Here is a 59,741-nt window from a genome sequence, read left to right as displayed (position 1 = left end):
GTCAAGTTTTGCGCCTCTGACATGTCACTTATACCCCTCCAGTAATGAAGAGGACTTATTTTGTGGCATCATCTGGAACTAACGGGCATGAATGTCAGACAGCTGCCAATAAGAGGCAATGTCTTTTTTTTTCTCAACCATGATTGGTGTATCTCATTTCCTCATACACTTGCCCAAATTTAGCCACACCTGTTGACGTATAATTTACAGTCCTTTTTATCCGGTATAAAAGCTGTCCAATAGATTGTGTGATCCTTTTTTGTTGTAGCGTAGTGATTGATTTCGAAGGTGGGAGCATAGATTGCATTGGCCGGAGCCTCTTAGTTACTAAAACAATTTGAGTTTTGAGCTCGAAGGACCAGACCTTTGAATATGGCAAGAAGGATCTTAGGACATTTTACACAATGATACTAATCCCCTCTTCCAGAATGTAATATCCTTTCATCCCAATTATTAATAGGATTACATTTTGATGTTTGTGATGCAATGTGCAATAGTCTAGACATATATTGAGACATGCAGTGTTAACCTGAATGACAAATTATTTGGTGTTGGGGTGGAAGAGGATTTGCTGCAGATTATGAAAGTGACGTGTTTGGGAATAATATCAAGGATATGAAATGGACAGTTTGAATAGAAAAGATCTCGTGGACTCGTCGCCAGCTGCTGCTGAAATTATAATTCAGTGGTGAAATTCTTTCAGTTTGTTTAATACTTTGTCACAGACAGAAAACATGCTGTCAGATCATTCTTATGTTGTGAGAATAATCTGTACTTTCCCTAAAACTTTTTATACTGAACAAAAACATAAATGCAATGTGACAGTTCATATAAGGAAATCAGTCCATTGAAATGAATGAATTAGGCCCTAGTCAATTGGTTTCACAAGACTGGGCAGGGGTGCAGACAAGGATGTGCCTTGGAGGGCATAGGCCCACCCACTGGGGAGGCCCAGCCAATCAGAATGATTTTTCCCCTCACAAAGTCCTTTATTACAGACAGGATTACTCTGCACAAGAGTGGCCTTTTATTGTCCCCAACACAAGATCCACCTGTGTAATGATAATGCTGTTTAATCAGTGTCTTCATATTTTGAGGAGGTTTGAAGAAGGTATTTTGAGAGGTTTTTCTGCATATGGAACATTTCTGTGATTTTTTAAATTTCAGCTCATGAAACATGGGACCAACACTTTACATGTTGCGTTTATGTTTTTGTTCAGTGTACATGGACACATGCAGAAGAATGGCAATCAAAATAAACGTTCTACCAAAGCGAACATGTTATTTTTGCAACATAAAGTTCGTATGTTAAAACTATTCATAAAATGCATATTTTCAGTTTTTCTTAGTTTTTTTTATGTGACACTGAAAAGTGACTCGTGCCCGTGCGCAGATCAAATACACAGCTGGAGCACAGATTAAGCTATCTACATGTCCTAATAACTTAAAAAGATTGATCAGAAAAACAGGTGATCTAATAAGAGTATGCTTACTTCGATTTTTGACCGTACGCAGATTAAGATAAGCAGAGTAAAGTGTTTACATGACTATTGCCATACTCTGCCTACTGACAAAATCAGTTTAATATTGAATTATTAATGTGCATGTAAACATTATTTCCACCTAGTGGAGGTCAGATACATGGAAACCCTCAACTAAAGTAACATTGAATTACAGGAAAGTACTAAAACTGAATACACTAACACATTTCAATACTCCAAGTCTCTGTTTTTAATTACTAAATTGTCATATTTTGTGTAAATCACTCCAGAGCTTTAAATCAAATCAATGTTATTTGTCGCATGTGGCAAATACAACTGGTGTTGACTTAATCGTGAAATGCTTGTTTACGAGCCCTTCCCAACAATGCAGAGTTTAAAAAGAAAACAGTAACACACAAGGAATAAAATAAAAGACACAAGAATGGAGCTATATACAGGAAGTACCAGTACATCCACTTAGCCTAACTTCCTGTAAGGTTATCAGGTTCAATAAGAGAGATTGTGGTTGTTGCCAAGAAGTGATCTCACGGTTCTCTTTTCTCACAGCATTCCTTCAGAGGCAGAGAGGATTACATTGATCACTTCAGTGGAGGTGTCTGGTGAGTGATGAGACATGGGTGATAGTGAGTGACAGGAATCCAGTAGCCAGAGCCTGTGCAGGGCAGCAACCCATCCATCCTCTCCACAGGCAGAAGTCTGGTGACCTTCAAACAACTGGAGTAGCACAGAGAAACGGTTCATGATAACACTCTTCCTGGAGGATGCTGTCGGTGAGTAATGATGGACAGACACTTCATTACACTGGACATTTTCACATAAGTATGGGTGGTGATTCAATTGTCTTATTTAAAATAATGCACTGAGAATTCACTTAGAAGGTATTGCATGCATCCTTTCCGCTTTCAAAACTGTAAACTGTTCAATTGTGTATCTTAAAGGAAGAATGTTCATGCAAATAGTCTTTCATGCATCTCTTTCTTATTTACTTGCTCTAGTCTATAATCTTTATAAAAGCAGTAATTCCGTCATAAAAGTGAATCTGTTTGTGTCTATCAGTAGCAACATGCAGGAGCAGGAAAAGTGTGTCAGTGTGTGTCGTTCAGTGTGCCAGAGGTACAGAGAAACCCTGGGTGCTAGTCTGTCTCATGATCAGGTATTTATAGCAGGGGAGGTATAAATAGCCCCAGAATGGAGAAAAACGGATCCCCTTTAAACCACGAAGGACGCCATAGCCACATTACAGCCTGATTACGAAAGGTAAAAGAAAACAAACTGCATCATAGTATAAACCTAGTCTTGGTGTGTTAGATCATATGAAAAGTTCGTATAAATGAGTCGTGGGCCTACACTAAATGTCTACTGTAAGGGTTTTATCTCTTCAATATGTAAAAAAAAAAAAAAAAAGTGAAGAATTCTAAAATCCATGAGATTGTTAGCTATAGACCTACAGCCCTTAATTAGATTAAGATTGGAACACTGTATCACATTTCATTACAAATGCATCCTTAAAATGGAACATTTGAAACCTGCCATTTACTGCGCCATGGGCCGTTGAACACATGCATGCTTGACATTTCACAACAAGGGGTTATGACTCACAAACTTCTATGTGTTTGCGTGGATGTGTTTATGAATATCTTGACCTGGATACCTGTTATTTTGTTACACATGATGCAACATGCCAAATTAAATGAGTCTGTGTAAAGTATTGGGCATATCCACCAAACCGACTAAGACTATTGTTAGGCATAGTAAACAATGTAAACCTGGTCGATTGATTGTGAAGGGATGTGCCTGTCACTTGCATGCCATGCTATAGGCCATAGGTCACGCCAGGTGATAGTTTGTCTTGTTGAGTTTAGCTGGAGAGATCCCCACTAGAGAGACTGCAAGAGGCCTGGACATGCACTTTGACGAACTAGGATATGAAGGGGACGACTATGAGGATGTGGACACTCAATACATGATTGAACAGAGTCTTCTGGAATGTAACAAGCAGATTGAATCGCAGGATTCCAGCCTAGGGGATGAGTGCAGGTACACAGCTTCTTGCTTCACCCTTGTGAACCTTTAGCAGCACACCAGACACAGATACACAGGTCTGCCCAGATAGTAGGATAGTTATACATTTTATGTTGGTCCTGAGATTGTAAACACTTCTCCAGACATAAAGAAGTTATAAATTATAAAGTCTGTATCTGGAACTCACACCTTCATCATGAGGTTGGTGGCACAGCTTTTATGGTGTGACTTTTTTCTTTCCACAGACAAGATATAACAGATAATGTAAAAATCTTCTCCGCCATCAGAAAAGGTGAGTAGTGAGTGCCGGTTCTGCACTATTGGTTATTTACTGTGTCTCCATAACAGTGTCTCCTTGATAATCCTCTCTGCTTCCTGGTTTGTTGCCAGGTGACGAAGCAGCTCTCCGCCAGCTGTCTGTCAGCCAGAGTGCTTTCTCTGAAGTGGACAACAGAGGCTGGATCCCCCTACATGAGGCCGTTAGTCAGAAGAACCAAAATATTCTAGAGGTCACCTTTGCAGGTTTGTATATCTTTGTCTCATCTAGTACATCCCTACACACAAGGGTCAATTAAATCATGCATTGTTTTGAGAAGATACAAAACAATCAAAGGGACATTAAACACTAAAATAAAAGTTTGTCTGATGTTTTCAAAGCTCGAAAGTACACTGAACCAAAATATAAATGCAACATGCAACAATTTTTCAGCTGTTACTGAGTTACAGTTCATAGAAAGAAATCAGTCTATTTAAATCAATTCATTAGGCCTTAATCTATTGATTTCACATGACTGGGCATGGGCACAGCCATGGGTGGGCCTGGGAGGGAATACGCCCACCCACTTGTGAGCCACTGGTGCTTTATTGAGACAGAAATACTCCAAACCACCCCCTCCTCATACGATCCCTCAGGTGAAGAAGCCTGGATGTAGAGGTCCTGGGTTGACGTGGTTACACTTGGCAGCAGTTCTGAGGCAGGTTGGATGTACTGCCAAATTCTCTAAAACAATGTAGGAGGCGGATTATGGTAGAGAAATTAACATTCAATTATCTGGCAACAGCTCTGATGGACATTCCTACAGTCAGCATGCCAATTGCACCCTCCCTCAAAACTTGAGACATCTGTGGCATTGTGTTGTGTGACAAAACTGCACATTTTAGAGTGGCATTTTATTGTCCCCAGCACAAGGTGCACCTGTGTAATGATCATGCTGTTTAAGGAGCTTCTTGATATGCCACACCTGTCAGGTGGATGGAGAAATGCTCACAAACAGGGATGTAAACACATTTGTGCAGAAGATTTGAGAGAAAAGCATTTTTTGCATATGGAACATTTCTGGGATTTTTATTTCAACTCATTAAATATGGGACCAGCACTTTACATGTTGCATTTATATTTTTGTTCACTATAGTCAAATGTGAACATGAGTTCACGTTTCCTTTCAATGACAAAATAATATCATAAGACTGACTTGATGTACGCCTTCCTCAGCGTCGAGTCAAAATGCAGTGCAATGTCGGACCGACCGTGGAAAGACACCTCTGTTCCTGGCGGTGGAGCGAGGTCTGATAGAGAACGCCACCTTTCTGCTACAGAATCATTCCAGTTCTGACTGCCAGGATGACGAAGAGGACTCACCGCTAGTTATAGGTAAACCGGTCTGCATCCTCTGTTATTAATACACTCAAAACATACTGAAGATTAGTCTCTCGTGACAGACTCCAGCTCACATGATATTTGGTTCTGGGAATAACTGAATGTAGAGCTGACAGAACAATAGACAGTCCAAATGTAAGCCTATGTAGTCCTGACAATGAGAAGAATTCTAGGACATGTAGGATCATTACAGACTTATCCCACTTCTTCCTTCCATCCAACAGCTATCAGAAACGATCGTCTGGACCTGGCCAAGCTCCTACTGGGGTTCGGTAGCAATGTGAACCTGGAGGGATGTCACAGCAGGACCCCCCTCCACGAGGCTGCCAAGCTGGGACGGGAGGAATTTGTGGAGCTGCTTCTCAGGTCTGGGGCCAACCCAGACGCCAGGTCCGACTATGGGCTCACACCCCTGGCCCTTGCCGCTCAGTGTGGGCATGTGAAGGTAGTCCAAGCCCTCGTCCAGAAAGGTACAGTAGCCTATGTCAGTGGTTCTCAAACTGTGGGGTGGGCCTGGGTCCCCACCCCCCAAAATGATATAATTATATGTATATACAGTACCAGTCAAAAGTTTGGACACACCTACTCATTCAAGGGTTTTTCTTTATTTTTACTATTTTCTACATTGTAGAATAATAGTGAAGACATCAAAACTATGAAATAACACATGGAATCATGTAGTAACCAAAAAAGTGTTAAACAAATCAAAATATATTTCAGATTCTTCAAAGTAGCCACCCTTTGCCTTGATGATAGCTTTGCACCCTCTTTGCATTCTCTCAACCAGCTTCATGAGGTAGTCACCTAGAATGCATTTCAATTAACAGGTGTGCCTTGTTAAAAGTTAATTTATGAAATGTCTTTCTTTCTTAATGCGTTTGAGCCAATCAGTTGTGTTGTGACAAGGTAGGGGTGGTATACAGAAGATAGCCCTATTTGGTAAAAGACCAAGTCCATATTATGGCAAGAACAGCTCAAATAAGCAAAGAGAAACGACAGTCCATCATTACTTTAAGATGTGAAGGTCAGTGAATCCGGAAATATTTCAAGAACTTTGAAAGTAATTCAAGTGTAGTCGCAAAAACCGTCAAGCGCTATGATGAAACTGGCTCTCATGAGGACCGCCACAGGAAAGGAAGACCCAGAGTTACCTCTGCTGCAGAGGATAAGTTCAGTAGAGTTACCAGCCTCAGAAATTGCAGCCTCTGCTTCACAGAGTTCAAGTAACAGACACATCTCGATAACAACTGTTCAGAGGAGACTGCATCAATCAGGCCTTCATGGCCGAACTGCCACAAAGAAACCACTACTAACGGACACCAATAATAAGAAGCGTATTGCTTGGGCCAAGAAATATGAGCAATTGACATAAGACCGGTGGAAATCTGACTTTGGTCTGATGAGTCCAAATTTGAGATTTTTGTTCTAACCGCCATGCCTTTGTGAGACGCAGAGTAGGTGAACGGATGATCTCCGCATGTGTGGTTCCCACCGTGAAGCATGGAGGAGGAGGTGTGATGGTGCTTTGCTGGTGACACTGTCTGGGATTTATTTAGAATTCAAGGCAAAGTAAGTACCTTTTGACTGGTACTGTATACGTATATAATTTCGAAATTGTGTAGATAATCATCAATTCCTCTTGTCATGTTAGTCATTGCATAACTTAGAGAGATATTTATAACTTGTCAGAAATATCCAGATCAACTAGCCCATGTCAGCTAACGTTTTTTTTCTTTTCGTTTTTTTAGCCCATAGATATTGTTGTAATTTTTTTGTCACTCAAATATCACATGAATACACATTTGACATGGCAAGATGTATAGAATTGCAAGAAAATTTGCTCTGAAACGTTAACATTTTCTTTGCAAGGAATAAGCTGTACATCAGCTAAATTCTCTCCACCAACAAGAGGGGTGTGAACAGTTTGTGTCATGAACATTGCTTCTTCCCATAGAAATAGACAATGTTCCCCAAGTGAAAAAGTTTGGGAACCCTTGGCTCAATTAGATTATTTTACTTGTACTGTACTAATGTCCCTGTGTCACAAGGTGGAAAAGTGACAGGTTCTATGTCTGGGTTGAGCAGGCAGAGTGAAGAAGAGGCAGACAACAAAAGGGATGTTTATTTTCTTAATGTGGCAATCTGCAGTGGATATAATAACAAAGCCTATCCCCACCCCTGTTTTAGTAAAAAGCTGAGGGAGGGGCTGGTGAAATGATATCAAAGTGATATCATTTTAACCATGTTTTGAGATGAGGCTATACAGTGTTTGTTTACATTTACTTTGTTTGCAAATATTGGAGTAAAGCAAGCTTATATTTTGGTTCTGATGTGGTACAATTGTTGAACTAAGCTCAGGAGGAATTGATAAATTGTGTTCTTCAAGAATCAATGGGTACATATCAGATGTAGCAACTGCAGATGTCCCCTTTATTGCATGTTTATTATTCTGTATCCAACACATTCCAGTTTCTCATTTCTGTTCAATTACTTTTCCAACATAAATATAATTTTCACTTACGTTTTACTCTTAAAACCAGTCTAGTTAAAATCACTCAAAACATACCAACAAACCAAAGAAATCAAAAGGGCCACATGAAGTGGCACAGGAAGTGGCACAGGAAAGGGCGCAGCCCAGTAGGCAGGCATCCATACTACTTCTTCTCATATTAAACATTCAGCTCAAACCCCATTGACCATTTCATCAACTAAATCATCATAGTCTGCATAGGATCCATCACGCCTCTGCACTGCATCACCCCCTATGGGAAGCAGCCAGGAAACACAAAACAGGAGGTTGAAATCACATGTTCTGTCAATTAACCAATAAGAATGCTTCGTTTAGTTGGCATGCAGATAGGTCATACCTGTTACACAAGCACATGCTGTATCTTATGACTTGGGCACATATAAGGGTGTATAATTGGCATCAACTAGTTCTTGTATGTCATGGACTTTGTTTTTGTTACTCTGTACAAGCAATACAGATTTGTTGTTGTTTGCTGTTTGTATCAGCAGGGGCCAACGTGGAGTCTATGGCCCAGGATTATGCCACAATCCTATTTGAGGCATCTGCCTCTGGCAACCCTGAGATTATCTCTCTGCTGTTGGAGTATGGAGCTGATGCCAATGTCCCCAAACACACCGGACACCTCCCCATCCACAGAGTCTCCCACAGGGGCCATTTACAGTAGGTGGCACCAGTTCTGCACCCATAACCTCGTCACAGATCTGAGTTTAGTGCTTAGAAATCACAATCACATTTCAGAGCTCACTTGGCCTTTCTCTCTCTCCCTCACTCACTCAAACACTTAGAGCTCTGAAGATCCTGATCCCTGTGACGACCTGTGACGCAGTGTATGAGAGTGGAATGAGCCCCTTACACTCTGCAGCTGCTGGTGGTCACACACAGTGTCTAAAGGCCCTGCTGAAGGCAGGCTATGACCCCAACTACATGTTGCACCCCTGGGTCCGACGTAACTACGACGACCAGCGGAAGTCTGCCCTGTACTTTGCTGTGTCCAACGATGATGTCCCCTCGGTCAAGCTGCTGCTGGAGGCTGGGGCCATGCCCAACCAGGACCCTGTCAAGTGCCTACAGGTCAGGCCTCATATTCACAAACAGTCTCAGAGTAGGAATGCTGATCTAGGATTTTAGATCATAATGGATACATTTATATGGACAGGGGAAACCTGATCCTAGATCAGCACTCCTACTCTGAGACACTTTTTGAAAACAGGCCCTCGTGGCTTTTTGTCAAATACCCTGAAGACATCAACACGCAGAAACTCATTTTTCTCAATCAAAAACTCTTAAGTACTAAACTGATAACACTTGTAATTCCCCCTATCTTATATTCAGAACCTTTGATTGTGCATTGATTGGGGTTTCACACATCTTTCACCCCTGAGTCATTCATGCAAAATTGAATTTTTCTGTGAAATACCACGAGAATTTTTAGTTTAGTCCCCAATACATCAGATAATGATAAGCTCACCATTTAGTCATTTTAACTACCATTTAATCCAATAGCAAAAAATAGAAGATACAAATGTCAAAATTGTTATTTTTGACGTGCTGAATAGAAAATATCATTTTCCATACATTATTTAACAAAAACTTGACATGCAATCAAAAAAACATATATATAATTTCTGTCAAATGGCAGGTTGTGAGCAAGTTGAGAAATATGTCAGTCTTACAGTTTCATTATCCTTATACAGTACATACTCAGGACAAATCATCAGAAATAGGGTTATTGTGAAGCAGTTGGCTCCTGTAAAAATGTGGCACGTGTTGTATGTCATGTCTGCCCCAGGGGACATTATACAAGATCACCTTTTCTACATGACTTTGTCGACTGATACAGTATCACCTGTCAATGTAATTCACATAATGAGTGGGATATATTGTTATATATACAACCCAGGTATTTCAGCAGTGCATTGTACACTACACTATAATTACAAATGGTAGTACATAGTGACTCTCCACTTTGTCCTATTAAAGCACACTGTCTAATGGACAATGATGTAGTATTTACAGCCACATCCATATACAGGGCTTTCGGAAAGTATTCAGACCCCTTCACCTTTTCCCCATTTTGTTACGTGACAGACTTATTCTTACGGTACACTGTCCTTCTCTCAGCACATATCAAAGCTGCAGGCTAAAGTAAAATCTAGACTTGGTTTCCTCTATCATAATCACTCCTCTTTCACCCCAGCTGCCAAACTAACCCTGATTCAGATGACCATCCTACCCATGCTAGATTACGGAGACGTAATTTATAGATCGGCAGGTAAGGGTGCTCCCGTGCGGCTAGATGTTCTTTACCATTCGGCCATCAGATTTGCCATCAATGCTCCTTATAGGACACATCACTGCACTCTATACTCCTCTGTAAACTGGTCATCTCTGTATACCCGTTGCAAGACCCACTGGTTGATGCTTATATATAAAACCCTCTTAGGCCTCACTCCCCCCTATCTGAGATATCTACTGCAGCCCTCATCCTCCACAACACCCGTTCTGCCAGTCACATTCTGTTAAAAGTCCCCAAAGTACACACATCCCTGAGTCGCTCGTCTTTTCAGTTCGCTGCAGCTAGCGACTGGAACAAGCTGCAACAAACACTCAAACTAGACAGTTTTATCTCAATCTCTTCATTCAAAGACTAAATTATGGATACTCTTACTGACAGTTGTGGCTGCTTTGTGTGATGTATTGTTGTCTCTACCTTCTTGCCCTTTGTGCTGTTGTCTGTGCCCAATAATGTTTGTACCATGTTTTGTGCTGCTACCATCTTATACTGCTGCCATGTTGTGTTGCTAACATGTTGTTACCATGCTGTGTTGTCCTGTGTTGCTGCCATGCTATGTTGTCTTAAGTCTCTCTTTATGTAGTGTTGTCTCTCTTGTCATGATGTGTGTTTTGTCCTATATATTTTTTTTCTTCTTCTTTTTTTTATCCCAGCCCCCCGTCCCCGCAAAAGGCCTTTTGCCATTTGGTAGGCCGTCATTGTAAGAAAGAATTTGTTCTTAACTGACTTGCCTAGTTAAATAACGGTGAATCATATATATTTTTTCCCTCCCCAAATTCGATCCTGTCTCATCACTGCAACTTCCCAACAGGCTCGGGATGCGAAGGTCGAGTCATGCGTCCTCCGAAACATGACCCGCCTAACCACGCTTATTAACACCCACCCGCACCAATGTGTCGGAGGAGACACTGTTCAACTGATGACCAAGGTCAGCCTCTCTATGGGACTCCCGATCACAGCCGGTTGTGATACAGCCCGGGATCGAACCCGGTTACAACATGATTCCATATATGTTATTTCAGAGTTTTGATGTCTTCACTATTATTCTACAATGTAGACAATAGTACAAATAAAGAAGAACCCTGGAATGAGTAGGTGTGTCCAAACTTTTGACTGGGACTGTAAATATTTAGACACTTTGCTATGAGATTCGAAATTGAGCTCAAGTGCATCCTGTTTCCATTGATCATCCTTGAGGTGTTCCTACAACTTGATGGAGGTGGAGTCCATCTGTGGTAAATTCAATTGATTGGACATGATTTGAAAAGGCACACAACTGTCTATATAAGGTCCCACAGTTGACAGTGCATGTCAGAGCAAACACCAAGCCATGAGGTCGAAGGAATTGTCAAGAAAGCTCTGAGACAGGATTGTGTCGAGGCACAGATCTGGAGAAGGGTACCAAAACATTTCTGCAGCTTTGAAGGTCCCCAAGAACACAATGGCCTCCATCATTCTTAAATGGAAGAAGTTTGGAACCATCAAGACCCTTGCAAGAGCTGGCCGCCCAGCCAAACTGAGAAATCGGGTGGAAAGGGCCATGGTCAGATAGGTGACCAAGAACCCAATGGGCACTCTGACAGAGCTCTAAAGTTCCTCTGTGGAGATGGGAGAAAGTTCTACAAGGACACCCATCTCTGCAGCACTTCACCAATTAGGCCTTTATAGTAGAGTGGCCAGATGGAACCACTCCTCAGTAAAAGGCACATGACAGCCCGCTATAAATTTGCCAAAAGGTACCTAAAGTTTCTCAGACCATGAGAGACAAGATTATCTGGTCTGATGAAACAAGATTGAACTCTTTGGCCTGAATGCCAAGCGTCACGTCTGGAGGAAACCTGGCACCATCCCTACGGTGAAGCATGGTGGTGGCAGCATAATGCTATGGGATGTTTTTCATCGGCAGGGACTGGGGAATAGTCAGGATCGAGGCAAAAATGAACAGAGCAAAGTACAGAGAGATCATTGATGAAAACCTGCTCCAGAGCGCTCAGGACCTCAGACTGGGGGCGAAGGTTCACCTTTCAACAGGACAACGACCCTAAGCACACAGCCAAGACAACTCAGGAGTGACTTCGGGACAAGTCTCTGAATGTCCTCGAGTGGCCCAGACAGAGCCCCGACTTGAACCCAATCGAACATCTCTGGAGAGACCTGAAAAGAGCTGTGCAGCAACGCTCTCCATCCAACCTGACAGAGCTTGAGAGGATCTGCAGAGAAGAATGGGAGAAACTCCCCAAATACAGATGTACCAAGCTTGTAGTACTGAGTAAAGGGTCTGAATACTTAGTGTATGTAAATATGATATTTCCGTTTTTTTATATGTATATACACGTGTTAAAATTTCAACAACAAAAATTGTACTTTGTCATTATGGTGTATTGTGTGTAGATTGATGAGGGGGAAAACAATTTAATTAATTTTAGAATAAGGCTGTTACCTAACAAAATGTGGAAAAAGTCAAGGGGTCTGAATATTTTCCAAAGCCTTCATTTCTCAGAACAAGAATAGACTGATGAGTTTCAGAAGAAAGTTCTTTGTTTCTGGCCATTTTGAGCCTGTAATCGAACCCACAAATGCTGATGCTCCAGATACTCAACTAGTCTAAAGAAGGACAGTTTTGTTGCTTCTTTAATCAGAACAACAGTTTTCAGCAGTGCTAACATAATTGCAAAATGGTTTTCTAATGATCAATTAGCCTTTTAAAATTATAAACTTGGATTAGCTAACACAATGTGCCATTGGAACACAGGAGTGATGGTTGCTGATAATGGGCCTCTGTACGCCTATGTAGATATTCCATAAAAAATCTGCCGTTTCCAGCTACAATAGTCATTTACAACATTAACAATGTGTACACTGTATTTATGATAAATTTGATGATATTTTAATGGACAACATTTTTTGCTTTTCATTCAAAAACAAGGACATTTCTAAGTGACCGCAAGCTTTTGATCGGTAGTGTACGTTTACTGGGCACTACATCATTTTGGTTCAGTAGTTATCAGTTTTGAGCAGTTTGATTAAGTGATAATTAATTGTATTGTTAACAAATGACAAGTCTAATAAAAAGCATGAGCAGGTGCACTCAGAGAAAATGAACCAAAAACTGTAATAATGTAGTGGATTCACCAAGGTTTGAAAGAAAGGTGCACTTATCAACACACTTTTTTCCCTCTTGCAGGTGGCTCTGAGGTCGGGTAACCTGGAGATGATCTACATCCTGCTGAGGTTCGGAGCCAACGTCAACTACTTCTCCCGCATCAATACCACCCACTTCCCCTCCGCGCTGCAGTACGCCTTGAAGGACGAGGTTGTCCTGCGCATGCTTTGTAACTATGGCTACGATGTCCAGCGCTGCTTCGAGTGCAACTACGGTGAAGCGTCCCATGTTCCTGATGACTATGAGGGCTGGACAAATTCTGTCATCAACGACTCCATGGTAAGGGGGTTATTGGTAGGGTGAATAGGTCCAGGGGTTTCTCTCTGGTCAGGTTATGTGGCTAAGTATTATTCTTTAGTTCCTTAAAGCTAGAATGCAAAGTTGCAACATCCATTTTTGGACATGTAAATGAATGATATGTACCCATTGATTCTTGAAGAATAAACGTATAAGTTTCATAAATTCATCCGAACCCAAAATACACTTTATCGTTTGAATTCAGGATTCTAGCTTTAAAACGTTAGGCTCCTAGTATGCTTATAACAAGTTAGAACGCATTAAGTAATAACTGCAGGCTTTTAGTAAAGTGTTACCTAAAACTATTATGTGCTTCCTTGCAGTTTTGTGAGGTTATCTCAGTGTACTGGTTGAAAGAACACTCGGGACACGTGGTGCGTATCATGATGGATTACGTCGATCACGTGACCTTCTGCTCGAAACTAAAGGCTGTTCTGATGGAACAAAAGCAGTGGCCTGATATCTGCAAAGTTCAAGGTTGGTGGATAAACAAAACAAAACTAGGTGGACAAAACACATCTATGTGTGTTGTTAACCATTCAATGGGAAAACAGTTATGTTTTCATAGAAGGCATAGATTGTTCATGACTATGATTATGTTGAGGGCCTGGAGTTGTTCCTGAGCGACCTGACCATGGTAAAAATCTTGCCCCTAATTATTGGCTATAATTACTGGACCCGAAAAATGTCCCTCAGACAGTTGATGAACTAGGCCTACTTGACAGTCTATGTAATTGACTAGCTCATATCTGACTGTGTCTATCATCATCATAATCATCATCCCTCTCCGCAGAGAACGCTCGCTGTCTTCAGCATCTCTGTCGTCTGAAGATCCGTAGCTGTCTGGGCCGACTGCGTCTCAGGGCCCCAGTGTTCAGGCATTTCCTGCCTCTACCCAACCGGCTCAAAGATTACATCCTGTACCGGGAGTATGATCTCTTCAGCCAGAAGATCCTAGTGGGCTGACTGGAAGAAGTACATGGAGGATGAGCGAAGAAGATATGCCTACATTAACAATTAGTCAGTGACTCAGCAATGCTATTAGTCAGTTTTTTTACTCTCAGGGGTGCCGTCTCTTAGGGCCAGGGTGCCCAACGTCGAAATCTTGTGAGTATTTTTTGGAGGAAGGGGGGCACATCAAGGCTGATTTGTTCATTGTGGCTATAGCACCCTAGCTCTACTGTAATTCAAATCGTGCTATTAGTCTGTCAGGCAGACGAGCTGAGCTCACTCACATCAGGTTAAAAGAGTTTACTGTTATCATCAAGTGGAATTTGTTACTTTTCACCTAAAAAATGACGGTGGGGCAGGGGGGGTTGAAGAATTTTGGTCTGTTTCAGCATAAAATAAAACCTTTCTCTTTTTTTGTCAAGTTTCATTGTCTGTTATTTATCAGAGCTACATGTACATGTGTGTCTACACTGAGTGTACAAAACATTAAGAACATCTCTTTCTATGCCATAGACTGACCAGGTGAAAGCTATGAACCCTTATTGATGTCACTTGTTAAATCCACTTCAATCAGGGTAGATGAAGGTGAGGAGACAGGTTAAATAATTATTTTTACGCTTTGAGACAATTGAGACATGGATTGTGTGCCGTTCAGAGGGTGAATGGGCAAGACAAAATATTTAAGTGCCTTTGAAAGGGAGGTATGGCAGTAGGTGACAGGTGCACCCATTTGTGTCAGGAACTGCAACGCTGCTGGGTTTTTCACACTCAGCACTTTCCTGTGTGTATCAAGAATGGTCCACCACCCAAAGGACATCCAGCCATCTTGACATAACTATGGGAAGAATTGGAGTCAACATGGGCCAGCATCCCTGCAGAATGCTTTCGACACCTTGTCGAGCCCATGCCCAGACTAATTGAAGGTGGTGGTGTAACTCAATATTAGGAAGGTGTTCTTAATGTTTAAAAAAAAGTTTTGCCTAAACCTGTGCTGTTGTTTGGTTGCAAATTGCAACAAAAAACATAATCCTAACCATGGAAACAAGATAGATGGAAGAAAGTCATCCAAAACTGTTCAGACATAGCCACCCACCTTCGTAACCGCCCAGGGGGTGGTGCCATTTTTGGCTCTGAAAACAGACTGGTAATCGTTTATGGACAACGGTTAAATTGAGCCAAAATGTATTTCATTGCATAGCACAAAGGAACCAATGAAATCTGTCGAGAAAAACTTTATCCAATCATAATCGTTCTAAAGGCGGGATATCCGCATGTAGGATGATATGTGTGTGGAGGTTGATCTGAAGGGAAAACATTCAGTGGGAGTGATAGGCTAGCTATTTCATTTATTATTGACCGATTACAGTTCCTATTCGTACGAATTGAAATAGCTAGCTATAGCCATGCCTGGAATAGATACATTACCGATCGAGGAGACATTCGAGGACAGTCCGCAGGTAATCTCAAACTATGCTCTGTAGCTCCCTGTTGTCTTTGTGGTGTGCAAGAGCCCAGCGAATGCTAGCCAGCCATGTTAGCTCGCTCGAGCAAGCGTCAAATAAAGAGCTGTCAGAAGGTGATAGGTGGCCTCTTCAGATAAAATATGTCTGGTCCCCAGGCAAACGAGCGAAACTGCTTCATGATATTTGGCCAGCTGTCAATGGTAGTAGCTATTTTTGCATTATCGGCCTTTGCACCACCTGATAAAAGTAACTAGATAATGGATTTCTATTGAGACAATGCCATGTTGTTGATGATATTGAACACACAAATTAGTCGGTCAAACTACGTGACCGTCCTGGCTCCAGCTGGCTAGCTGGGTGCACCACTTCCTCCCTATCGTAGAGTTGAGTAAACACCGCTACTTCCCCAGAATATAGAGAAGAGGTTATTGGCTAGCTACTTCCCTAGCTGCACACCACTGGATTTTGATGGGTTGGCTGTCTGACCATAGCTAGGCCTTTTTATAATTGGTATTTGGCTTGTCTATGAGAGCTGCACTTGTACAGTGAATGTTAAATGTTCTTTAGACCTAGTTTTGTATTTGTTGGCATTAATGAAACCCTCTTTCAGCTACGGTATATAGCCTAGATACAGTAACCAACAACTGCTTGCATGTCCAGTAGTCATAAGAATCATTACTGTCTGTTGCAGAACAGGCTTGTCCAGCAGTGTCAGGGGACTGAGGCAATAGAAAATACCATTTAATTATATTCCAATCCATTCTAGTCATTCTATTTCTATGGCTGAGGCTCTCTCCCGACAGAATGCAGCAACATATACCGGTGAGACCAGTTCCAGAGTGTTGATCACTAGCTTGCACCCACAGACATGACATGTCCCTGACCTAGTCTGAGGCGTCTGGGGCATGACATGTAGCTGTACAGTATGGCAGTGGTGGCGCCCAGCTACCCCGCCTCCTGGATAGCTACTGGACATGCATTCTTCATTATCCTGCCCTATGCAACCTACACAGTACACTCCTGATTCAGCTAAACATAATCTTGATGAAGGGTCGCTCTCCAGGAGGCCACCTCTGATGTGTGGGATGAACACAATAGTCAGATGGATTGGCTAAAGCCACAGATCTGGGACCAGATTAGCCTTGCACAACGGTGACATAAGTGTGCCATCTAAGCTTCCTCTTTCTGGTAGGCCTAACCTGAATTTTTCCTTAGATGAGTGGTTCCTTCATCTACTGTCTTTCTCTCCCTGTTGCCAGACGCGCTCCCTGCTCGGTGTGTTCGAGGAGGATGCGGCTGCAATATCCAACTACTCCCAGAAGCTCTTCCAGGCCATGAACAGAATCTACGATGCACAAGTGAGCAATGAGCCCTGGGATAAGTTCATGCCAGTTAGTGTGCAGGCTTTTTTTTTTTTTTAAACAAGCAAGCACACTCATACAAACAGGGCTGTAACCAGGGTTTTGGTGAGGTCCTGACATTTTTGAAAGTTGAAGCTCATTTGCTGCATTTCTACCAAAATATTTTTTAAATGCTATTTGGGGAACAGCAAAAACAAACAAAAATGCCCCTAGCCATTATCACCTTGGCTGCTGTAGTTTCATTCACCTCAGTCCATCTACAAACACAGAGCCTATTAGCTATACAATTGTTAACGTCATACCCCTGAAAGGGGGGAAATATGAGAAAGGATTCACACTGACACGTAACATTGGAAACGAAAACAAAAACGTACGACCTTTTCAGAACTGTGTTTGCATGTTGATTGCATGTTGTATTTTGATGTCGGCCTTTAGGGAACATAAGCCACGTAGAGATGTTCCTATATTGAAACGTATGTTTTTTCCCCTCTAATTTGTTTGATAAGATTAGTACAGATTTTCTCATGGGACCCATATGGGGCTCTGTTCCTCTGCTCCCTCCCTTCTGCATGCATTGCAGTCTGCTTCACTACTGGGCCCTGCATCACTGTCTGTCTCGGTAGCCTATTCTCTGTAGAGCAATGTTATTATGAGAACTTAGTAGTGTATTTTTTGCTCCTGCTGAGAGAGGCTCTGTTTAATGTTCGCTTTGGCTTCTTCATTCTTCTAGCTGGCTAAGGAATACTAGCCAGAGCCCTTCAACATTATTGCAATATGTCTCTGCTGGCAGCTAGCCACCTGACTCACTGACATATTTATAAGCGACTATTTACCAGTTGTGCACTCATCCTCTGAGAATTGGTTTTGGGGATGTCTGTAAACAGTATTAATCGCAGGATGGTTTTAAAACTGCCTTTTGTCCAGTATCTCGCAAGCATACTATCAGCAGCGTCTCAAGTTGCCTTATTGAGCCGAATGTGAGGCGGGGAGTTCATATCACGTCTCAGGCCCCTGGCCTGTGCTGTGAAAGGGTAGTGAATGTGCTGCCAAAAAGGCAAATCCAGAAGTCGTTGGCGAACATAATGAATAAACCCCTGTTCATGATTCTACTCGTTGGCAAAGAGGCAGGCACAATTGGAACACAGTCAGATCAATAATATAAACATTCTTAGCCTTTGATCAATGCTGGGAGCAATATTAAGATGTAGACCCATAATTGATTTTCTTTATTGTCTGTACAAAATACCGTGCATTCAGAAAGTATTCATACCCTTTGGCTTATTCCACATTTTATTGTTACAGCCTGAATTCAAAATGGATTTTTTTTTAAACTATTTTTTATCTTACCCGTCTACATAAAAGATCCCATAATGACAAAGTGAAAACATGTTTTTAGAAATGTTTGCAAATGTATTGAACATTAAATACAGATATCTAATTTACATACGTTTTCACACCCTGAGTGTACATGTTAGAATCACCTTTGGCAGCAATTACAACTTCGAGTCTGTCTGAGTCTTCCAGCTCTGTCATGTTGGTTGTTGATCAGTGTTTGACAGCCATTTTCAAGTCTTGCCTTAGGTTTTCAAGTAGATTTAAGTCAAAACTGTAACTAGGCCAATCAGGATCATTCAATGTCGTTTTGGTAAGTAACTCCGGTGTATATTTGGCCTTGTGTTTTAGGTTATTGTCCTGCTGAAAGAGGAATTTGTCTCCCTGTGTCTGTTGGAAAGCAGACTGAACCAGGTTTTCCTGAAGGATTTTGCCTGTGCTTTGCTCTATTCTGTTTCTTTTCATTAAAAAAAACTCCCTAGTCCTTAGCAAAGACGAGCATACCCATGACATAAAGAGTGGTACTCGGGGATGTGTTGTGTTGGATTTGCCCCAAACATAGCACTTTGTATTTAGGACATAGTTCATTTCTTTGCAACATTTTTTGCGGTGTTACTTTAGTGCCTTATTGCAAACAGGATGCATGTTTTGAAATATTTGTATTCTGACAGGCTTCCTTCTTTTCACTCTGTCATTTAGGTTTGCATTGTGGAGTAACTACAGTGTTGTTGATCCATCCTCAGTTTTCACAGCTAATGAACTCTAACTGTTTAATGTTGCCATTGGCCTCATGGTGAAATCTTTGTAGTGACTGTGTGTATTGATACGCCATCCAAAGTGCAATTAGTAACTTCACCATTCAAAACCTGGTCTTTGTGGTTGATTCTGTGTTTGACAGGCTATAACTCAACAAAATGTGGAGAAAGACAAGGGGTGTGAATACTTTCTGAAGGCACTGTGTGTATATATAGAGAGTTCGTGGAGTTCCGAGACAGGATTGTGTCGAGGCACAGATCTGGGGAAGGGTACAAAAAAAATGTTGCAGCATTGAACATCCCCAAGAACGCAGGGGTCTTCATCATTCTTAAATGAAAGAAGTTTGAAATCACCAAGACTTTTCCTAGAGCTGGCCGCTCAACCAAACTGAGCAATCGTGGGAGAAGGGCCTTGGTCAGGGAGGTTACCAAGAACCCGATGGTCACTCTGACAGGGCTCCAGAGTTCCTCTGTGGAGATGGGGGAACGCTCCAGAAGGACAACCATCTCTGCAGCACTCCACCAATCAGGCCTTTATGGTAGGGTGGCCAGACGGAAGCCACTCCTAAGTTAAAGGCCCATGACAGTTTGCCTTAAAGGTCTCAGACCATGAGAGACAAGATTATCTGGTCTGATGTAACCAAGATTGAACTCTTTGGCCTGCGTACCTAGTGTCATGTCTGGAGGAAACCTGGCACCATCTGTACGGTGAAGTATGGTGGTGGCAGCATCATGCGGGCATTGTTTTCAGCGGCTGGGAGACTAGTTAGGATCGAGGGAAAGATGAACGGAGCAAAGTACAGAGAGATCCTTGATGAAATCCTGCTCTGAGCGCTCAGGACCTCAGACTGGTGCAAAGGTTCACCTTCCAACAGGTCAACGACCCTAAGCACACAGCCAAGACAATGCAGGAGTGGCTTCGGGACAAGTCTCTGAATGTCTTTGAGTGGCCCTCCCAGAGACCAGACTTGAACCCGATCTAATTTCTCTGGCGAGACATGAAAATAGCTGTGCAGCGATGCTCTCCATCCAACCTGCCAGAGCTGGAGAGGATCTGCAGAGAAGAATTGGAGAAACTCCCCAAATACAGTTGCACCAAGCTGGTAGCGTCATACCCAAGAAGACTCGGCTGTAATCGCTGCCAAAGGTGCTTCAACAAAGTACTGAGTAAATGGTCTGAATACTTATGTAAATCTGGTATTTCAGTTATTTTTAATACATTTGGGGAAAAAATACTTTTTGCTTTGTTGTTATGGGGTATTGTGCATAGATTGAGGATAAATAATTTAATTTTAGAACAAGACTGTAACGTAACAAAATGTGGAAAAAGTCAAGGGGTCTGAAATACTTTCCGAATGGACTGTATTTGTACTATTCAATTTTTTTTAACAAATAAGACATTTTCCAGACCTCCTCATATGCAGTTAAGGCCAAGCAGACAAACGCACACAATAACAAGTAGTTGCTCCTACTGTCGGTTAAGTAAAACTACATTTGCTTTTCTCCTTTTCAGAATGAGTTGAGTGCTGCCACCCATCTCACCTCCAAACTTCTGAAGGAGTATGAGAAACAGGTATGTTCTCACTATGTCAACATGTTGCATGCATGATAGAGGTATTGGTGGTGATGGATTTCCCTTTGAACTGTCCGTTGTGTTTTCTATGGCACGTTAATGCACTACTAGGACCAGGTGAAACATAAAAACACCTTGTCAATTATGGTATTATCATTAAGGCCCAGAGTTTTGTTTTATAATGTGACCTGACCAGGCAAGAAACTAGGGCCTAGTCAATTTTCTTCCAGAGCTGACAAATGCTTGCATTTCTTTTTCTCATGCATCTTCTAAGAAACCCGTTTGTTTAAAACATTAGTTGAATGCTCTGATTGTAGGTCCCTCTGGATAAGAGAGTCTGTCAAACAACTAAAATATAAATGGAAAATGCATTAGGACTTTGGCCTGTCTTTGCAGCGCTTTCCTCTTTGCAGCGACGACGAGGTCATGAGCTCCACCCTGCAGCATTTTGCCAAAGTCATAGACGAGGTGAGAACTGCTGCTCTGCCCTCATCCTCCTCCTCACTGTGGCACGCTGCTGCTCACATAGGATTACATTGTCTTAACCTTTACCTTCTTTAATTACACTATAAACACTCTCATACTGCACTTTAACTTCTTCCTTCTTTCTGTCCATCTTAATAACCTCTTCCATCTCTCGTCTTAACCTTGGGGCGGCAGGGTAGCCTAGTGGTTAGAGCGTTGGACTAGTAACCGGAAGGTTGCAAGTTTAAATCCCCGAGCTGACAAGGTACAAATCTGTCGTTCTGCCCCTGAACAAGCAGTTAACCCACTGTTCCTAAAATAAGAATTTGTTCTAAACTGACTTGCCTAGTTAAATAAATGTTTAAAAAAAAATAAAAAATTCTCTGATCCTTCACTCTTACATTGTCTTTCAATCTTAATTTAAACCCCTCCCTTCCTTCATTCTGTATTTACCTCTCTCTTCCTTCTTGCTAGGCTCCCCCACCTCTCCTCTGTGATGAGAGACATTTCCCTGAGGAGATGCCATAATGTAACTGGCCTTTCTTCACTCCCACAGTTGAGTTCCTGTCATGCAGTCCTCTCCACTCAGCTGGCTGACGCCATGATGTTCCCTATCACCCAGTTTAAGGAGAGGGACTTAAGAGGTAAGACTCTAAATTCCATACCCTTTTTTTTTTCTTTTTTTAAATTTTTTTACTCTTTATATAGAGACATACATTTGAGCGCTGGAGACCAATCACAGGGATGACAAGGGCATAGAATGACATATAAAATCCTATTAAATAAATATAACTTAATAGGAGTCTGAAGGTGGCTGTGCTGCACTATCGCTAGCCTAGACCAACGTCTGCCACTTTGTAAAGTTGACTAGTGGCAGAATGTGAACAGATAGTTGAAATGTTAACCATCTTTCTCTCCCCTACAGAGATACTGACTCTGAAGGAAGTGTTCCAGATTGCCAGTGATGGTGAGTGTGAGCTACTCAGTAAAACATGAAAACAAATTATTGTTGTGACATGGTATGATTTCATGAGCCCATGTTGTAATTGTAATAACCACTCATGACATGTTTCTGTCTACAGATCATGACATGGCCATCAACCGATACAGCCGTCTCTCTAAAAGGAGGGACAACGAGAAGGTACAGGGTTTGTTTTTGGAAACATAATATTATTTTTGGAGAAGTTCATTATTATAAGATTACCTTGTTGTAACAATAACTGTCTCACCAAATTAAACCTGACATTTTGTGTGCGTGTCTTCTCTCCAGGTGAAGGGCGAGGTGATGGAGGATGTGTATACCTCCAGGAAGAAGCAGCACCAGACCATGATGCACTACTTCACAGCCCTCAACACTCTGCAGTACAAGAAGAAGATTGCCATTCTGGAGCCGCTGCTGGGGTATATGCAGGCACAGGTACTGTACAACAACCTTACGTCCTCCTCCCTTCCGTCTCTCTCTCTTACACCTTCTTTCTCTCCTCTGTCTCCAGTATATGTTCTGATCAGCATGTCTATATCTCTCAGATCAGCTTTTTCAAGCTGGGATCAGAGAACCTCACCCAGCAGTGGGAAGATTTCCTCACCAACATAGGAACCAGCGTTCAGAAGTAAGCTTCAAACTGAATCTCCTAGACTCTAGGAATTTGTAGAGATCTTGAGAAGATTGGATAGTTGTAAGCAATGGTGGTAGCTCCATATTGCCTTCTGTTAGGCCAAATGGAATTATTGCCACATTGCATGCAGTGTGTTTAAGGCTGGGCGTGTGTGGTTGTGTCCAGTGTCCGCAGGGAGATGGATGGTGAGGTAGATATAATGCAACAGACCATCCAGGACTTGGAGCAGGCCAGTGACCTCCTCTACATGCCAGACCCCGACCCTAGCCAGGTTCCTGTCAACCGCAACCTCACACGCAAGGCCGGCTACCTCTACAGACGAAAGTAAGACAGCACTGTCCCACACCAGACACACACACAAGCCTGGCAATGGCTACCTCAACAAATGTATACATTCAAATCAATCCACTCAAGTTAGTCCATATCAAGCTATGGTAGGACAGCAGTTTTGTCTCTGGCCACAGCTTATTGAAGATGTTCATAACGCTTGCTTGATAAAAAAAAAAATATATATATATATTGGTCCTATTAATTTGTAGTGTAAAACGTTGATGTTAGTTTGGGCCCAAAAGGCAGTCACCTGCACCAGAACACGTTTTAACCATTCTTTTCCTTTTTCTCTTCTGAATGTGACCGCCTAGTAAAACAAGCCTAGTGTCTTCCTCCTGGGAGCGGCAGTACTTCTTCACCCAGGGAGGGAACCTGATGGGCCAGGCACGAGGGCATGTAGCTGGGGGTCTGGTCATGGACATCGATAATTGCTCTGTCATGGCCGTGGACTGTGAAGACCGACGCTTCTGCTTCCAGATCACATCCTTTGACGGCAAGAAGTAAATGACTACATATTAAAGCTTTAGAAACCAGTAATACCAGCTTATGAAGAAGAATGGCGCCGGTGTGGATGGCTGCCGTTTTGCTTCTAACCAATTGTGCTATTTTGTGGGTTTTTTTCTTCTAATTTGTAACTTATTTTGTACGTAATGTTTCTGCCTCTTATGACCGAAAATAGCTTCTGGATATCAGAACAGCGATTTACTCCCCTCAAACTGGATAAACTGGATTTTTTTCTTTAATAAATCTGACGCATAGGATATAATGTTGCTCCCGGACAGGCCAAATCCCCGTCATTCGCATGAGGAAAAGATGGAAATACAGCGGGTACCGATCAGGGGAGAATAAACTGGATGACCTCCGTTCGTACAGATCAGGGTGCCTTGTAAGAATACGTCAGTGAGTGGGTAACACGCCTCTACCATCTGTTATTTTGGCCAAAGTGCAATCACGGGAGAATAAACTGGATGACCTCCGTTCGAGACTATCCTACCAACGGGACATTAACTGTAATATCTTATGTTTCACGAGTCGTGGCTGAATGATGACACAGATAATATACAGTTGGCTGGGTTTTCCGTGTATCAGCAGGACAGAACAGCTACGTCCGGTAAGACGAGGAGTGGGGGTGTCTGTCTATTTGTCAATAACAGCTGGTGCGCGATGTCTAATATTGAGGTAGTCTCAAAGTATTGCTCGCCTAAGGTAGAGTACCTCATGATAAGCTATAGACTACACTGTCTACCAAGAGACTTCATCTATATTTTTCACAGCCGTCTATATACCACCACAAACCGATGCTGGTAATAAGACCGCACTCAACAAGCTGTATAAGGCCATAAGCAAACAAGAAAATGCTCATCCAGAAGCGGCGCTCCTAGTGGCCGAGGACTTTAATGCAGGCAAACTTAAATCAATTTTTACCTAATTTCTACCAGCATGTCACATTTGCAACCAGAGGGGGAAAAACTATAGACCACCTTTACTCCACACACAGAGACATGTACAAAGCTCTCCCTCACCCTCCATTTGGAAAATCTGACCATAATGTATATCCTGATTCCTGCTAACAAGCAAACACTAAAGCAGGAAGTACCAGTGACTCGCTCAATACGGAAGTGGTCAGATGATGCGGATGCTACACTACAGGACTGTTTTGCAAACACAGACTGGAATATGTTCTGGGATTCATCCAATGGCTTTGAGGAGTATATTATTAAACTTATTGCTGCAGTAGTAACTAAGATGGGGAGAAGTCTGTTTATAATAAATAAAGCGCTGCTCTGCCTTCTTAAAAACACTATCAACAAGGCAGGTCTTACAGGCCCTAGTTTTGTTGCACCTTGACTAGTGTTCAGCCGTGTGGTCAGGTGCCACAAAAAAGGACATAGGAAAATTGCAATTGGATCAGAACAGGGCAGCACGGCCCTTGGATGTACACATAGAGCTAATATTAATAATATGCATGTCAATCTCTCCTGGCTGAAAGTGGAGGAGAGATTGACTTCATCACTACTTTTATTTATAAAAGGTATTGACATGTTGAATGCACCAAGCTGTCTGTCTAAACTACTGGCACACAGCTCGGACACCCATGCATACCCCACAAGACATGCCACAAGAGATCTCTTCACAGTCCACAAGTCCAGAACAGACTATGGGAGGCACACAGTACTACATAGAGCCATGACTACATGGAACTCTATTCCACATCAAGAAAACTGACGCAAGCAGTAAAATTAGATTTTTTTTTAAAGATTTAAAAAACACCTTATGGAACAGCGGGGACTGTGAAGCAGCACAAACATTGGCACAGACATATGCATACACACACACACACACACACAATAACATACTCACTATACATACATATGGATTTAGTACTGTAGATATGTGGTAGTGGTGGAGTAGGGGCCTGAGGGCACACAGTGTGTTGTGAATGTATTGTAATGTTTTAAAATTGTATAAACTGCCTTAATTTTGCTGGACCCCAGGAAGAGTAGCTGCTGCTTTGGCAGCAGCTAATGGGGATTCATAATAAATACAACTATTAATTGATTAAGTGCATTGACGACGTCGTTCCCACAGTGACCGTACGTACATATCCCAACCAGAAGCCATGGATTACAGGCAACCTCCGCACCGAGCTAAAGGCTAGAGCTGACACTTTCAAGGAGCCGGAGACTAATCCGGACACTTTTAAGAAATCTTGCTATGCCTTCAGACGAACCATCAAACAGGCCAGCGTCAGTACAGGACTAAGATTGAATCATACTACACCGGCTTTGATGCTCGTCGAATGTGACTGGGCTTGCAAACTATTACGGACTACAAATGGAAACCCAGTCGCGAGCTGCCCCAGTGACACGACCCTACCAGATGGGCTAAATGCCGACGTGAGCAATACCTTTTAAACAGGTCAACATTCACAAGGCCGCGATTAGCAGGACATGTACTCAGAGCATGCGCAGACCAACTGGCATGTGTCTTCACTGACATTTTCAACCTCTCTCTGTCTGAGTCTGTAATACCTACATGTTTCAAGCAGACCACTATAGTCCCTGTGCCCAAAAAAGTGAAGGTAACCTGCCTAAATGTCTACTACTCCTTTGAAAGGCTGGTCATGGCTCACATCAACACCATCATCCCAGAAACCCTAGACTCACTCCAATTCGCATACCACCCCAATAGATCCACAGATGACGCCATCTCAATCGCACTCCACACTGCCCTTTTCCTTCTGGGGAAAAAAGGAACACTTATGTGAGAATACTGTTCATTGACTACAGCTCAGCCTTTCAACATCATAGTGCCCTCAAAGCTCATCACTAACCTCAGGTGTCCCTGGGACTAAACACATCCCTATGCAACTGGATCCTGGACTTCCTGACGGGCCGCCCACAGTTGGTAAGGGTAGGCAACAACACATCTGCCACGCTGGTCCTCAACATGGGGTCCCCCTCATGGGTGCGTGCTTAGTCCCCTCCTGTACTCCCTGTTCACCCACGACTGCGTGGCCAAGCACGACTCCAACACCATCATTAAGTTTGACGACACAACCGTGGGAGACCTGAACACTGACAACAATAGAGCCTATAGGGAGGAGGTCAGAGACCTGGCAGTGTGGTTTCCAGGACATCAACCTCTCACTCAATGTGAGCAATACTAAGGAGATGATCGTGGACTACAGGAAAAGGAGGGCCAAACACGTCCCCATTCACATCAAAAGTGCCTTGGTGTCCACATCACCAACAAACTATCATGGTCCAAACACACCAAGAACGTTGTGAAGAGGGCACGACAACACCTTTTCCTGAGACTGAATTTTTGGCATGGGTCCCCAGATCCTCAAAGTTCTACAGCTGCACCATCGAGAGCATCCTGTTTTGGTCTACACCTGTTTGTATTCGGGGCATGTGACAAATACATTTTGATTTGATTATGAACCTTTAGAACTTAGTAACTATTTTCACTGAAGTTACTGAGGTGCTTTGTCTTTGTTTCAGGGTGGTCATATTGCAGGCAGATAGCAGAAAGGACTGTGAAGAGGTGAGACAACAGTTTTAGTCATAATATATTGTACATCTTATTTTTGTATTGTATAAATACAGCACAGACATGGAATTCGCGCATCTCCTAATAACGCTGTCCTGTGCTTCTCTCCTCCTTCAGTGGATTGCAACTATAAACAACATCTCAAAGAGGATATATCTGAGTGAGAACCCAGAGGTGAGTAGCCGGCAATCACTGGAAAACCCTACTCTTACATCATCATCATTCAATCTGTCATGTATAATTAGAGCTGTGAGCCCTATGGTGTGATATGCCCCCAGACAATGCTGGATGTCTGTGATGTGAGTCTCATCTCCCACCTCCCTTTGTTACCAAGCTGTTGTCAAGCACATTTCCCCATTGCTGAAATGCCCTCTTTCTTTTGGCAGGAAATTGCAGCCAGAGTGAACCAATCAGCTCTTGAGGCTGTGACACCGTCTCCCTCCTTCCAGCAGAGGCATGAGAGTATGCGGCCGACCACGTGCGTTTCTGAATCATAGAGACTTCATTATTATTAGAGCCAGGAGTTTTTCCTGACCATGGAACACTCTGGGCCTTGGTAGTGTATAGCCGATAACTACTCTAGCCTATAAAGTGGTTAAATAATCAAGACTAACCAAGGTAAACCCTACTGTAGTAAGTTAAATTAAGACAAACCCTGCTCTAGTTAGAGGTGTCATGATATTGCATTCTGTCCAACTCTCTAACCTCCATCTCTCTAACCTCTCTGACCTCCATCTCTCTCTGACGTCCGTCTCTCCTGTATAGACAAGGGCGGTCCCGGGCAGCGCGGACCAGCAGTGTGAGCTCAGTGGGCTCTGAGACGGCCTCACCGGCCCTCTCTGTCCTCTCATTGGACGCCCTGGTGGCTCCTGACACGCCCATCCAGTTTGACATCATCTCTCCAGTCAGCGAGGAGTACGCAGGCCAGGCCAAGGCTGCGGGACAGGGCAGGTTGGTACTAACTAACCAGGGTTTCCCAAACGGTGTATAGGCGGGACGAGACCTTGGTATATGTTGAAGTTAGGGGGCGAAACTTTGGTTTTAGAAGTGGGGGGAGATTAGTTATTTATTTTAATTATACAGTTGAATAAACACTCCAAACGGCATAACCTACCGCTCGGAGGCATCCACATGGTCCTAAAGCACCCCGTTGCCTCGTTTCATATCACATTTCAATAATAAAAATGCAATTGCAGAAGGTTGCACCCCTCGTGCTATATTGAAACGAAAACAGTCATATTAATTCATATTTTTGTGTTTCTTTTCTCCCCGTTTCTGAAAGAAGGACCAACCCGTTTGGTGAATCAGGAGACACTCCACCTGAGGAGAGTGAAGGTAGTGTCTCTTGTCTGGTCAGTCTGTCTGTCTGTGTCAGGTCTGTCTTGCTGTGTGTCTGTGCGCATGCCATTGTCTGTGTGTGTCACCCCCCTCCCCCTCTCTTTCTGTCTGTGTAAGGTCTGTCTTGCTGTGTGTGTCACCCCCCCCCCCCCCCTCTCTCTCTCTGTGTGTCCATCCAGACTCCATCCTGCACCAGCTGTTCATTGTGCGTTTCCTGGGTTCTATGGAGGTGAAGAATGCCGACAGCTCTGACGTCATCTATGAGACCATGAGACAGATCCTAGCATCCAGGGCCATACATAACATCTTCAGGATGACTGAGTCTCACCTGCTGGTCACCTGCGACTGCCTCAAGTGAGACATATTCTCTTTGAGTAATGTGCATGTGTTGTTTTTTTAATTTTATGTGTGACATAATTAACAGCATGCTCTTACAGTCAATAAATTTGCCTGTGTGTGATGTTTTGTGGTTTTCAGGCTCATCGATCCTCAGACACAAGTCACACGGCTGAGGGTAGGTCCTCCAACTCACACTACCTCCACTAGAACATGTTTCTGTTTGTCATTCTATTCACTGATAGTCAATTATATAATTTCCTCAGTAGCATTACTGGTAGTTGAAATCAATCATCACTGGCACAACACCTGTCTACACTCAACATTAGACATGACTTCTTGTTTTAATTCTCCCCTCCCCAAGTTCCCTCTTTCCAGTGTGGTGGTGTGTTCGTCCCACCAGGAGAACAAGCGTCTGTTTGGATTCGTCCTGCAGACTGCAGAAGGCAGGGTGGACGGACGACCTGTCACCGTCTGCTATATCTTTGAGTCCAACAATGATGGGGAGAAGGTAAGTTCTGCTCTGTTGTGTAGCCTTTGTTCTAACATGTGTTGGTAGGGCCAGTAGTTACACGATATAACTAGGGCCTGGAGTTTTTCCTGGTCAGTCATGGTTTGGAACAAGTCCTGACTCTAGGAATAAGCATATTGTGTCTGTATAGTGATGGCACTATCAGTTAAAACGGTTTATAGTTTTCATGTTGTGACAAAAGGAAGACATTTGCATGTGTCTACTGTTCCCTGTGTTAATTTCTTTTTTTTAATCTCTGATTGCATGTTGTGGTGTTCTCCTTTCAGATATGTGACAGTGTTGGGCTGGCCAAACAGATCGCTTTCCACTCAGAGATGGTAAGACATGTGAGACTCTGTTTTAGTGGAATTAATTTAAGATTTTAAGATGAATCTTAGCTACTCATGTGGGACCTTGACAAAAAAATTTGCTGATTCAGGATCGCAAAGCTACAGAGAAGAAGGAGGAGCAGGACAAGGCCAAGGAGAAACAGCAGGAGGAGCTGAGTAAACAGAAACAGATTGAAAAGGTAGCTTCAGTGTCCCAGCAAATCAATACATTGCCGTACCAAAAGAATTGACAATATAGTACTTATCCTATTCTTGTTGACTTGTAGATCAATGTCTATCTTGATCAGTGTTTGGTCTATAATCATAACTGTATTACCCTCTTTGTTCACTCATGTTACAGTAAACTGAATGATTCATTGATTAATTGATGAGTCAATTAATTTGAATGAACCCACAGGACCTGGAGGAACAGAGCCGTTTAATCGCAGCCTCCAGTCGCCCCACCCCCCCTGCTCCTAGCGCTGATGGGCAGTTCCTGGTGCTGAGCAAAAGCCAATCAGAGGACAGTGATGCAGGACAGGAGGGGCGGGAGAAGGGAGAGTCGGATGCCTAAGAGAATGGAAGGGAAAGAGCTTTCATCAGATACTACTTTGGACCATCAAACTACCGGAAATCGATCATCTTCAATGGAAGGAGACGACATGAGAAGACTTTGAGCAATTGTTTGTGTGATTTTTGGTCCATAGGGAAGGCACAATTGTCCCAGCGTCTTCCGGATTAGGGTTTGGCCGGGGTAGGCCGTTACTGTAAATAAGAATTTGTTCTTAATTGACTTGCCTAGTTAAATAAATGTTAAAGTCACCTATGTTGAGCCAATGTTCTTTTCTGAACAGACAACTGAACAAGCTTGGCGAGGTCTTACTACAAAGTACTATCCGGTGAAAATGCACAGTTAGAGCGGGAGTTGGTTCCTTGGCTTCTCAACCCTGGGCCTTGGCTCCTCAACCCTGGGCCTTGGCTCCTCAACCCTGGGCCTTGGCTCCTCAACCCTGGGCCTTGGCTCCTCAACCCTGGGCCTTGGCTCCTCAACCCTGGGCCTTGGCTCCTCAACCCTGGGCCTTGGCTCCTCAACCCTGGGCCTTGGCTCCTCAACCCTGGGCCTTGGCTCCTCAACCCTGGGCCTTGGCTTAGCCTCTGGGCTTTTCTCTGGCTCCTACATTGTTTTACAGAGGAGTTGGACTGCAAATAGACTTTAACATTACACAAAGATGGATTAAGACCCCACTAAACAAACAAAAGAAGAGGAGAAATAAATGTGTGTGAATGACTGAACACTCAAAGAATCCTTCCGGATCTTTCTCATCCTCCATATGTAAATCATGTATTATATACTGGTACTTGTATTCAGAGGAAATGTAGAAGGAGATGATTAATGCTTTTAAGCTTTTATTTTATTTTTAATAATCATGGTGACTGAATACCATTGGTATACTAGAAAACATAGAGATTATAGAGTGTATTAATTTGTTGGGGAAGGAAGACATTGCACATGTTAATACTGTAATGACATAAAATACATGTTTATGTCAACCATATACATGTTGTCTTCCATTCAACTAACACGCTCGCATGTGCTTTGGATCCCATCATTCAAGATACCTAATTGCCACGCTTTTTTCCCCCGTCTATAATGAATATTTACCCTTTCAATTAACCGTTTGAGTGTGTTTGGTTTCAAGATGAGAATTTAGATCTCTAATCATTTAACCCCAAACACCAATAATGGTTTCTCGTTCAATGGATCAGACTACTTGCCATAGCCCAACAGACCTTGTGCCTGAGGTGTAATGTATTCATCTCATTGGTTGGAACAAAGAACAACACTATAATACAAAGTGCTAAATCAGGGCATTGACTCTTAAAAGGAAAAATGGGATCTATGAACTGTTTTGTTTTTTCCCCATTATGTCTGTTAAAATCGATAGTTTTGAAATGGTTTGTGTTTTTCTCAGATTTCTGTACAAAGAAATGCACTGCACTATTGAACAGTTTGTCTGAAATGTTCCTCACCCTTAACCCATTGCTATGTAAGTTTGTGCTGAGCTCTGACTAAGTTTATCACTTATCAACTCATAGTGAACACATGTTGCAGTGGCATGATGCAGGGAAAACTATCATATCAACAAAGTGGAATTGATTTGACATATTACTGATAATGAAAGTTGAGTCTACTTTATTATCATTTTGGGGAAAGGTGTTTAAAGAAGTAGTTAGGAACTGTTAGATGTTAATAGGGGGAACTGCACTTTAATTATTGATGCAGGGGGAAATAGGATCATGTTTACTCTATATACTTCAGTGATTACTATTGCAGTCTTAAATAGCTTTTCAACAATAAAGGTACACTAATTCAAGGCTGTCTTATTTTAGAACTCCTAGGTTGTGTGTGTGTGTGTGTGTGTCTCGAGACTAAAGGGTGACTGTAAAAACAAGCATATTATTTCGTACAATAGCAGACTACTTTTATAGTCTGAACAAAAGTATTGGGCGCGCCCGTGCGCATTGAGGACGTCCCGTGTGTCCGAATCCTCTCCATTCCATTCAGGGAGAAAAGTAAACAAGTGTGCTATTCGTTTAAAGCTCCCGTTGTTCTGTTCGCTAAAGCGAGCACTAATCTGCTCTTAATCGGTCGAATCGAGGAAGAACAATGATTACACGCGGATTTCCAGCAACATGTCAACCTGGTGCTGTGACGGCTTTTGTTTGGCCCCAACATGATTCACTGTCCTATATGCATCACAACGGCAGGAAGAGGGAACATTCATCAGGATTAAACCTGATAGTATTGGAGGATTGTTATTCGTTTATATTTCCATGGTCAAAAATGTACAAAATGGTTACTTGACTGGCCCCGCATAATGACAATATAGGCTAAAAGTGGGAATGGGTTTGATTTTCAACCTTGGTAGTTTTAATGTAAATAATGGCACTGGTGTTTCGTTAAAGTGAGACGATTAGAAACGGAATCACTTGCCTAAAGAGATAATACCTTTATTCCTTGGTCTGTTTGCAACCCCCAAAATCCGAATAGGGGTCTCCAATTCATATGCTAAATTTTAAGAACCTCCGGTTTTATTTAGTGACGTATATAAATCCCAGAATCGTTAAAAATCGTAACCTGAGCGGACAGCTTCCAGAAGATAGTTGGTTGACACTATGGCTATATCTACAGTTAGTTGCCAGATCAGGCAGGTTGACGCACGGCCAGTTTTCACCATAGACAGAATCCTTGGGTTGGATTTGGACAGGCAAGAACTACGCAATGTGTCCCTGAAGCTGTATCGACCATGGACAGGTCAAATATTATTTATTTACATTGTAGCCATGATTTCCTTGTAGACTAAACCTGCTGTCATTGTCTGTTGAGTTATATTGGGTTCTGTCTGGATTTCAGAGTTGGAAACAACCAAACAGAGAAGTCACATTACAGTAAAAGGATCATCGAAGTCTTCGTCGGAGATTAAGAGAAAAGAAGAGGAACATAAACTCAACTGTAAACACTTTACAGAGTCCCACAGGAGAACATTGAATTGGTACATCGGGCGCAGGCCGCGGACGGCATTCAGTAGTGCACAGGTAAAAATACACTTAGGCACATTTTTCATGACACTTTGATACAAAGCGATTTTCGCTAAAGGCTTCCGCATGCTTCGGTTTGGCTGGCTCCTAGCATACTCCCTTAATATACCACTGAAAAACGATAAAAAGCGGCAATAGTGCTGTTTGTCCATCTTGAGACGCTGTAGCCAGTATACACTTCCTCAAAATACTAAAAATGAATCTAGTTAATAAGATCATTCGAGAACTCTTTCATACATTTTTGACGGTCTTTGCCGAAGAGATCTTAGTCGCACAATTTTACATCAAACTACGATGTTTGGTGCAGTATTTCTCAAGTGAAAAAAATGTGCATGAAAACAAGTCGTCTATCATTGAATGACAACAAACACTTAATTGAAGAATCCCTACTGTTGACCAATGACCTACGAAAGAGCATAGACTTCGGTTCCGAACTTCGGCTTGCCTCGAGAGAAAAAAAACCTCTACGAAGACCAAAATCCCTTCCTAATATATGCACGATCTATTCTGAACATTTTCGAATGGCAAGCATGGAGACAGACGCTTTAACCCTAACTCGTTTCCCTAACGTTAACATCAGTCTCCTAACATCCTACGTTAATTCTCCTAACATGCTGCGTAAGTTCAGCTAATACCTTCTATAAAAATCTCACTTCTGTGTGGAAGTGGTGTAAAAAGAGTGTTTCTCTACATTTTACACACAACTGTGCCCAATGGCATATAGGTCCCATGTGTAGTGAGTGACATAACATTCCACAAACAAAATATTGATTGATAGAGATATTATAAATCAACTTTTAAAAAGCATTTCTGATTTACATCTGTGACATATCCTGTAGGCCTATGTTTTCACATTTTGGGGGGGCTGTGATAGTTACTGTTATTCACTTTGTGACAGATGTTTTTGTGAAAATAACAAAAATACAATTTGATTGTATGATTGATATATCTTCTTGGGCTCCATGCAGATTGAGGTCCTGGAGAGTGTATTCCTCATCAACTCCTACCCGGGTATTGGCATCAGAGAAGAATTGGCACAGAGACTGCAACTGGAGGAGGACAGAATACAGGTAGGCATTATAAACTAGTAACACTTAAGGTTGTTCTTATACATGTGTAGTTGCACTCAAATTGATGTTGAATAGTTATTAAGTAGCACATTACTTATTGCGTTGTAATAGAATACAGAAGTGAAATAGGGACTGTTATTTATTCATCTGAACTCAACTATGCAATTACGGAATTATAAAGTAACAACATGCTAATAAAATGTTGTTCGCAGAGTAATTACTGGATAGTCTCATACAAAAACATTGTTTTAGTTGATACATTTAAGGTAAACTATTTACACCACAAAGGTTGTTCTAAAGAGCTCTATATGCACTGTTCTCCACAGATTTGGTTCCAGAACCGCAGGGCAAAGCTGAAACGTTCTCACAGAGAGTCACAGTTCCTCATGGTGAAAAAAGCCTTTGCAGATCTTAAGGACAAAGAGGAGGATTAATGCTAAAACAAAGACACAAAAATATTTACAGTACTTTTATTCTAGGGATCTCTCTCACTCTCTCTCTGGTATATGTCTAATATATTATATTGTGTAAATGTCAATTTGTCTAGGGTATGTACACATTTTAATAAACAGATCAGATCATTGACAAACAAAAAGGCCTACCTTTGCAAGTGGTTCATCATTTGCATTCATGTTCTTTTCACCATCTGGCAGCAATATTGGTGACATTCTTTTCCCCAAAAATATAATTATCATGGTAAGAAATGTCAGGTCATTAATTTAGTTTGCAGTGGGTGTTGTGTTGCCTATGAACACCCTAAGCGTTCATCCCAAATGGCACCCTGTTCCCTATATCCCTCAAACGCAACTCTGGACCTCGAAGTCAGTTCCATTGCTTTTCAATTTTTTTCCCCTTCTAATCATGGACTGATTTAGCACCAGGTGGGTGCAATTAAGTATCAGGTAGAACAGAAAACCAGCAGGCTCCAGACCTCGTAGGGTCAGAGTTGAATACCCCTTCCCTATATAGTGCACTACTTTTGTTCAGGGCACGGCACATAGGGCTCTGGTCAAAAGCAGCACACTATGGAATAGGCTGTCATTTGGGACGCAAACAGAGATAATCTCTGCTTAGCGACAATTTTATTGTTTGAGAAACGCCCCTGCAGGAACTAATTTGTCTCCTTCAGACTGAATTAGTTGAGCCTCAGCAAGGCCATTAAGTTGAGGGAAGTAGAGACAAAGGAGCAGCAGGGAGGCAGCCTGCCCTGCAGGCATCAGGAAGGAGACAGTATAAAGGTGTAGGGAAAGAGTTCTTAAAGAAAGAAAGAAACTTCCATTTAAATCTCTGGTGCATGCTGTTTGATTTGATTGCTTCATCACTGGCCTATATGATGTTTGACCAAATTTCAGATAATTGCATTTATGCGTGGCAGATACCAGTATCTCTCAAATTAACTAAAGAAGTAGGCCCATATATACAGTGCCATGAAGAAGTACCAAATTGTCATACTTGAGTAAAAGTAAAGCTATCTTAGAAAATGACTCAAGTAAAGTGAAAGTCACCCAGTAAAATCCTATTTAAGTAAAAGTTGTTAAAAAAAATTGGTAGTATCAAAAGTACATGTAATTACTCAAATATACTTAAGTATCAAAAGTAAAAGTATAAATCATTTCAAATTCCTTATATTAACCAAACCAGACAGCATTATTTTCTTTTTTTTTTTTTTTACGGATAACCAGGGGCAGACTCCAACACTCAGACATAATTTACAAACAAAGTATTTGTGTTTAGTGAGTCCACCAGATCAGATGCAGTAGGGATGACCAGGGATTTTCTCCTTAAGTGTGTGAATTAGACATTTTCCCTGTCCTGCTAAGCATTCAAAATGTAAAGAGTACTTTTGGGTGTTAGGGGAAATGTATGGAGTAAAAAGTATATTATTTTCTTTAGGAATGTCGTGAAGTAAAAGTAGTCAAAAATATAAATAGTAAAGTACAGATACCCAAAAAACAACTCACCTCCCTCTGCAACTGGATCCTGGACTTCCTGACAGGCCGCCCCCAGGTGGAAAGAGTTGGCAACAACACGTCTGCCACACTGATCCTTAACACTGGGCCCCTCAGGGTTGTGTACTTAGTCCCCTATATAACAGGGGGTGTCAGAGGAAAGCCCATAAGATTGTCAGAGACTCCAGTCACCCATGTTATAGACTGTTTTCTCTGCTACCGCACGGTAAGCGGTACTGGAGGGCCAAGTTACTTTGCCATCATGGCCTTTTTTGCCTTTACCTCCCTTCTCACCTCATTTGCTCACATTGTATATAGACTTGTTTATACTGCATTATTGACTGTATGTTTGTTTTTACTCCATGTGTAACTCTGTGTCGTTTTATCTGTCGAACTGCTTTGCTTTATCTTGGCCAGGTCGCAATTGTAAATGAGAACTTGTTCTCAACTTGCCTACCTGGTTAAATAAAGGTAAAATAAAAATAAAAAATAAATAAAAAGTCTAGGACCAAAAGGCTCCTCAACAGCTTCTACCTCCAAGCCATAAGACTTCTGAGCAATTCATAAAATCGCAGTGCAGAGATGCCTCTTATAGTTACAGCCATCTCATGTGAAGTGTAGAGGCCTCTTATAGTTACAGCTATCTCATGTGAAGTGCAGAGAGGCCTCTTATAGTTACAGCCATCTCATGTGAAGTGCAGAGAGGCCTCTTATAGTTACAGCTATCTCATGTGAAGTGCAGAGAGGCCTCTTATAGTTACAGCCATCTCATGTGAAGTGCAGAGAGGCCTCTTATAGTTACAGCCATCTCATGTGAAGTGCAGAGAGGCCTCTTATAGTTACAGCCATCTAATGTGATGTAGCAGGGTGTTGTGTTCCCTCCTCCAAGAGGTGTACGTAAGACATACACCCATCCATCCATAGTTGGTTGGGGTCCACACAAGTCACAATGAATATTGCCTGACACTGGTTGCTTGCAGAAACCATGTACCCAAAACCTCCATTAAATAAAACTGGTGGACACAAAATATTCCCATTGGGTAATAGGCTGTCAGTACCATGATAATCCTGTCTCAATTCACATCAAAATCTGTCACCTTTGTCTCTTTTTCCCCCCTCTCCTTTGCCCTCCCTTTCCCCCCGAGGAGTTGAACTGATAGTGCCTTATAACTCAAATTCTTACCTGATGACCTTTTCGTCCTTAACCTGCCTCAACATGGGCGGTGCTCTCTCTCTCACTCTCTCTACTGCCCGTCTTTGACCCCTGCCATAATCATTAGACCAAATACTATTATATGACTGCATCACATATGCAGCAGCACCTCCAGTACCCTCCTACTGATATACAAACAACATTATGTAGGTACAAATAATCCTAATGATTTTATAGTTCATTTCCATTATCAATTGGTTATTTTATTTATTGTTTGATAACATTTCAACAAAAAAAGGGGGAAAAAGCTGTAGCATAGCCTACGATAGATCTATTATTAAAGCTTAATTCATGTGACATGGGTCCATAAAAATATATATATTCTTCTTTTAAATTGCTATTGTAGAAATAGACTTGTCATATGTTATTATTAATTAATAGCTAGGAATGGAAATCCCCTCAGCATTACTGATTCATTCCGAAGCTGATGGGAAAAGGTACCCTACCTTACTTTGGGTTACTGGGTCGGCCTACATTAAAAGGCTTCTGGTGCCTTCTATTGACCACATCAATACACTGGTAAATTTTTGGGCGGGCTATTTTAAAAAGGTAAAAGCCTGTCTGTCTTTATTAGAAACGTTCTGGGGGACTGGGAATATAGTGCTAAACATCTGAAATATCGGCTAAATAACTCAAAAGCATAATAAATCATACTACAATGTAAAGCCTATTGTCTTATCAGTCACTCTAATAGTCTAACATTTGTAACAAGCTTTATACAAAATCTCAGCAAATCTTACAATTTGTATACATTAAAATGTGTACAAAATTGACATTTTTGACAAAGAAAATATGTCAGCTAAATTTGTAAACCTCCTGGAACTACATGTTCCATCTGTCTTGGAACATGTAGTTCTTCGCAGATGGATCTACATATGAACTACACATCCCTACACTCGCGTTAGTTACCATAGCAGCGAGAGTTTAATTTGTGTTCCGCCATGGCTATCAGTCCGTCTAGAGTTTTCGCTGCTTTATTACCCACCGCGGGAGATATTTACCGGGACGAAAACGAACCAGGGATGGGGGGACACACGGTTACCGTTCAGCGAACCCAGAACAGCGCGCGAGAGGTCCAGGTGACTGGGAGCGCAGAGGTCTCGTGCCCAGCCGACCGCGCTACTGTTTCCGTTAGTTTCAAAAACAGCAAGGAGTCGGTGAACGACGTCACCAACAGCATCTCGAGGAGAGTAGAGTACATTCTACAGACCCTGAGACAACACCATGTCAAGGTAACTGAAGAGTTCATACAACCATAGACATCCTATTAAATTATTAGATGGGCTATGTCATAAAGCCTTTAAAGTTCCGAATGGCTTTGAAAATGGCAGCCATATTGTTCAGGGACAAATCCAAAACAGTAATTGGAATGAATGGCAGTAGAGACGTAATCCTGATTATATTTATGCAGAAAAATAAAAGTAAAGGCATGTGATATATCAGAACTGGTGTAATAGAATTGTCAACCTAGAATAGTCATACAATTATAAATACAGTTTATAAGTGTTTTATACAAATGTTCTGTATAGATATCCTCTAAAATATGTAAACAGACCATAAATGTACACATTTAAGTTCTTGGAAAGCTGTCAGTGCGATTGTATGATACAAGTATTCTTACGAGTACTTGATACAGGTGCTTGTTACAAGTATTTGATACAAGTACTTGTTGCATTTACAACTTGTCTAAGTTCTATAATCAACTGATTTCCTCCTGTGTATGTATGGGTGTGGATTGACTGCATTGTTTGAATGGAATATTGGCATATTGGCAGTTAATTATAAAAATAAATCTATGGAATCATTCCTCTAAAACTGTCTGCCTAACTAGCTAACAAACATACAGTGCAGATACATTCTTCAAATTCATTATTTTACACATCTTATCACAGCACTGGCAAACCAGGGTTGACCAACTCAATGTTTTTTTGTTTGTTTGGACCCCGGCGGCAGCTAATTGGGGATCCTAATAAATACAAAACAATGACCAAAATGTCTGGCCTTTATCCCACCATATTTGAATTATATTAGTTCAAATAACTTTTAATATGGATATATTGGCATATAGGCCTAAAACAATTTAATAGGATATCTATTGCTATTGGTTGGATAGGTAATTTCATATCCCAGCTGTGTAATTCAGTATTTCAACTCCAGGCCTCCAGTACCCCCAAAAGCACAATTTTTTTGTAGCCCCGGACAAGCACACCTGATTCAACTTGTCAACTAATCATCAAGCCCTCAATGAGTTGAATCGTCTGCGGATACAACTAAAATGTGTGCTGGATTGTTGGGGGTACTGGAGGACAGGAGGTGGGCAACTGGTGTAATGCAATGTCAGTGACATTGACAGACAGACACAGGGCAAACATACAGTCAGCACACTGACTGACTGACACAACTGTCTAATCACTATTAAGTCGGATGTTTGAAGATTTCGCTCCTACCTCCTCTCCACTCTTCTTCTCCTCTCACCCTGCAGGAGGAAGAGTTGACAGTGACGAGACACATCTACAGAGCTGATGAACTGTACCACATGGAGGCTCTGGTAGGTTCCCTGTGCTGAAATCCCTAAACTTGTATGTACAGACTGAAGTAGACCGTGCATTAACATGGGAAAGGAATGGAGACGGGTCTATGAAGTGTTGACAATTATATTCTAGTCCATGCCTACTGTGAGAAGTCGAGCAGATAGTATCAATCATGTGCAGCTGACCCTGCACTAACATAAATAACATGAGCATATCTACTTCTGCTAAGCGTCCCAATAAAGCAATAAAAACAAGCATCCCAGAAGAAAAGTGCTCAAAAAATAGCCCACGTTAACATATGTAGCTTAAGAAACAAGGTTCATGAAATCCGTGATGGAAAAAGTAACCAATTGTCATACTTGAGTAAAAGTAAAGATACCTTAATAGAAAATTACTCAAGTAAAAGTGAAAGTCACCCAGTTAAATACTAATTGAGTAAGTCTAAAAGTATTTGGTTTTAAATATACTTAAGTATCAAAAGTACATGTGATTGCTAAAATATACTTTATCAAAAGTAAGAGTAGGGTAGCCTAGTGGTTAGAGTGTTGGACTAGTTACCGGAAGTTTGCAAGTTCAAACCCCCGAGCTGACAAGGTACAAATCTGTCGTTCTGCCCCTGAACAGGCAGTTAACCCACTGTTCCTAGGCCGTCATTGAAAATAAGAATTTGTTCTTAATTAACTTGCCTAGTTAAATAAAGGTAAAAATTAAATAAAAAAATCTACTTAAAGACTTTACGCCACTGCATGAAATCAATAATTTGCTCTTAACAGATGACATTCATATTCTGAAACTCACTTAGATGATACAGTGGTAGCAATAAATTTACAGACAACATAGGGGCGGCAGGTAACCTAGTTAGAGCGTTGGGTCAGTAACCAAAAGGTTGCTAGGTGCTTCTACACCTGCATTGCTTGCTGTTTGGGGTTTTAGGCTGGGTTTCTGTACAGCACTTTGAGATATCAGCTGATGTACGAAGGGCTATATAAATAAATTTGATTTGATTTGATTTTGATTTAGATCGAATCCCCGAGCTGACAAGATATGTTGTATGGTTGAGAGAGATGAGGCAAATAAGTCTGGCTGCACAACAGAGTGGCAAAGGTATTTCAAATTGAGAGTCATGTGACTAAACTGAATAAAAAGAAGAAACTACACTATGAAACAAAGATGAATGACAATTATGAAAGACAAGCATTGTAATTTTACATTCCGTTAGTGTGGAAGAGGTGAAAAAAATAGTCTATCAACAATGACAAGCCACCGGGGTCTGACAACTTAGATGTAAAATTACTGAGGATAATAGCGGACGATATTGTCACTTCTATTTGCCACATCTTCAATTTAAGCCTACAGGCTTGGAAGGAATAGTAAGAATAAGAATAGTAAAGCCCACTTTACTGACTCAAATAGCCGACCAATCAGCCTGTTAGTAAACTTTTGGAAGAAATTGTGTTTGACCATGGTATTTTACAGTAAACAAATTGACAAACTTTCAGCATGCTTATAGGGAAGGACATTCAACAAGCACAGCACTTACACAAATGACTGATTGGCTGAGATAATATGATAATAAAAATACTTCAGTGTGGCTCTTGACATTATCGATCATAGTCTGCTGCAGGAAAAAACGTTTGTTATGGCTTTACACCCCCTGCTATAATGTGGATAAAGAGTTAACTATCTAACCGAACACAGAGGGTGTTCTTTAATGGAAACCTCTCCAACATAATCTGGGTAGAATCAGGAATTCCCCAGGGCAGCTGTCTAGGCCCATAACTTAAAAAAAATATTTACTAATGACATGCCACTTAAAGCCAGTGTGTCTATGTATGTGGATGACTTAACACTATACATCAGCTACTATGCCAAGAGTGTGCAAAGTGGTCATCAAGAGGGGCTACTTTGAAGGATCTCAAATATAAAATATGTACATTTGTTTAACACTTTTTTGGTTACTACATGATTCCATGCGTGTTATTTCATAGTTTTGATGTCTTCACTATTAATTCTACAATGCGGAAAATAGTAAAAATAAAGAAAAACCCTTGAATGAGTAGGTGTATCCAAACTTTTGACTGGTACTGTACTTAAATGTTTTTTGCATATCCCAACTCCCCCTGAGAATGGGGCCAAAGTCAGCCATTATCAGCGGTGACCTTGGCACAGTTTGATAAGTGCCTTGCTCAAGGGCACAACGACATTTACCTTATTGGCTCAGATTTTTTTCACCTTTATTTAACTAGGCAAGTCAGTTAAGAACAAATTCTTATTTTCAATGACAGCCTAGGAACAGTGGGTTAACTGCCTGTTCAGGGGCAGAACGACAGATTTGTACCTTGTCAGCTCGGGGATTCAAACTAGCGACCTCACGGTTACTAGCCCAACAATCTTACCGGTGTGGGTGTGTGTTTTTACAGGTGATGGTGGTGTTCTCAGACTTTGGTCAGATGGAGAGAGTGTGTATTGTTCTGTTGGAGAAGCTGGATAAGAGTGTGTGTGTCAGCACACCTCACTTCTACCACAGTGAAGAGTGTCTCGGCCTATTGAGGTAACACACGTGCACACACACATGTACACACACTATACTATCATAATAATGTGTGTGTGTGTCCAGGCGGAGCGTGTGTGTAGCAGCAGTAGAGAATGCTCGTCTGAAGGCGTCTGAGATGAGCAGCATGCTGGGACAGACTCTGGGGCACCCCCTACTGGTCAGAGAGGAAGAGGCCACGGAGAGAGATGGAGGAGAGGGGAGGATGGGGGAGGGGGTACACAGGCCTAGCATCAGTGCGACCTCTCGTGTGTTTGTCACCTTTAACCTCCGACACAAAGACAGAACCAGGAAGAAGATTTGAAGACTACATTACCCATCTACCCCGTCAGCACAGTGCAAACACACACTCCCACACAATCACACTGTAGATATGAAGACAAAGACGAGGATGGACAGTCATTGTTTTGTTTAGAATAATATTTATTTAAGCTTTTCCTCAAAGCTTCTGTCCATAAACATGAATGTCAATAAATTATGTAAATGTGGCTGTTCTTGATTCAAGTTTGAGGTCTTTATGATAATGAACTGTATTATATTTTCTGTCTTTAATTTTGTTCTGATATGAAATACTGTATGACATCTTCAATTGTGTAGTGGTTAAAAAAGTAGGTGGGTAAACGCTGATCACCGTTTGCAGCTAATAAAATAATGCTTCCTATATTTTCAATGCATTTTTCCGCAGTAGGTGGCTAAAGGTGTAAAAGCCTTTTCCCCTCCACTAAATCACTGTGTGAAATTAAATTGATCTTGTTGTGGGGGAACAGAGAGAGGAGCTGTCCTTTTCTTTACATCTACCGTCCAGTTAGGTGTCCCACTGACACACACACTCTTGTGGTCCCTGTCTATCAGTCTTCAGGGAAGATCTCTTGGAGCCAGGGCTGCATGATGAACCGCTCTCCATCAAAGTGTGTGAAGTACTGTTCTAGGGTGGGGATCTCCGGCTGGAACACACACACACACACACACACTCGGAGGTTCAGCTAGGGTTAGGTGTGTATATGTATGTTTGAGTGTGTCAGTTTGCCTTCAGAAAATATCAAACCCCCTTGACTTTTTCCACATATTGTGTTAGACTGAATTTAAAAATGGATTCTTTTGAGATTGTGTCACTAATCTAGAGGAAAACCTGGTAGCACAGGCCAAATCTTAGAGGAAAACCATGTGAATTTGTCTTCCAGTGTCTGTTGGAAAGCAGACTGAACGACAAATTCACCTTTCAGCAGGACAATAACCTAGCCCAAATCTATACTGGAGTTGCTTACCAAGACGACATTGAATGTTCCCGAGTAGCCTAGTTACAGATGACTTAAATTGGTTTGAAAATCTATGGCAAGACCAATTTGACAGAGCTTGAAGAATATTTAAAAGAATGATTGTCAAATATTGTTTAATCCAGCTGTGCAAAGAAATTAAGATATTTACCGAAAAGACTCACAGCTGTTTAATGTGTATTGTCTCGGGGTTGAATACTTATCTAATCAAGATATGAGCGTTTCATTTTTCATTAATTAAAAAAAAAAATGTTTGCATTTTTTCTACTTTGACAAGAGTATTTTGTGTAGGCCGTTGACAAAATATGACAATTAAATCCATTTTAATTCCACTTTGAAATGCAACAAAATGTGGAAAAAGTCAAGGGGGTTGAATGCACTGAGTGTGTGTTCCTACCCTGGTTCCAGTGACCCGTTCCAGCCTGGTCTGAGGCAGGTATCCCACTAGGAGAGAGGAGGGGCCAGGACCACTGAATAACACCTTATAGTGGGGGGTGTTCTCTGCGTTAACCTACACACACACACACACAGTGAGAGGTGAAGGTGAAATTCATGGTTTAACTGCCACTTCCCTTAGTGATATTACAGTACAACAACGAAGTCCCTCGGACATCAGTGCACACACGATAGAACAGCAGCATGTAGGACCTATTGCAATTGTTATTACCTTGACGCTCCCCAGCTCTGTTTCGTCAACAAAACAAAAACGACGGTGGGGCGGACAGTGCCATCGTTTTTCTCTAATGCGGATTCCATCTTTAAACAACAACTGCCCCTAAAAACCAAATTCTCCTTTTGAAAACAACCCATGTGGCATCGATATAGGTGTCAAAAATGTATTCTAGTGTCAAAATTCACTACAAAGTCTAAATTGGATAATTTGTCATAAAAGTCAGTCTCGTCCAAAACTTGGGTTTTGTACGTAAATTCACCACGACTTACTTGAGGATTTGGTAATGCATGACTTACATGCCCACTTTTGCGAATTATACAATTGCCCAGTGACAACACGTTTGTAGTCCGTTGCCATGTTGTGAAGTCTGCAACACACACGTCACCCGGCAAATAGGTGGTAAAAATGGGCGTCCATAAAGTTGGCACAAACTTAGTGCATTTCAACAATATTGCCAAATGACCAGGAATAGATTACATCAGACAGGTTCACATCTGTGATTGGTGTTGGTGAGTACGTTAGCTAAGTGGACAGTTCGGACTTAGAATATGTGGACAACTACAAATACCTAGGTGTCTGGTTAGACTAAACTCCTTCCAGACTCACATTAAGCATCTCCAATCCCAAAATGAAAATCGGCGTCCTACTTCGCGACAAAGCATCCTTCACTCATGCTGCCAAACATACCCTCGTAAAACTGACAACCCTACCGATCCTCGACTTCGGCAATGTCATTTACAAAATAGCCTCCAACACTCTACTCAACAAATTGGATGCAGTCTATCAGAGTGCCATCCGTTTTGTCACCAAAGCCCCATATACTACCCACCATTGCGACCTATACGCTCTCGTTGGCTGGCCCTCACTTCATACGTCGCCAAACCCACTGGCTCCAGGTCATTTCCAAGTCTCTGCTAAGCCCCGTCTGATCTCAGCTCACTGGTCACCATAGCATGCGCTCCAGCAGGTATATCTCACTGGTCACCCCTAAAGCCAATTCCTCCTTTGGCTGCCTTTCCTTCCAGTTCTCTGCTGCCAATCGCTGTAACGAACTGCAAAAATCACTGAAGCTGGAGACTCATCTCACTTACTAACTTAAAGCACCAGCTGTCAGAGCAGCTCACAGATCACTGCACCTGTACATAGCCCATCTGTAAGTAGCCTATCCCCATACTGTATTTATTTATTTATCTTGCTCCTTTGCACCTCAGTATCTCTACTTGCACATTCATCTTCTGCACATCAATCACTCCAGTGTTTAATTAATTTAATATATGTATTTGACACATGATTATAGTGTGTAAATGAACAGCAATTAATATTCAATAGTCCTCACCTGGGATTTGAACTCACAACCAATAGGTTCACAGTTTGCCAATCTCCCTGCTATACCACCATGTACCGGTTAATCTTACTATTCTCATCATTGAATCGATGTACTTATTTCAGCAATTTAACACCTTTCAGTATAGTTGTCTAATGTTTGTGGGGCATGTTGACCCATTTTAAACGATACTCCTGAATCACTATGGTACATTTTTGAGTGTACTTTTAACAAAGCTGAGATTTACTTAAAAGTGTGTTGACCTTATTGCTTACAGCCTTACACCAATCACGTTATTTCCGATCTACACAAGTGCCTGAGGAGCAGGGGGTAGGGTTTCTTCTGGACAGGACCCAACTATACTGACCCAATAAGCACATGTCCTAGAGATATCCCTTTTTGGGACAGTGGTTGTTTGTTGACTACAGGAAACAGAGAGGCGGGCACGCCCCCATCCACATCGATGGGGCTGTAGTGGAGTGGGTCGAGAGCTTCAAGTTCTTCTGTGTCCACATCACTAAGGAATTAACATGGTCCACACAAACGTGAAGAGGACACTACAGTGCTTCTTCCCCCCTCAAGAGGCTGAAAAGATTTGGCATGGGCCCTCAGATCCTCAAACAATTCTATAGCTGCAATTCTATAGCTTGACTGGCTGTGTCACGGCTTGGTATGGCAACTGCTTAGCATCTGACTACAAGGTACAGATGGTAGTGCGTATGGCCCAGTACAACACCGGGGCAGAGCTCCCTGCTATCCAGGACCTCTATACCAGGCGAAGTCAGAGGCAGGCCCTAAAAATTCTCATTCTCCAGCCACCCAAGTCATACACTGTTCTCTCTGCTACTGCACGGCAAGCGGTATCGATGCACCAATTCTGGAACCAACAGGACCCTGAACAGATTCTGCCCCAAGCCACCTGCATTGACCCTTTTTTTGCACTAACTCTCCTGGACTGACTATGCACGCACACACACATGCTGCTTCTTCCATCGATCCTAGTAATTTTAACCCTACCTACAGTGCATTTGGAAAGTATTCAGACCTTTACTTTTTCCACATTTTGTTACGTTACAGCCTTAGTCTAAAATTGATTCGTTTTTTTCCCCATCAATTAAGGGTTTCGGCGCCTTTTGGCAAACTCCAAGCGGGCTGTTATGAGCCTTTTATGGAGGAGTAGCTTCTGTCTGGCCACTCTACCATAAAGTTCCTCTGTCCAGTGTCTGTGTTCTTTTGTCCATCTTAATATTACATTTTTATTGGCCAGACTGAGATATGACTTTTTCTTTGCAACTCTGCCTAGAAGGCCAGCATCCCGGAGTCGCCTCTTCACTGTTGACGTTGATTCTAAATAGTACCCGCAAAATACCAGACTCAACGTCAACAGTAGTTTATTTAGTCTTTTGTTATTAAAGCAGGCTAACGTTAGCAAGCTAACGTTTAACCATTAACTTCTTTGGGACAGGGGGGCAGTATTGAGTAGCTTGGATAAAAAGGTGCCCAGAGTAAACTGCCTGCTACTCAGTCCTAAAAGCTAGAATATGCATATAATAGATTTGGACAATCTGAAGTTTCTAAAACTGTTTGAATGAGGTCTGTGAGTATAACAGAATTCATATGGTTGGCAAAAACCGGACAAAAAATCCAACAAGGAAGTGGGAAATCTGAGGTTTGAAGTTTTTCAACTCAGCCCCCATTGAAGATACAGTGGGATATTAGTTATGGTTCACTTCCCAAGGCTTCCACTAGATGTCAACAGTATTTAGAACCTGTTTTGAGGATTCTACTCTAAAGGAGGGGCTCATAAGGGCTCTATGAGTGAGTGGTCTGGCAGAGTGCCACAGCCTCGGTCTGGCAGAGTGCCACAGCCTCGGTCTGGCAGAGTGCCACAGCCTCGGTCTGGCAGAGTGCCACAGCCTCGGTCTGGCAGAGTGCCACAGCCTCGGTCTGGCAGAGTGCCACAGCCTCGGTCTGGCAGAGTGCCACAGCCTCGGTCTGGCAGAGTGCCACAGCCTCGGTCTGGCAGAGTGCCACAGCCTCGGTCTGGCAGAGTGCCACAGCCTCGGTCTGGCAGAGTGCCACAGCCTCGGTCTGGCAGAGTGCCACAGCCTCGGTCTGGCGCGCTCACGTGAAAGGTAGCTACGTTCCACTTCATTTGTACAGACAAAGGAATTGTCCGGTTGGAACATTAGTGAAGTTTTATGTTAAAAACATCCTAAAGATTTATTCCATACTTAGTTTGGCATGTTTCTACGGGCTGTAACGGAACTTTTTGAACTTTTCGTCCGACACGGCCTGAACGCACATTTGGATTTGTTTACCAAACGCTAGCGGAACCCCAGTCCTAGACAGGTTATCGAACAAATCAAACATTTATTGTGGAACTGGGATTCCTGGGAATGCATTCTGATGAAGAACAAAGGTAAGTGAATATTTCTAATGCTATTTCTGACTCTGTTGACTCCACAACATGGCGGATATCTGTATGGCTTGTTTTGTTGTCTGAGCGCTGTACTCAGGTTATTGCATGGTGTGCTTTTTCGGTAAAGCTTTTTTGAAATCTGACACAGCGGTTGCATTAAAGGAGAAGTGGATCTAAAATTCCATGCATAACAATTGTATCTTTTAGCAATGTTTATTATGAGTATTTCTGTAAATTATTGAGAGAGGTGTGGAGCCTTGCCCTCTTTCCTTCCTCGAATATAGTTATTTATTTTACTTTTAGATGTGTAATTCTTGAGGATTTTGATACTAGTGTCAGAGCTAGGAACACAAGCATTTCGCTACACCCGCAATAACATCTGCTAAGTATGTATATGTGACCAATAAAATTAGACTTGATTTAACACAGCAGAACAGTCCGTTTTGGCTATAGCCTTAGTTGAGATGAATCCGCCGATTACAGCTGCTGAGAAAACAGGAGAGACTGAAGTACTAATGGCCTTGCAAAAGGTGAAGAGCACACCTCCCGGAACTAATTGCTGATTGCCTAGGTTGATCTGTCAATCATCTGCAAGTTAACAGCAGTCTGCACACCAAGTAGGCAGCACTTAATGTAGATGGCCCTAGCTAGCAAAGATACATTACCAAACAACAGATAGACAAGAAATTATACTTACCACTCCTGGAGATATCAGGAGTCTTTATTTTAACAGGTAAGTTAACTGAGCACACATTCTCATTTATAGCAACGAGGGAATACTTACAGGGGAGAGGAAGGGGGATGAATGAGCCAGTTGGAAGCTGGGGATGATGGTATGAAGGCCCGATTGGGAATTTAGCCAGGACACCGGGGTCAACACCCCTACTTTTACGATAAATGCCATGGGATCTTTAGTGACCACAGAGTCAGGACATCTGGTTAACGTCCCATCGTTAGACGGCACCCTGTGAGTTGAGCGGTTGGAAATCATTGCGCCGGGGCTCTACGTCCTTTCCAACCACTACGCGCTCACAGGAAAAAAACTAAACTGCCACTCCAGTCATTAAATATTTTTTATTTATTTTTTAAATCACAATTTAACCATCTATTTTTCTGACTACATGGACCATTTGGTTTTAAAGTATTGAAACCAAACCATGTGAAAAGTAGAACATGACTGTAAAGGTGCTCATAATTTCAAATAGGCTACATGTCATATTAATATAGCCTATTTTATCGATAATAGAACAAAAAAAGTATCAGTTTATGAAAAAAGTTTTTCAGTTTATAAATACTTTGCTACAATGACAGTTATCTACACAGCTCGTTCCTTTAATTTAGCATGTGCACGTAGTAAGTACACCATCATGCTTTCGGGATAGGTGTCTTTTCAGATTCCAAAATTATTCTTTAGGTTGTGAACACTACATCACTGCACCCCCTCCCTTGATCTTAATCTTTGTAAGTTACCTTGATTTTGCACTTGTGCAGTTTCTTTATGAAAATATTTTGCAAACTCCATGACAGTAACTAAAGCAAGGGGCTATTAGCAGCACACAGCCTACAAATGCATGCAGGGCCTGGCATTCCCTGATCTGGTGAAGTGAGAGCTACTGGAGCGGGTGAGAGGGCCGATGCTCCAGCCTTTGGGGATCACGCTCAGCTCTCCAGCTCCGCTCACATGGTCTGCACAGGACAATGTCCCCAATTACTGCCCTGGTATATTTTGGGGGAGACCAGAGGATAGAGTGCCTCCTAATAGCCCTCCAACACCATCTGGTATCCCATTCAGAGACCAACCAGGACCAACCCTGCTTAGCTTCAGAGACAAGCCAGCAGTGGGGTGCAGGATGGTATGCTGCTGGCTATAGAAGGATAAGTATAGTCAGATAACATGTCCATGTCAGGTATCAGTTTAGCGTGGCGGGAAGATCATGAACCAAGAGGGTACCATGAACCAAGAAGGTGTGAGTACAAATTCCAGGTGAGGACATTCTGCTCAACCTTAGTAATGCTTGTGTCCTGAAACAGTCTTAAAGCCTAGGCATTAGTTTCTTTGACCATTTTGAACCAAACTCAGAAAAGTGTGTGCACGCATTAATAAGAGGCCTGTTATAACATTTCTGTGTATGTAGAATGACCCCATGATGTCTGGGCACTCAGCCAATACTTGACAGAAACTAACTGGTTCCTCTTAGGTTAACTGGAAACAGAGTAAAGGTTATATCCTGCACACCAATGATAAAGCGATTGTTCTGTCTGGAGCCTGTTTCTGGGTCAAAGAAGCATGTTTTGTGTGTGACCAGTACGACCATACTGTACATGATCTGGGCCGTCAAAGGCACTTGAGCTACTGTTAGATGAGGTATGCCTGGAGTGACTTCCTGTCATTCTGGCCCCTATTGTCCTCACTGAGTTGTGACAGACTGAGGCAACCTTTTCACCCAGTCCAATCACACACATACACAAGGTCACGTGTTTTGTACAGGAGGGTCTCACTCCATCTCACCTGCGTGGGTGGGGCGACCAGCCTCCTCATTATAATACGTTTTTAATAAAAGTAATACTTTTTGATTTTGCATCTACTCATTATTAGTTAAAAGGTAGAATTTCCCCCACAATGTTCAATAATAATTCCTTTATAAATGAACATGCACAATGTAATCATCTACGACTCTACGTCAAAGTGTCTTAAATATGTACATTGAAAATACTATGCTAAAACCCCTGTGTGGGAGTATCCTTAACCTTGCCAACAGAAAAAAAAATAGAGCCATGAATGGATTAATGGTTCACCAATCAGGGCCTTGATTGGCTCGGCAACAAGGAACGATATGTAATGAAAACAACATTTGGGGGAGAATGTTTTTGGAACCATCAGGTGACAACTGATAAATAAAAAAAAATGTATTTTACCTTTATTTAACTAGGCAAGTCAGTTCTTATTTTCAATGACTGCCTAGGAACAGTGGGTTAATTGCCTTGTTCAGGAGCAAAAACGACAGATTTGTACCTTGTCAGCTCGAGGATTTGAACTTGCAACCTTTCGGTCTAACCACTAGGCTACCCTGCCGTATTCTTGCAACGTTCCCATGAAAACGTGTCTACAACATTAATATATCACATTCTGAGATCATGGTAACCACATTCTGGGTAAATTCTATTTGACATGGGAATGGAAACATTAGTTAATGACCTAATGAGACTCTTAAAAGGAACATTCTCAAAGCTCCTCCTGGAAGGAGCTTTGAATTGGTCAGTAGCCGAGAGAGTGGTCTGCTTCTGCATCTTATATCTGTCTGTAGTTATTGAACTCTGCCTCCTGGATCCAGGGGTTGAGGCACACTGGCATATCCAGGATGTAGTGTCATGCACGCCACCCCTCGTGCCTGCACCTGTCCATAACATAGATGGAAGGGACTTCATCACCCACTGGCGAGTTGAATATAGAACCTCACCCAGAGAGCTGTGCAGGTCAGTGTGTGGTTAAATAAACGTGATTGGGGACTCCTATAGGGCGGCACACAATTGGCGCAGTGTCGTCCAGGTTTGGCCGGCATAGGCCGTCATTGGAAATAAGAACTTGTTCTTAACCTACTTGCCTAGTTAAATAAAGGTTGAATAAATTAGAATGCCAGTCTAGTTCTGGTTAGACTCTACACAAAACCTATGTGTATTTGCTAGTTAAGTGTAGACATACTGTCTTTATAAGCACATCAATATATTTACAAATGTTTTGTCTTTGTAACACGAACACACCCATAGATTTTTGTTGATAAATGCATCTACGCTCAAGCTGGGCAATGTTTGTGCAATGCTATCATATAGCCTACCCCTGTAGGGATATTAGTCGTTTTGGGATTTCTCCCCCAGGAAAAATATCAGTCGACATAAGAGACAAAACTCGCCAGTTATAGAATATTGTGTTGTATGACAGCTGAGCTGACTGAAGACCACAGGCATTCAACTTGCAGTTGATATTGTTACCATGGTAACATGTCTTTACATGCAATGATGAAACTTTGAAAAGTTTCAAGATTCGTTCTACAACACCTTGCTAAGAAAGTGTGTCTTATGAAACACATTCTAGATCCTTGTTCTTGCCATCTTGGCATAACTTTGATTTGACAGATAAATATCTATCCCCAACCTATGCTAGCTAACTGCTGTCAGCATGGCAAAACACAAGGTCAGCGCAGGCTTTAGCCTACATAGAACTCAATTAGCTGACCATCGAGATGACGAGTCAGTCAGAATGGGAAAAGTCCTCAACTTCAAAACTTCTTTCCATAGCAAAGCTACCTCCTCATTTGGGTGCAACCTGCTCATCCACTCTGGGGGGGCTCGGAGCTCTGGGTCCCAGCTGACGATCACCCCGATCATGTGACCATTCCGCTCCATGACGACATCACCCACACGCAGGAAGACGAAGGGGGGGCGCGGCCTACGGACCGACCGGGAGGCTGGGGGTATAAAGAGAGGATATGTGGTAAAGTAGGATGAGAGAAGAAAAAAGAGAGGAGAAAGGAGAGGTTCACACCAATCAGACCAGTACAGTAACAGGAAGTAAATCCAGACTGGTTCTGCAGGTTTTCTCCCCTTCATTCCTGACTGGCAGACACACCAAGAACAAACACACACCTCCAAAGAAGCCCAGGTCGTTGTCTTGCAGCATGACCTCCAGAGCAGGAGACTCTCCAGGAACCTCTCCCTCCTCTCCCCCTCCCACCAGCACCCTGGGAATTAGAGACAGACAGTGTTACCATGGCTGCTTCCAAAATGTCCTGTGGGGCCTGGGTCCGTCTGCAGGTAGCAGATACTATAAGCTGGTGTATAATGTAACACGAGAGTGGGGTAAATGTAGACTTTTTTATGCATCACTCCGTCAAGGGAATAGTGTTCTTTCTAACAAAGATAATCTACATCCATTTGAGGATGTTGTGTATCCCTGGTAATAATCAGAATGAATGTAAACACTACCATTTTGAAAACATGCCCTGTTGTTAGCTCATATCCCAGCGATAATGACTTGCTTTACGCCTGGGAAGAATACACGTTTATTTGCTCAACTTGCTATTGACTCAACTTACCAAGGCAAACACTGACTATATTAGCCCACACAGCTACAATGATGCACTTTAATGCTAGTTTTTGGAACTCATATTGAAGCTTAGAGACCAACTAATGTATAAAATTATATACAAGCATCATGAAACCTCCAACATATTCATTAATTTGACTTTCTTACCTAACTTAACACTTTCCCATGTGTTTTTTTTCCTTCAGACTTCATGAAATGATTACCTCTTCCTAAATATTTGGTGAAATTCTGAATTGTTTGTATGGTTCCCTAGAAACATGGGTGGCTCAACTTACCCCACTCACCCCTACAGCAGGGGGATCAAACTACATTTCTGGATGACCGAGTGTCTGCTGGTTTGTTTTTCCCTTTGTGTCCAATTAAGACCCAGACAAGGTGAGGGGAGGTCCTAACTTATCAATTACTTTAATTGATCAAATAAGTACAAGGGAGCAGTGAAAACCCATAGACACACAGCCCTCCAGCAATGAGTTTGACACCTCTGCTATAAGGAGTAATGCTGTAGAATTACTAGAGGTAAATGTGACTTACGTGATTCTATCCACAAGGTCTGCGATCCACTCTGTCCAGACAGTGGTGTTCAGGTAGGACTTCCTCCACTCACCCCACATACCCAACAACCTGGTCGAGACAGACACATTAATAACCCGAACCTCTTACCCCTAACCCTGGCCTAACTCAGTCCAGATGGCAGTGTTCAGGTAGGACTTCTTCAACTCAACCTAGATACCCTGGAGTCTGGTAGAGACAGACATACATTATAATAACCATAACCCTGACCTCTAACCCCTGATCACAGATACCCAGAAAACTGCAGTAAAAACAGAAACATTATTAACCCTAACCCCACACCCTGCAGTCAGATATTTCACTTATAATATTAGGAGAATAATGGTAAAAGAAAAGCTCTCATATGCTGTGCCATGTTTTGTTGCTAGATTTAGAGAGGTGGTGGCTCTCAGAATGGTGAAGGGGTGTGCTTGCAGATGAATGAGTGCCATGCCATTAGGGGGTCTGAGCGGACCGTTACCGTTTGGTGGCGTGGTAGCGCTGCGCTACGGACGCTCCGGTCCACCGGGAGATGAGGTACTGGGCTGGTAGTGCGGAGAGCAGTAGGGTGAGCTGCAGGATGGTTGCCACTGTTAACTGGGGCATCACGACACCTGGCCTTACCAGACAGAACAGGACAGAATTATCAGTAGGCTAAAACGGTTGGTGCCAGCAGGTAGGTATGCCTGCCGTAGGCTATATAAATAAATCAATAAAAATAATTTGAGCATAAGTTAAATTGAGTTTTAGTCTGTTTTCTTTCATAAATTGCAACTGAACAAAGCAGGCCATGACTATGAAAAGTGTGTATTCTGAATCAGGTGTGGATGTAAAGTTTTTAAATTTTTTTAATGAAAAAAAAAATGCAAATACAAGATTTCGGATTAAAATCTTCAATAGCCAATTTGACAGGCTGTTTGGCTCATTTCAGTGACGAAGACGAATAACTTAGCAGACGTTTCTGAGTAATAAACAATGCCATGCTGGTGGGTGGTAACTAGGCTTGGGCGGTATCCAGATTATCATACCAACCTTGTGCCATACCGGGACAGTCGGTAATACCAGCACTGAAGACAAGGGACGTTATTTTCTAACCCCCCAGCCTCTAATGCAAAGGTTAGCAATGCTATAAAGTGCATGTAATATCCCATAGAGAATGCTAACTAAATACTAATGAGCGCATTGTGAACATTTTATACAGTCTAACTATTTTCAGGACAGACAAAGCAGCTCAAAAAGTTATACAAGTAACTCAAACATGCTACTCACAAATATTAGTCAGCAAGGCTCTTGATCCAGGGGGGGATTCTCTGCTGTTACCAAACTAAGCTTGAGTTTGAAAGAAGCTTACCACTTAGCTAAATGCTACTAAATTAGCAAACCAAAATGCACAACTGCAGAGAATTTAGCACATTTTAGTAAGTTATCTAGCTGGCAAACATTTACTTGCGAATTCCATATTGTAACTAGATCACCAGGCGTGTGTGCGCTGCACAACTGAGTGGCTCACAAGGCACCATTCTCTCGTCATTGTGTGTTTGTAAACAAACACCACATCACTTCAAAATGAAAAATTGTGACGAGAAATTAAGATCGAGATCTTTATCGCCTAACGTATTGCATGTTGACTGCAGGGATTTACTTAAGATGTAGCTACAAATATTCACATTTATTTTAACTGCAACAAATTAGTTTAAATTATATTGAAAGAACCCGTGGAAATGTCCAAATATACAGTATACCGCCCTAGCCTAGTGGTTACATTAAAATAAAACCCAGCCCTGAAACTAAAATGTAGGTTGAAAACAATTTGTATGTCATATAATAGGAAAAGAAAGCACAGTCACATGGATTTGCATGAAGTGGGCAGTTCAGATTTATCATACTTTGAGCCGTAAGTCATCATTTTGTCATTGTGCAACATCAGGGTAAGCACTGGCAATAGTTTGACACGAAAAGGTTGATTCCTACTGGTGTGGGCATTTAAACAAACAAATGATATTGTGAATCAGGGAAGGAATATAGTGGCTTTAGTCATCATCCACCTGCTTCAGAATACACAAAACATGAACACTTGCTCCTTCCATGACAGACTATCCAGGTGAATCCAGCTACAACCCCTTATTGGTGTTCCTTAAATACACTTCAAATTAGAGTAGATGAGGGGAGGAGACCGGTAAAAGAAGAATTTTGTATGTGTGCCATTCAGAGGGTGAATGTACAGACAAAATGTTCTCTGTCCACCCCTGATTCAGGAGACACCATTTTCATAGTCATGGCAAGCTTGGTTCAATAGCTATTGGCCAGAGAACACCGAATATCCAATATAAAACTAATTTGACTTCGGTGCTCATGGTCCGTTTATTAATTGATTACATTTTGTTACAGCTCAACTGCCATATGGAAACATAAAACATAGAATAGGACTATATGTAAGAACTTTTTACGGTTATCCACTCAAAATCAAATTTTATTGGGTCACATACACATGGGTTAGCCGATGCTTGTAAACCCATAACGCATTTTTTTCCATTTATTAAATAACTCACACACTTATGCTATAATGACACAAACCAACGGACAGCTTTCTAAACCTAGCAGACATATTGGAACCCTTATCTTACCGTGATTACAAGAAATCCCAAGTCAAATCAACTTTTAAATAACTATCTGTCTGACATCGTTCCTGAGGAAGTCAACTAGTAAAGTCTGTTGACAGCAGTTGTGCGGGACAAGCCATGGCGCGAGGAGAAACAGCTCAGTGGTTTCGGTGTCCCTCGGTAGTTATATTTACATAAATACACTCTGTCTCCGGCAAGCGCACCTGCATATTTACATTTACAAAATTGTCAATATCGCGTGTCCAATCGCTGCAGTCCACGAAATACCGGCGCGCCTCGCCACGTCAGGAATGCAGGAACCAATGGGATGCTGGAGGGAGGGGCGTTCCTGCAGACGCAGGAATGCCCACGTGCAGGAACGTAGTATATATTATTTTTAGAAGTGAAACAGGAAGTCTGTCAGAAACTTGAGACATGCTACACTTCAAAATCATGGGCAAACTGTCAATCTTTTTGTTTGTTCTTTCATTTTACACCATTGTCAACGCAGGTAAGATGGACTACTAACTTTCTCTCAAACTCATTTAATGACTTTTATGTCATAAAATGTTAACGGTCCACAACGGTGTATAATGTCACTCTTTTCTCAGGTTCAGGATCACATTCTCTGTGGGCACTTGCAACATACATAATCGGAGAGACACCTTTCCCTGAGTTTACAGTTGTGTTGATGTTGGATGATGTTCAAATAGGTTACTATGACTCCAACATGAAACTGTCTGTCTACAGGGGTTACCATATTACAGACAAAATGAATGACGAAGCTCAGGATGGAACTTATGTACTTGGAACTATGTACCACCACATGAAAGAGAGATCATTTCGCCTAAAGCACCAATTAAATCTCACGGAAGGTGTTCACGTTCAGCAAAGAATCGGTGGCTGTGAGATACGGCACAATGGTGAACCGGCCCTGATCATGACAAAGAACTCTTTTAATGGAATTTTTGCAGATTATGCGGTATATTACAACATGACACATTTTACATATGATTCTGGGCAACTACTACTAGGATATAATTGGATGAAGCAAGCAACTGATAGAACACTTTATGCTAATGTTTGGCTTCCTATTTGCATCAACACACTGAAAAAATGCCTGAACAGAGAGAAGAACTTTGTGATGCGGAGAGTGCCTCCCAGACTCCGGTTGATAAAGAAAGAGGTTTCTGGAGACCTCCAGGTGATCTGCCTGGCGTTTGGTTTCTACCCCCGCCACATCAACTTGACCCTGCTGAGAGATGGCCATCCAGTGGCAGAACAGGAGCTGACAGGGGGGGAGGTTCTGCCTAGTGGAGACGGGACCTACCAGCTGAGGAAGAGTATTTATGTCAGTACTGAGGAGCTAAGGGAGAAACACAACTACACCTGCACTGCCTCTCACCTCAGTCTGAACAACAAGCTGGATGTCAGTTGGGAGTCTGGGGCAGAGAGAGTTCACCTATTCATCCTCTCAGCTCCACTGGTGATGGCACTGATTGTTATTCTGTTCTGCATTTTAATTTGCCTCGCAAGGAGGATACGTGCCGCATCGCAGAATTTGCAACTAGCCAGCGTTGATGCATTAGAGGCAGATGAAAGGAACCTGTCATCAGATTCTGAGATCTAATATTTTTTGGGGACACTGATGCAACTTTGTCAATTCACAATGACACCTATGACTATGAGAGCAGACACAAAATGTGCCAATCATTATTTTATTATTGGTTGATTTCCCAACCCCACAACAAACAACTATTAAAGGATCAAGTTGTGGAGACTGTTGACAATTACAAATATCTGGGCATTGGTCCAGATTTGCATGTATATATTTTACATTAACAAAAGTAATCTTTTAATCATTTATTTCAAATCATGACTTTTCATTAATTACACAATGCACTTTATATCTGTGTTGTATTTCCTGATATACAGCATCTAAACCAGGAGACAGTGGTGTGTATTTATGGGTGCCAAGGGAAGCCGGGCTTCCCCAAAGAATTTACAAAGAAAAGAACATTAAATCATTTATATTTCGTCTCTCTGTGTTTCATTTTTTTTTCAGTTATTAATTTGATGAATGTATCTCACCGGAGAAATCATCAGAGCGAGCAAAACAGCCCCTCTCTATATCTGTATGTGTAGCCCCATCTATCTAATGCTGTCTGGTCAAAAGAGTATAATATTGTTGCCACCAATAACATTGAACACAATTCAGCGCCGGGTTGTTTAGCAAGGATACTGCAGGAGTCTCTATGGAATCTACAGACCCTTCCACCGGTGCAAACAAAGGACTGGAGGCACGCGCTCGCTACTGTGCCGAATTTGAGAGTTTCATCTGCTAGGGCCTATACACTGTGACATTTTCTTTCAAGAACGTTTACTCTTAAATTCGGTTGATTTAAGACTAAAATTAACCAGGGCCAAGGATGAGTTTTGTCTGATATCTGCCCAGGACGGTGACTTTAGTTTAAACGTGTAAAAGTATTTAGTCAGCCACCAATTGTGCAAGTACTCCCACTTAAAAAGATGAGAGAGGCCTGTAATGTTCATCATAGGTACACTTCAACTATGACAGACAAAATGAGAAAAAAAATCCAGAAAATCACATTGTAGGATTTTTAATGAATTTATTTGCAAATTATGGTGGAAAATAAGTATTTGGTCAATAACAAAAGTTTATCTCAATACTTTGTTCTATACCCTTTGTTGGCAATGACAGAGGTCAAATGTTTTCTGTAAGTCTTCACAAGGTTTTCACACACTGTTGCTGGTATTTTGGCCCATTCCTCCATGCAGATCTCCTCTAGAGCAGTGATGTTTTGGGGCTGTTGCTGGGCAACACGGACTTTCAACTCCCTCCAAAGATTTTCTATGGGGTTGAGATCTGGAGACTGGCTAGGCCACTCCAGGACCTTGAAATGCTTCTTACGAAGCCACTCCTTCGTTGCCCGGGCGGTGTGTTTGGGATCATTGTCATGCTGAAAGACCCGGCCACATGCTG

The 59,741-nt window shown here is 42.0% G+C and overlaps 6 protein-coding genes and 1 long non-coding RNA gene across 14 annotated transcripts; 5 read left to right on the top strand and 2 right to left on the bottom strand.

The window, feature by feature from the left end:
* The first annotated feature begins 2,562 nt into the window (after positions 1-2,562).
* On the top strand, positions 2,563-14,836 carry asb14a (ankyrin repeat and SOCS box containing 14a). 4 transcript variants are annotated; one of them, XM_020494744.2, is made up of 11 exons: positions 2,563-2,759; positions 3,346-3,539; positions 3,770-3,816; positions 3,915-4,046; positions 5,017-5,175; positions 5,406-5,651; positions 8,197-8,371; positions 8,497-8,782; positions 13,189-13,446; positions 13,788-13,941; positions 14,258-14,836. In XM_020494744.2, exons 2-11 carry the CDS (start codon positions 3,406-3,408, stop codon positions 14,428-14,430), a joined length of 1,764 nt encoding a protein of 587 aa, XP_020350333.1. In that variant the 5' UTR covers positions 2,563-2,759; positions 3,346-3,405; the 3' UTR covers positions 14,431-14,836. The 4 variants fall into 4 exon arrangements, with proteins under 4 accessions (XP_020350333.1, XP_020350324.1, XP_020350341.1 ...); XM_020494735.2 differs by having other exon boundaries at positions 2,565-2,759; positions 3,365-3,539; XM_020494752.2 differs by having other exon boundaries at positions 2,570-2,759; positions 3,365-3,539; positions 8,200-8,371.
* A 760-nt stretch (positions 14,837-15,596) lies between these two features.
* LOC109899483 (DCC-interacting protein 13-alpha) lies at positions 15,597-32,255 on the top strand. 4 transcript variants are annotated; one of them, XM_020494774.2, is made up of 22 exons: positions 15,597-15,872; positions 17,138-17,236; positions 20,840-20,899; positions 21,296-21,367; positions 21,921-22,008; positions 22,290-22,331; positions 22,447-22,505; positions 22,635-22,781; positions 22,892-22,974; positions 23,146-23,304; positions 23,622-23,810; positions 27,318-27,360; positions 27,484-27,540; positions 27,753-27,844; positions 28,132-28,317; positions 28,652-28,701; positions 28,884-29,058; positions 29,182-29,218; positions 29,405-29,551; positions 29,839-29,889; positions 29,991-30,080; positions 30,299-32,255. In XM_020494774.2, the coding sequence occupies exons 1-22, from the start codon at positions 15,819-15,821 to the stop codon at positions 30,452-30,454; spliced, it is 2,136 nt and encodes a 711-aa protein (XP_020350363.1). In that variant the 5' UTR covers positions 15,597-15,818; the 3' UTR covers positions 30,455-32,255. The 4 variants fall into 4 exon arrangements, with proteins under 4 accessions (XP_020350363.1, XP_031684652.1, XP_020350353.1 ...); XM_031828792.1 differs by having other exon boundaries at positions 30,242-32,255; XM_020494764.2 differs by having other exon boundaries at positions 28,649-28,701.
* A 254-nt stretch (positions 32,256-32,509) lies between these two features.
* Positions 32,510-35,192, top strand: LOC109899519 (homeobox protein ANF-1). Its single transcript, XM_020494838.2, has 4 exons — positions 32,510-33,196; positions 33,296-33,477; positions 34,449-34,550; positions 34,877-35,192. The coding sequence occupies exons 1-4, from the start codon at positions 33,058-33,060 to the stop codon at positions 34,982-34,984; spliced, it is 531 nt and encodes a 176-aa protein (XP_020350427.1). The 5' UTR covers positions 32,510-33,057; the 3' UTR covers positions 34,985-35,192.
* On the bottom strand, positions 34,248-35,244 carry LOC109899526 (uncharacterized). The gene is made up of 2 exons (XR_002256489.2): positions 35,153-35,244; positions 34,248-34,529 (listed from the first exon to the last, which is right to left on the bottom strand). It is a non-coding gene; the product is annotated as an uncharacterized LOC109899526 (long non-coding RNA).
* Positions 35,245-38,609: 3,365 nt separating this feature from the next.
* Positions 38,610-43,458, top strand: irak1bp1 (interleukin-1 receptor-associated kinase 1 binding protein 1). The gene is made up of 4 exons (XM_020494804.2): positions 38,610-38,944; positions 40,195-40,260; positions 42,664-42,794; positions 42,861-43,458. The coding sequence occupies exons 1-4, from the start codon at positions 38,654-38,656 to the stop codon at positions 43,096-43,098; spliced, it is 726 nt and encodes a 241-aa protein (XP_020350393.1). The 5' UTR covers positions 38,610-38,653; the 3' UTR covers positions 43,099-43,458.
* On the bottom strand, positions 43,197-56,986 carry si:dkey-261l7.2. 2 transcript variants are annotated; one of them, XM_020494817.2, is made up of 7 exons: positions 56,762-56,986; positions 54,619-54,751; positions 54,120-54,209; positions 53,129-53,223; positions 52,790-52,950; positions 44,466-44,579; positions 43,197-43,738 (listed from the first exon to the last, which is right to left on the bottom strand). In XM_020494817.2, exons 2-7 carry the CDS (start codon positions 54,741-54,743, stop codon positions 43,643-43,645), a joined length of 681 nt encoding a protein of 226 aa, XP_020350406.1. In that variant the 5' UTR covers positions 54,744-54,751; positions 56,762-56,986; the 3' UTR covers positions 43,197-43,642. The 2 variants fall into 2 exon arrangements, with proteins under 2 accessions (XP_020350406.1, XP_020350413.1); XM_020494824.2 differs by having other exon boundaries at positions 43,488-43,738; positions 54,619-54,756; positions 56,762-56,968.
* A 137-nt stretch (positions 56,987-57,123) lies between these two features.
* LOC109899531 (major histocompatibility complex class I-related gene protein) lies at positions 57,124-58,777 on the top strand. Its single transcript, XM_020494857.2, has 2 exons — positions 57,124-57,248; positions 57,349-58,777. The coding sequence occupies exons 1-2, from the start codon at positions 57,173-57,175 to the stop codon at positions 58,365-58,367; spliced, it is 1,095 nt and encodes a 364-aa protein (XP_020350446.1). The 5' UTR covers positions 57,124-57,172; the 3' UTR covers positions 58,368-58,777.
* The last annotated feature ends 964 nt before the right edge of the window (positions 58,778-59,741 follow it).

This window comes from Oncorhynchus kisutch, linkage group LG1, assembly GCF_002021735.2.
Source record: "Oncorhynchus kisutch isolate 150728-3 linkage group LG1, Okis_V2, whole genome shotgun sequence".
NCBI lineage: Eukaryota > Metazoa > Chordata > Actinopteri > Salmoniformes > Salmonidae > Oncorhynchus > Oncorhynchus kisutch.
This window is presented reverse-complemented; position numbering and strand designations above follow the sequence as displayed.

Bases quoted from the DNA above. Each gene is read 5' to 3' on its own strand.
- irak1bp1 (XM_020494804.2), top strand. From the start codon at position 38,654: ATGGCTATCAGTCCGTCTAGAGTTTTCGCTGCTTTATTACCCACCGCG. The intron at 38,945-40,194 runs GTAACTGAAGAG...CTCACCCTGCAG, and splicing joins TGAGACAACACCATGTCAAG to GAGGAAGAGTTGACAGTGAC. The intron at 40,261-42,663 runs GTAGGTTCCCTG...GTGTTTTTACAG, and splicing joins TGTACCACATGGAGGCTCTG to GTGATGGTGGTGTTCTCAGA.
- LOC109899519 (XM_020494838.2), top strand. From the start codon at position 33,058: ATGGCTATATCTACAGTTAGTTGCCAGATCAGGCAGGTTGACGCACGG. The intron at 33,197-33,295 runs GTCAAATATTAT...TCTGGATTTCAG, and splicing joins GCTGTATCGACCATGGACAG to AGTTGGAAACAACCAAACAG. The intron at 33,478-34,448 runs GTAAAAATACAC...GGCTCCATGCAG, and splicing joins CGGCATTCAGTAGTGCACAG to ATTGAGGTCCTGGAGAGTGT.
- LOC109899483 (XM_020494764.2), top strand. From the start codon at position 15,819: ATGCCTGGAATAGATACATTACCGATCGAGGAGACATTCGAGGACAGT. The intron at 21,368-21,920 runs GTGAGAACTGCT...TCACTCCCACAG, and splicing joins TTGCCAAAGTCATAGACGAG to TTGAGTTCCTGTCATGCAGT. The intron at 23,811-27,317 runs GTAAATGACTAC...TCTTTGTTTCAG, and splicing joins ACATCCTTTGACGGCAAGAA to GGTGGTCATATTGCAGGCAG.
- asb14a (XM_020494744.2), top strand. From the start codon at position 3,406: ATGCACTTTGACGAACTAGGATATGAAGGGGACGACTATGAGGATGTG. The intron at 8,372-8,496 runs GTAGGTGGCACC...TCAAACACTTAG, and splicing joins TCCCACAGGGGCCATTTACA to AGCTCTGAAGATCCTGATCC. The intron at 13,447-13,787 runs GTAAGGGGGTTA...GCTTCCTTGCAG, and splicing joins CTGTCATCAACGACTCCATG to TTTTGTGAGGTTATCTCAGT.
- LOC109899531 (XM_020494857.2), top strand. From the start codon at position 57,173: ATGCTACACTTCAAAATCATGGGCAAACTGTCAATCTTTTTGTTTGTT. The intron at 57,249-57,348 runs GTAAGATGGACT...CTCTTTTCTCAG, and splicing joins TTACACCATTGTCAACGCAG to GTTCAGGATCACATTCTCTG.
- si:dkey-261l7.2 (XM_020494817.2), bottom strand. From the start codon at position 54,743: ATGCCCCAGTTAACAGTGGCAACCATCCTGCAGCTCACCCTACTGCTC. The intron at 54,210-54,618 runs GTAACGGTCCGC...TGTCTCGACCAG, and splicing joins CGCTACCACGCCACCAAACG to GTTGTTGGGTATGTGGGGTG. The intron at 52,951-53,128 runs GTGTGTGTTTGT...TTATACCCCCAG, and splicing joins CGACCTGGGCTTCTTTGGAG to CCTCCCGGTCGGTCCGTAGG.